The sequence below is a fragment of the Pteropus medius genome, unplaced genomic scaffold (assembly GCF_902729225.1).
Source record: "Pteropus medius unplaced genomic scaffold, Ma_sr-lr_union100, whole genome shotgun sequence".
In the NCBI taxonomy this organism is placed as follows: Eukaryota; Metazoa; Chordata; class Mammalia; order Chiroptera; family Pteropodidae; genus Pteropus; species Pteropus medius.
The window spans coordinates 158,945-210,679 of record NW_024350397.1 but is presented as its reverse complement, the minus strand read 5'-3'; the positions used below and the strand labels follow the sequence as shown (position 1 = coordinate 210,679).

The 51,735-nt window shown below is 36.6% G+C and overlaps 1 protein-coding gene and 1 pseudogene across 1 annotated transcript; one reads left to right on the top strand and one right to left on the bottom strand.

The window, feature by feature from the left end:
• Positions 1-16,302: 16,302 nt before the first annotated feature.
• On the bottom strand, positions 16,303-44,209 carry RAB18 (RAB18, member RAS oncogene family). Its single transcript, XM_039839670.1, has 7 exons — positions 44,002-44,209; positions 39,823-39,878; positions 27,773-27,834; positions 22,758-22,830; positions 21,500-21,618; positions 21,359-21,425; positions 16,303-18,233 (listed from the first exon to the last, which is right to left on the bottom strand). Exons 1-7 carry the CDS (start codon positions 44,067-44,069, stop codon positions 18,061-18,063), a joined length of 618 nt encoding a protein of 205 aa, XP_039695604.1. The 5' UTR covers positions 44,070-44,209; the 3' UTR covers positions 16,303-18,060.
• On the top strand, positions 42,032-42,150 carry LOC120584151 (uncharacterized; annotated as a pseudogene).
• Positions 44,210-51,735: the final 7,526 nt, after the last annotated feature.

Genomic DNA, 51,735 nt, shown 5'->3' with positions numbered 1-51,735 from the left:
AGATCTGGTACATACACACAGCACAGCCTGTAAAAATTCTCAATTGGACAGTTTCTAAGGCTATGAACCTGACCTTCTCTGCAGGAATCCTCAGATAAGTGAAGAGCTGCTGCCACCTCATGGAGAAATGAAAGATCTCATCTAGAAGTGTTGATTGTGCAATCACATTTATACCCTGCCTTTTCTCTTTTATTGGACTAGTAAAAGAAAATAACTACAAACATTTCTTATAGAAAATGCTCATATATATAATATGTAATTTTCCTTTAAAAATAACTAATTCAATTTTTTATGATCATAGTATTATTTAGCACATGAATATGAAAGGAATGATTTGTTATTATTTACTTGATTATTCAGATATACCATCACTCATATTGTTCCCCAAACATGAGTGTGCGGAGAAATGGTCTGATATGGCAGGCTACAATTCTCCTCTGAACACACTTTACAAATCTAATAGCTAAATTTCAAAATTTAGAGAACAGCAAAGTTGAAGTTGATCTTGATACTCTCCACCTTCCTTGTAACATCCTGATGAAAACCAAAAGCTTTTTATTTTTTTGTATTGCCGTCTTTACAATCTCAGGTCTTATCTCAAGCCATGTGATCCTAGCAATAGAAATGGGCAAGCTCAAGAGCTAAACTACAATAATAAATTCACTTTCAAGGAATGTTCATATCTTAATGGCGGAACAAAACAATGTATGTGCCTTTTTCTGCAGGAAGCAAGTATTCTATGATGTGGATTTGACCCAGAAAAACTTTCAAGGTCTAAATATATTTTATTTTCTGTCTCATCCTACTAGAATATAAATTCCATGAAAGTAGGGAACTCGTCTAATCTAGGTTTTAAGCAATTAAAAGTAGTTCTGTGAATGAAAGTGACATCCACTATTTTTTTCACTAGCAATTGTATCTTTGTTGCTTTTCCAGGTTTATGAAAACATTTGATGCCATATGGATGGAAATTTCTCCACCTATCCACAAAATAAGATTGGTTTTCTTTTCAATTTAAATCAAAGAGGATCTAAAATTCAATAAAATTTTATAAATTACCGATTTTAATTTCTTTTCAAATGAGTCTAGGGACTATAATCCTTTTGAGTCAAGACCCATCTTGAAAAAAGAAAAGCTTCCTCCCCTCAACAAGTTTTATTAGGGTATAATTGACAGATATAACTGTAAGATATTTAAAGTGTACATCGTATACATATACATCGTGGAAGGATTCCTCCCATCTAGATAACTGACACATCTAAGAAGTAATTTATACAAATGATATTTATCACTGGAGCTTGAAATGGGATTTCCAATGTTTGCATCTTTATGCAATGGGATTTCCAATGTTTGCATCATTTGGAACTAAGTGAATTTTGGTAATTTCTATTTAAAAGTAAGGTTTTTATAATTTTGTTCACCTTCTTTTGACCCCACTCCAGGCCACTACTCTTTTGAAAACAAATCTGAATTCCTGTATTTTGCATAGTCTTCAAATTTTTCAAAAGTTGGAAGAGAATATCTAAAGTCTGCTTTCAATTTTATCACCAAGTCTGGTTTACATAGGAACTGACATCTCCAAAAATAAATTTTACACACGCACACACAGTAGGACTTCAATGCATGTTTGTCATATTATTCCTTATAACATATCTACATTATCTATATTCTTCTTTTAAAAAATTTTTTAATGAAATAAAAAAAAATCCATGGCTGCAATATTATCAAATTAGGCCAAATTTGAGGCCCAAACTAACCAAGACAAAAAGCAAGTATTGTGTAATAATAAAAGATACAATCATAAAGAATATATACATTGTTTCTGCATGAACTAAATAACATAAAGCTAAAACTTCTAGAGCTATAGAAACTTGATAAAATCATCTATCGCAATACCCTTAATAAAACTCTTTCAGAATGTGATAGCTCCAGTGGACAAAATAAAAATGTTATACAAGATGTGAATGATACATGTTTTATTTAATAGATGTATCTGTATAAATTTTATTTTCTATAAATACATATTAAGTTTATTATATCCATGAAGTATTTATTTTTTGACTTTTTAAATTTATTGTGGCGACGTTGGTTAATAAAATTATATAGGATTCAAGTATAAAGTTCAATAATACATCATCCATATGTTGCATTGTATGTTCACCACCCAAAGTTGTTTCCTTCTGTCACCTTATATTTGACTCCCTTTACCCTTATTTACCTACTCCCTTTCCCTCTACTAACCACTAACCATGAGTCTGTTTTGTCTTGTTTGTTGCTTTCAGTTTTATACCCTACATACAAGTAAAATCATGTTTCTCAACTTTTTCTGATTTATTTCGTTTAGCATGATAATCTCAAGATCCATCCATGTCGTCACAAATAGCAGTATTTCATCTTTTCTTATGGCTGAGTAATACTGCATTGTATATATGTACCATATTTTCTTTATCCAATCATCTATGGACACTTTGATTATTTCCATGTCTTGGCCACTGTGAATAACGCTGCTATGAGCATGGGGGTGCATATATCTTTACAGATGTTTTCGAATTTTGGGGGTAAATACCCAGAAGAGGGTTTGCTGGGTCATATTGTAGTTCTATTCATAATTTTTGAAGAACCTCCGTACTGTTTTCCATAGTGGCCGTGCCAATTTACATTCCCAGAAGTCTGAGGGTTATTTTTTCCCACAGCCTCTCCAACACTTGTTATTACTTGTCCTGTTGATGATAGCCATTCTAACAGGTGTGAGGTGGTATCTCATTGTGGTTTTGATTTGCATTTCCCTAATAACGAGTGAAGCTGAGCATCTTTTCATATGTCTCTTGGCCATTTGTATGTCTTGTGAGAAGTGTCTTTTCAGGTCTACTGCCCATTTTTAAACTGGACTTTTTTTTATTGTTGCTGCATTGTACGAGTTCTTTGTATATTTTGGATATTAGCCCCTTATTTTAAGCGTTGTATGCAAATATCTTCTCCCATTCAGATGGCTGCCTCTTTGTCTTTTTGATGGTTTCTTGTGAATGTGCAGAAGCCGTTAGTTTGATATAGCCCCATTCATTTATTTTTGCTTTTACTTCCCTAGCCCTTGAGGTCAAATTCATAAAATTCTCTTTAAGTCCAAGGTCCATGAGTTCAGTACCTATGTTTTCTCCTGTGCAATTTATTGTTTCAGGTCTTATATTCAGATCTTTGATCCACTTTGAGTTAATTTTGGTGTATGGTAACAGTAGTCTAGGTTAATTTGCATGTGGCTTTTCAATTTTCCCAGCCTCATTTATTGAAGGGGCTTTCTTTTCTCCATTCTGTTTTTGGCTCCTTCGCTGAAAATAATTTGCTCATATATGTGGGGTTCTGGACTCTCAGTTCTGTTCTATCGGTCTGTGTCTGTTTTTTTTTTTTCTTGCCAATAACATGCTGTTCTAATTATTGACGCTATGTAGAATAAACTGATGTCAGGCAGAGCGATGCCTCCAGCCTTGTTCTTTTCCCTCAGGATTGCCTTGGCTACTTGGGATCTTTTGTTCTTCCATCAAATCTGATGATTTTTTGTTCTATTTCTTTAAAAAATGCCACTGGGATTTTGATGGGGATTGCATTAAATCTGTATAATGCTTTAGGCAATAAGGTCATTTTAACTATGTTGATTCTTCCAATCCATGAACACAGAATATCTTTCATTTCTTTGTGTCTTCTTCAATTTCTTTTAATAATGTCTTATAGTTTTCAGTGTATAGGTCCTTCACATGCTTTTTTAGGTTTATTCCTAGGTATTTTATTCTTTTTGTTGCAATTGCAAAATAAATTGTTTTCAATTTTTTTTTCTGAAAATTCATTGTTAGTGTATAGGAACACTATGAATTTTTGTATATTGATTTTGTATCCTGAAACTCTACTGTATTTATTGTTTCTAATAGTTTTTTAGTGGAGTCTTTAGGGTTTTCTCTATAGAGAATCATGTCATCCACGAATAGTGACAGTCTGACTTCTTCATTCCCAATTTGGATGACTTTTCTTTCTTCCTCTTGCCTGGGACGTCCAATACTATATTGAACCAGAGTGGTGAGAGCAGACAACCTTGTCTTGTTCCTGATCTTAGAGGGAAGGCTTTTACTTTTTCATTAATATCGCTATGATATTAGCTGAGTGTTTGTCATATATTGGCCTTTATTATGCTGAGATACTTTCCTTTTATACCCATTTTATTGTTTTAATCATAAATGAATACTGTATCTTGTCAAATGCTTTTTCTGTATCTATTGATATGATCATATGATTTTTATCATTTTGTGTATGTGGCGTATCACATTAATCGATTTACATTTGAACCATCCTTGTGCCCCTGGGATGAAGCCCACTTGATTGCGGTGTACAATCTTTTCAATGTATTGTAGTATTATTCAATTTGCTAGGATTTTGTTTGGGATTTTTGCATCTGTATTCATCAGAGATATTGATCTATAGTTTTCTTTTTTTGTATGTTTACCAGGTTTTGATATCTGAGTAATGTAGGCCTCATAAAATAAATCAGGAAGTATTGCCTCTTCTTCAATTTTTTGGAAAAGTTTAAGAAGAACGGGTATTAAATTTTCTTTGAATGCTTGGTAAAATCACTAGTGAAGCCATCTGGTCCTGGATTTTTACTTTTGGGGAGATTTCTGATGATTGTTTCAATTTCCTTTTTGTTGATTGATCTATTTAGATTATCCAGTTCTTTATGATTCAGTCTAGGAAGGTTGTACATTTCTAAGAACTTGTCCATTTCTTCTAGGTTATTTAATTTGGAGGCATATAATCTTTCATAGTATTCTTATATGACACTGTATTTTGGTGTTATGTCATAACTTCTATTTTGTTTCTGATTTTGTGTCTTTTCTCTTTTTTCCTTAGTGAGTCTAGTCAAAGAACCATTCTTTGTTGCATTGATTTCTATTGTCTTTTTGTTCTCAATTTCATTTAATTCTGCTCTAATTTTTATTATTTCTTTCCTTCTGCTGACTTTGGGCTTCATTTATTCTTCTTTCTCTAGTTCTTTAATATGTAATGTTCATTTGGAATTTTTCTTTTTTCTTGAGATAGGCCTCTAATGATACGACGAACTTTCCTTTATTACCCCTTATCATCGCTTTTGCTGTGTCTCAGAAGTTTCGATATGTATTTTCATTCTCATTTGTTTCTATGTATCTCTCAATTTCCTTTTATTTCATCTTTGACCCAGTCATTCTTTAGTAGCATGTTGTTTAATCTCCACTTTTCGCAGCTGATCTCGTTTTAAAGCACCGTGGTTGGAGAATATACTTGGTATGATTTCAATCTTCTCAAATTTGTTGAGGCTAGTTTTGTGTCCCAACATATGGTCCATCTTTGAGGGTGTTTCATGTGCACTATAGAAGAATGTATTATCAAGTATTTTGGGATGAAAGTCTCTGTAAATGTTAATTATGTCCAATTGATCTAATGTGTCACTTAAGGTTATTTCCTTATTTTCTGTTCAGATGATCTGTCCATAGCTGTCAGTGGGGGTATTTAGTTCTCCCTTTAGTTCTATTAGTAGTTGCTTTATATATTTTGGTGTTCCCTGATTGGGACTATATATTGATGTGTTATGTCTTCTTGATGTGCTGTCCCATTTATCATTATAAAGTGTGCATCTTTGTCTCTCATTAACTTTATCTTGAAGTCTACTTAGTTAAATATAAGTGTGGCTACGCTACTTTTGTCTGGATGCCATTTGCTTGGAGTATATTTTCCCATCCTTTCACTTTGAGTCTACATTTGTCCTTGCAGCTGATATGTGTCTCTTGAAAGCAACATATGATTGGTTTTTTCATTTGTTTGTTTGTTTTTTATGTAATCTGCTACTCTGTGGCTTTTTATAAGTGAGTTAAGTCATTTACATTTAGGGTGATTATTGATATATGAGGTTGTCCATAGCTATTTTATCTTTCGTCTTCTGGTAGCTCTGAGACTCCATTGTTTCTTTGCCCTTACGTTTCTGTTATTGTAGTTTGGTGGTATTCTATTATTTTTCCGTCTGTGACCTCATTTTTATGTTGCGTGTCTCAGTTCTGGATTTTTTGTGTGGTTACCGTAAAGTTTATGTTGTTTCATATATACAGTAGTCCTTTATCTTCTACATTCCCCTTTGCAGATTCAGACCTGTACTCCCTCCCTTATTTTGTTTTAGTCTCAAATTATCCTTATTTATGCTTTGAGTTCATTTCTAAGTTGCAGTAGCTTTTTTTTCTTCTTCTAAAAATTTTTTTATTCCTTTAACCATTATGTAATAAATAAGTTTATAATACTCTATTCTGAATAAGGGTTGCAATTTCCTGTTTGTCTGTTAATCATCTTACTCATAGTTTTGTATCTTTTGGTCATTTTGTTTCCAAGTAGAATAAACCTCCATGAAGTATTTTTAAAAATCAATCAAAACTCTAATTCTATTATCTTTGTGATCTTGGAAAAGTTACAAATCTTTCTGAGTTTCTATTTCCTTCTCTGTAAAATAAAAACTCTCACACTTACTCACTGGTTTGTTGTGATAGTATAACAATTTTTTCTAATATTCTTAGAAACATCTCTAATACATGTGCCTTTCCAAAATGTATTTCATGCAGTACAGTATGGTGAATGCATTTGAAGGTTTAATGATTAATATGAATGAGTAAAAACCAAGCACAGGACCTGGCACCTACAAGACAGTAAACTACAATGTTCTCTCATTCTGTAATTATCTTTCTTCTCGGTCTCCATCTTCTCCGACTTGAGTACTAAGTACTTTTTAGTCTTAATATCATGACTCTTTTTTACTTGGAAAATTTTAGATGCTCCAAACTGGGCAACCCCGGCAAACTATAACATAGCATGCCAGATGAACTGCTCTCGCCCTTGGCTGCCCTGGGCTATCCAAATGAGAATCAAATAAGTAATGATAAATATGAACAAACCAACCAGCAAAAAAATCAAGTTCTTGGCAACCAAGAAAATCTGAGTGAATTCCAAAACATACAGATATTTTATGTTCCACATTCTCTAACCATAATTAAATTGCAAACCAGAAATTTTACAAGAAGAAAAAAATAACCTAAAGAGAAAAAACAGTCCTTACAATATAAAATTAAGACACAGCCTTCAAAACTGTTCCTACCCAAAGACATAATTAAAACATATTACAAATAAAAAGAATACCTGATATCAAAATATCGACATAGCTAAATATGCAGTAGAAAATAGTTTAAATGCTTTCGTTACTAAAAAAAAAAAATGAGAGTGACAATAAACTAAGTGTGCAAAGAACACTTTTAAAAATTATAATAAAAGTCATAGAGAATTAAGAATCAAAGTTGATGACCCAGCCCTATGACCCACTGACACATCTCTCTGTACACAACCTGTACAAAATTGTTCATAGCAGCTTTACTTCTAATAGCCCAAAACTGGAAACAATTAAAATACCCTACAATAGGTGAACTAGTAAACAAACTATGTACATCCGTTACTACTCAAACTATGTACATCATTACTACTCAGCAATAAAACAAAAGAACTGTTGATACATGTCACAACTTGGATGTGTCTGAAGGGTATACTGTAATGATTTCATTTCTATAACGTTCCATTCTTGGAAGAACAAAATTATGTAGATGGAGAACAAATTAGTTTCTGGGGTTTAGGGATGGTGGCGGGGGGACGGGGGGGAGGCGGAAGGGAGGTATGACTGTAAAGGAAGAGAGCAAGAGAGAACTCTGTGGTGATGGAAGTGTTTTGGATCTTGAATATGGTAGAAGTTACACTAATCTACCTGTGATAAAATAGCACAGAAATATGTACATGCATTAGACCAATGGTGATCTCCTGGTTTTAATTCATACTATTGTCATGTACGATGTAACCACTGGGTGAAGGGTACATGGGGCCTCCCTATACTATCTTTGCAATTTCTTGCAAATCCATAATTATTTCCAAATCGAATGTTAAAAAAATAAAATATTTAAACAGAAGTTAAAAAATCTTTTTCTTTGAAAATACAACTTAAACTCCCAACAAGTTTGACCAAGAGAAATAAAAGAAAATGAAAATACACAGTTAGGAATAAGAAATAAGGTATAACCTTAACTACAGAAGAAATTAAGAGACTTGACGTATTCAATGGCAATAAATATGAAAACTTAACATTAAACTGACCTAGTATGGGGCACTTTTCAAGGTAGAGTCTCCCTGCATGGCCACACAGTTTGTGCTCACTGAATCCATTCCAATTAAAACCCATTCCCATAAAACTTAACAGACCCATAGAGGTCTGGGGTGGGGGTGGTGGGGCTGAGGGGACGGGACGGACAACTGTATGTATGACCCAGCTTTTTCTAGGTGCGGAAGACAGAGCAATTCACAAGACTCAATCTATACCTTCATGCAGTTTATAAATGCAAAAATTCTAAAGAAATGAGTAAGCTGAATCCAGTAAGAATATTTCTTAAAAATACAATTCAGACACAGAAGATATATATATATTCCAAGAATGTAAAGATGGTTTTGCAACAGAAAATCTTCAACATAATTCATTATATTAAAGTAAGCAAGAAAACCATTTGCTTCTATCAATAGCTGGCAAAAAAAAAAAAACCCCAAAAAACAAAAAAAACCAACAACAAAAAAATAAAATAATTTAGCTGCCATTCTAAGACCGAAGTAAAATGTTAATAGAATGAAGCTAAAACAATATTCTAAAAATACTAAAGACTACTGAAATAAAAGAAAAAAGCAAATAGTGCATTAAAAAGCAAAACAGTAAAACTACTGTCATAAAATCAGCATCAGACAAAATTACTCAGATTATTTTGAACCTAGAAAATAAGAAACACTAAAAAAAGATTAGCATTAATAACAAATTTAATAAGATGCTGTTTATAAGAATATTTAAACTAATTTTTCTCTATTACAGAGAAAAACAAATGGAAATTTTAAAAACATTGATCTGTTATAATAAAAAAATGATGAAATGTCTAGCAATGCATTAACAAATGTAGCTAGAGGGTGTATATGAAAGATTCTAAAATTTTACTGAAGGATATAAAACAAAAACTGAATAAGTGGAAGGCTATGCCATGTTTCTGTAATGTGTTTTATTATGTCCGTTTATAAATTAATATGTAAATGTAATGCAGCTTTTGTCAGAATTCGAAAGGACTTTATTTTGTAACTGGATAAAATGATTGCTTAAGTAAGTTGCATATTAAAAAAAAAAACAGGAAGGGGAAGAACCTGATATCCTGTAAATATGTCATATGTAAGTATATACTGTACATCAAAATGCTTGATTTTGGCAGAGGACATTTGTCAAACAATAGGATCTAGAAATAATTCAGCTGTGTACCTATTGATTGAAGAAAGACTCATGATCCATCTAGGACTTTGACCGCCTCGTTTCCAACGTTATTTTCTTCCATTGTCTCAGGCACCCATACACATTTATAACCCCTATCCCCAAAATCTCAGTCAAGCATCTCTCCATCAGTGCCTACCTTTCCAGCTCACTCACCTTAGTATATACATTCCGAAATATCTGACCTTATTAGGAATGGCCATCCTTTGGTTCTACCATATTTTTTTCCCTATCAACAATTTCCCATTGACCAATGACTACTCTAGCTTAGGAGGGTACACACAAGCACAAGTTTGTTTGCCCTCCCAAGAATATGTTAATATATTAAATTTTAATAGTGAAGAACATCATCGTATATTTCTAGATTTATACAAAATTGAGAAAAGATGGATGCTTCTAATAAAGAAAGAAAAAGGAAGTCTAGAATATGCGGGTGCAGACTACAACCAGAGCCATAATCTACCCAGGGGCGACAGAGAAAGCCTCAGGCAGCACCAGGTATAGTGGAGGTGGGAGGAAGAAGGGGATCAAACAGTATACATGAGGGGATTTTTTGGTAATGAGAACATTCCAGTTCTTGTTATAATGGTTACATAAGTGTATATATTTATTAATACTCTAAAAAATATAGTCCTAAAATGGGTGCATTTTAAATATACTTTATAATAAAGCTTTTTAAATTGCCCTAGGAATTCATCCTTGACAGACACAAAACACACAAACTTATTCACCACTCATTCATGGGCAACCGGTCGAATAAACTGTGTAATCCACAATGGAGCATGTGCAATCATAAAAAAGGAATGAGCGCTCCATGAATTAATGATGTATGGAGTGCTTTTTCAAGTTACATTGTTATGTAAAGAGCAAGATTCAAAAGAGTGTGTTCAGTATGCTACCTTTTGTATAAGAAACGTAAAAAAAAAACTGCATAATTTTTGCAAAAAGATACACGGGAGGAATAAACCAGAACCTAGTGATAACAACATGTGGGGAGGGAATGAGATCGCCACAGAGTCAACAGGGAGCATGATGTCTCGGATTTAGCTTATTATTAGATGGTATTGACTTTAGAGCCATGGAAATGTTTTAATTATTCCAAAGATTAAATATAAGGGATGAAAAAAGTAAACCCTACAATGAAATACAAGCAAAACAAATGAACTTATATCTAATAGATAACAAAAATTATCTATTAGAAAAAAATTATTCAAATAATTTGAACACTGACTATACATCCGTAGTGAAATACTACCTAAGGACGAAAAGAATGCAAATAAATTTTTACATTTTCTTAGTAGGTTTGTGGTTTGGTAGTTCCACTGGTATTGTAATGTAAGTCATTTTGTAAGAGTGGTTTAATCATATTTATAGTAATGAAAAGTGAACCATGCAAGAGGTACGTGTAAGCAGGCATGTCTATAAAGGTACATGGGTATGTCCTCTATCTAGCGCTACAAGATTAGTGTTTAGAGAAATGTTGGTTGTGTGCTTAACATAAAAAAAAGGTGGTATGAGTGTGACACATGGGAATAATATTTAACTAGCTTAAAATTCCTAGTCAAGAAAATACAGCTAAAGGAACACAAAGGAGAAATATCTGTGGTCAGGAGACTATATTGTTTCTTGACATAGCCAGGTGAATGCTTGGAGCACCTGTGGCACGTGTAGACTTCAGACTGCCGAGACACAAGGATGCTGTGTAGCTTGAGGTGAGGCCAGCTGTCAACACCCAGGTCTTCGCAATGGAGGGAATCTGGCAGAATTCTCAGTGGACCTCATTTGCATTTATCTACTCTACTTAGAAATCACTACATCGCTTATTTCCAGTTCACTGTTCTAGACTACCTTTTTGTCTGTTAAAAAAAAGACCACAAACTGCTTGCAAAAGAATGAAGGAAAATATATATATGCACACGAAATGATAAACTATGTAACCTTAGAAAGACAAGTTTTCAAATGAGTATATCCAATTTTGTTCCAGAAAAAAATTAAGCCCCAAAAGAAAAAAAAAAGCATTTTTTCCCTCTATGTGAATTATAAAGATTGACTTAAGGAACAACAGAAAAATCAAGAAGAGATGCTAATACTGAAAGCTAACACTTATTTAGATGCACTACATCAAGGTTTACACTCCCTAATTCACTTAACGCCCACAACAATCCTATGAAGTTGTTACTACTGTTATCCCATTTTCAGTAAGAACAAACTGAAACCCAAATGGGTTAAGTAACTGGTCCAAGATCATACATACAGCAGTAAAATAATTGAACTGGGATCTGAGCTCACTCTGATTCCAAAAGGCCACACTATTAACTGTTATGCTATACTGATTTCTAGGAAACCCGCAACAAGCAAGCAATACTTATTTTTTAAAATTAAGCATTCCAGCATGTAAAAAAGAATCTTCCCAACTATGAATCTTGCAAAAACATGAAGTTAGCAACAACAGAAACAACAGCCCAGTCTATGACTACATATGAAAAAAGTAGAAAGTGGTGGATCCTAGGGAGAGCTTGGCCCATGGAAATCCAAGGAGCCTGGCCTTGGACATAGGCAGAGAGGATGTGAGCTCACTGGCCGAGGAACTGCACTTGAGTTGCTTCAATGGCAAGCTGAGGTGTGTAGACCTTAACAGCAGGTGTGAAATGGGAGGTTTCCTCTAACCACTTTGCCAGGAAAGATTCAAAATGGTATCAGAAAAAAGATGGCTGCAATTTCCTCTAAATAAATATTTATTTACAAATTACAAATTACAAATTATATGGTATGGTATGGTATGCCATAAACCTGAAACTAATAGAACACTAAATGCCAACTCTAATTAAAAAATAAAAATAAATTATCGATTACATTTTTGCTATATTACCTAGAACACAAAAGAAATCCTAGTTTAAACCTAAGTACCAAATTGATTAGGCAGCTAACAGGACAGAAAAGTCAACAGCTTTTTCTTATTAGCAATACCTACGCAGATTCTGAAATGAGAAATTCTTTTGACAAAAAGGAAAAAAGAAATCCTAGGAATAATTTTTAAACAGAAGGTTCAGGACCTATGCAAAGAAAACTATAAATTTAAAAAACAGTATAAAATCTGAATAGACAGATATCTCATTTTCTAATGGCAAGTCCTAGCAATAAATTATTGGTTTTCACATAATTAATATAGAAATATCATGTGATTCCAAAGAGAATTCCAGTTTTTAAAAACTGATCAAAATAATGAAATTTTTGGTTGAAAAAATTGTCAATTATGCACTATTTCAAACAATTCAAAAGATAAGTCACTGGTTGGGTGAAGACTTCAGCAATATATTTTAAAGACAAAGGATTAGTATCCATATCATAGCTTACAAAGAACTCCTTTATTTTAAAAAGAAACCACGAAAAGGAAAAATGGGCAAAGGATAAAGTGATCTTTAAGACTTATATGTAAAAAACAAATTAAAAAAGAGTGAGAAAGGACTGCCCTACCAGCCACAAACATATTATAGAGCCACTATCATTGAAACTGTCTCGCCAGGCCTCTGCAGCAGTCACACCTGCAGAAACCTTCTACGAATGTTTTTTAAAGTGTAAATGAAATACACAGGATTAAAGAAAACCAGTTATACTCAAATACATTACCTTCCAGGGTTAAGAGGCCATAAAATACAAGGCCCCAAAGTAGATCCAGTAAGTTGTGGGAATCTACTAGGACAGAAGTGGTACTTTAGCTCAGTGGGATAGAAAGTTTATTTAATGTGTGCTGCTGGCACAACTGGCTATACACATGGAGAATGAGACTGCTCCCTATCTTGTGTCACAAGCAAAAGTGAATTCAAAGTTATTAAAGATTTAAAAAGAAAAAATAAAGCAAAAGTCTCAGATGAGGTTAAGGAGATTATATGTACAATCTAAGAGTTGGGGAACCGTGAAAGTATAACATATTAAAAAATAGCTTTTAAGGAAAAAAAAATCATAAACAAAGTAAAGAAATGAACAGTTTAGAAACAAGGCTTAACAGTGGATGCATCTTTGTTGGCTTGGAGGGACCTTCACAATCTACTGTTAGATAAGAACAGTGACATGCAGAGATGAATATACAGATGATCCCATTTTTGTAAAATAAATAAAATAGTTTATATATACATATTTAGTGTATATATACATATGACTAAATAGTGTATATATACATATGACTAAAGGAGCATGGAGAAATGCAGGAAGGGTACACATGCCAGGTCGTAACAATGATTACCCCAAGAGGGAGAGGGGAGGAGTGAGAGGTTGGGTGACGGGGGAAAAAAAGGATCCTGTAAAACAAGGAATCCTTAAAATCACATGCATGACGTTAACACTTTATATGTATATATCCACAAAAGAAATACATGACGGTAATCTCATTAAAATATTGGGTTAAGAGTAATGGCTTTTCAAGTGGTAATCATTGACACAAATCAGAACACATACATTCCCATAGCACACATTTGGTTTTAAGAAAAAAGAAAATCCAACTCAAACTGGCTTAAGCAAAAAAGGAATTTATTGTCTCACATAAGTGAAATGTCAAGTAGTAGTCTGACTTCAGGTCCAGTTTGATCCAGAGGTTCCAGACTGCATCAGGGCTCCAAGCTGGACTCCCTCTTACTTCGTTGGTATTGCCTTCAGGCTGGCTCCTTTATGTTAGGAAAATTAGCTGCAGCAAGTTCAGAAGGCAAATCCTTATACCACACTATTTCCAAGAAGGTGTCTTTGGCAGCACCTCCCGAGGAAGCCTCAGCAACCACCTTGCATCTAAGTGACCTGATCTGGGTCAGGTGCCTTTCTCTGAACCATTTGTGTAGGGAGGTGGGGGTGAGAGTGGTGGGTGTGGCACTGTTTAAAGACAGCAGGGCTAACTCCAGAGCTGGAGGTGTGAAAATCCCATCCAAACCACATGTGTGATGATGGGGGGCTGTTTGCCAAAGAATAAGTGGGTGGTACTGTGAGAGGAGTGGATGCTGGATGGGCAACTACAGTGTACACGAATAATTTAAAAAAATAATAGAAATAGCTAATAACAGATTTAAAGTGCTCAATTCGTTAGTATTCAAAGAAATACAACTCAAGTTACATAATTTGTTGCTCACCAGGTTAATAAAAAAAGAAAACGTTTGTGTGAGAGAGATGGTAAGGGCGCAGGACCGAGAACGGGACCCCACATTGCTATTGGAAGTGTGCATGTATACGAAACAGCTTTAACTAAAGGGCACTTAAGCAAATTTTACACACAATCGGAAATATCACTGGTTTCTAAATATGAGACAAAAAACTAGCAACAAATAGTAAAATTTAAACCCCTTTAATGTAACAGAAATTGACTACCTTATTTTTTCCCTCCATTTCCAAGATGTTTCCATTTTGGAAGAAAAAGTAATCAGATTCCTGGGTAAATCTATATTCTTTAGCTCCAAGTCTTGACTTAGCCAATCTCTTTCTTTCTATTTTCTTTCAACATTCCTAGATGAAGTCAATAGTTGATTAATCTCAGCATAGCTTGTGTCAGAACTTGTAAAATGTCTTCTGAAAACTGACTAAATGCTTTTACTCCATACCCAATAGGGAAAATACATGAAGAACAAAAAAACTTCCTAAGTATGACTGTTGAAATGGACCCCAAAACATAGAAGCATAATGCCTGAATCCTGAGAGGACCTACAGTTTAGAGTACCTACAGGATTATCCCAGTTCACTTGAAAAATCAGAAAAATAATCACTAAACTGTATTTAAAGATATTACGGCAATGAGGTAGATCTGTACCATCCCACAGGTCGAATAAGCAGTAGTATAAGAAGGATCTTTTTTATGAGCATGAGGCCAGTCCCACACTTTGTACAGAATCATGTATATTTCTTAAGTATGCAAACTACAGTGAATCAAAATCGAGTCCAATTCCACTGTACTCAATTAGAAGTCAACACCAAGTGTGAATCTGTAGATGGCAATTAGGTACTTGAAAAGAAAATACCCCCAGATTTTGATTTTGAACAAAAGACTGTTTCTAGGTTTCATTTCTTTTCTCAAGTCCAATTACAAATAGGAAGTTAAGGTGCCCAACTCTGTACTACTCTAAGTAGAGATTCTCATTCCTCCCTGAGAAGGTTAAAGAAGTAAGGGACAACCTACTGCACTACCTTAACTTTTAGGTCAAATGATTCACACGGTTGGCTTACACTGATGAGATTTACTCTATAACCAAAAATCTGAAATAGTATCATACATAAAAAAGAGCGATCAAGAAATGGGAACACTCAACAATGCTGTGTTAATACTAAGAGCTAATAACTAGCCACAGCGAAGGGAGAAGTGGTTACATGGACTCAGCAGTGAAGATGCCTTGACTGGAATCCAGCTCCATCACTGATTAGCTATGTGATCTTTGGGAAGTTACCTAATCTACTTATATTTCATTATCCTCATCTTTAAACTGGATATAATAGCAGTAACAACAATCTCTTAAGGTTGCTGTGAGGTTTCATGAGATAATCCAGCACTTAGAACAGCACCTCACACCAAGAAGTTTTCAATTAATGCTAACTATTACTTTTAATATAAATTGAATATTTGTTTGTTTAGGTCTATACCAGCACTCCTAGAATTCAAATCACTATATCCTAATTGTTCTAATCTGCACCATCTGCAAAAGGCACTTTAAAATTACTTTGAATGATTGGAAAAGAAAAATGAACAAAATCCTCAGTTATTTAACTGGGTAATCTGGATATTGCAACTACTTCATGTAGAAAACCTCCACTAAGAAACAATAAGCCTGCAACAAAATAGTAAAGAGAAAACCATAAAATATAATAGAACTTGAAAAACACTATATTCAGATGTTCCTCAGCTGATGAGAGTAATAGGGAAATAAATGTATAATACTTCCTGCACAAATGCATTTCAGGAAAGCAGGCTATATTTATTCAAAAACTCTATAAAAGGTTACAATATAAGTCAAACAAAATTAGCTTTTATCACTGAGTTAAGTGACTCATATGTATCCAAATTCAGACCAAATCAAGACACAGAAAGGTTATTATATAGCCTAAGGAGCAAAAAGCAATAAACAGAAATTTCTTGCAATAAAGACACTACATAAATATACAAATTTATAGTTTTAACATAACACAAACTGGAAGTAGACGTGTTGGCTACCTTTCCTCAACATTAAAGTAGTAAATGTTTTATACTTGGTAAAAACATACACACTGAATAAAACTTTCAATCACATGTCTAACTAAAGTGTGAGCCAAGTAGAACGTGAGGTTTTCTCACGCGAAGATGGACATTTCACAAAGAACCCAAGTAAATCCATTATCACGTGTATTGCATAGGTGACCCATAAAAATGTTTATCATCTGTAAGTGTATATAGAAAACAAACTGCCAAGAAATTATATCAGAATCTTACTGAGGGTATTATAGAGACCTGCCTAGAAGACAGATTACTTATTTGGGGGCTTAAATAGCAGAGATCAATGTAAATTAAATAACATATGAGTGAAAAAATATACAATATATAACAACAAGAGGTTAGAAAACTGAATACTGTGGAAAAGATTTATTAGTCTGTACAAGGTGGTTTTGATAAATTATTGACTACTGTTACAGTAAATTACCAAGTTTTCATTGCAACAGCATTTTCCCAAACACATCAAAATCTGGAAGCAATATGCCTTTCTCAAATTGTCATTTAGTGTTCTTTTTTCCCAACCCTCAAAACACAGACATAGGTTTTTGAGTATCATATAAGCCATTTACGGAAGTCATAAGATAGATATTCATAAACGATACGTAAGCTAATTGAGGTACCTGGACAAACACCACCAACATTTATGAAACAAGGTGTTGTTTTTAAAAGTGGTAAGTACTAACATGAGCCACATAAATACACTATTAGTGTCCTTCCGTAACCAAAACAGGAAACCTTATTGCCATTCTGTTGAACATAACTAAAAACACTGAACAAAGGATCATGAATCCAATGTACATATCACAGAATTAAAACTCTAGTTAAGCAACTCAGCTACTCATTGAAGTAAATTAAAAAGACCAAACTTCTTTAACATATCAATGCTATTTTAGAAGCATCATCAGAACAAATAGATTTAATTATAAATTGGCCTGGACTACATCCTGTAAAGAGAATTTTGCTTAGTAGTAAAAGAGAATCTGTCAGCGAACATCCTAGGAAAGCTGTGGAATCATGCTTTGTTATTCTTGAAGAAATCTGCCAGGTTTGATGATACCTGTATATCTCCCAGTGGTTCTAGGAGTTCTACATACAAATTGATTCAGTAATTGATAGGAGTATTTAAGCAAAAAAGGAGACCAAAAGTAGAGTTTGTTATTGGCATATACTAGATAGGTGGATTTTTTTTAAATCACATGATACATGTAAATCATAAAATCAAATGTACTCATAAAGGTACACCTATTTTATGTTACATAAAAAACTGCAGATTGCAAACTGTGCATGCATACCAGAACATTTTACCTGGGAAAGCCGGTGAGTGGAATTTCTTGCAAATATTTACTGCCATGATACGAAACAAGTATGTGCAAACCGCAAGGTCCCTAAAATAGCAGTAAAGAGTTCATATACAGAAAGATGTCACTATCTGATCAAATATGCAAGAGGTGGCGTTTCCCAGAGTTTATAACAGAGAACAATAACCTCCACAGGCTCCTCCATGGCCTTCCTCCTTATATGACAGTTTCACTCCTTTATTCTGGTTCTCACTTTCCCACAGTCCGGGTGTCTGAATGATCTTTTCAACAAGTTCCTCAAAGGCGCATTGTACACCGTCACAGGTTTTTGCACTTGCCTCTGAAATTCAAGGAGAGAGATCATAGTATATTCTTTTCTGGTAGTACTTCTATGTTTTTGCAAGGAAACTATATGGCATAAATATCAGCTGACAATATATAAAGAGCCGAATCAACAATTTCCCCCATAGGTTTAATATTAGTAAACTTCCCCCACCTCTCAAAGTTGAGCTTTGTAAATTCTATCCATAAGGACAGTGGTATGTAAGCCCAAGATCTGTGACAGAACTGTAAATTATAAAGTCCTACTCAAATATTATGCCCAAGTTCTTGCCTTAATTTTTCAGTTAGTTATTAAAATTAGCTCCCCCAAACCGGTATTCTTCCTATTTTATTGTAAAGAAAGTGAACTCCAGGTTAAACAATCAATCTGGCTGTTTCATGTCTGTTAACAAGCAGCTACAGGGAGTTGGATAAATAGTATACAACTATGGACACTGGTTCCATTTTACATGTATGCTCATGAAACTCATGTGGGCACTTTGTCTTGATCCCCAAGTCCACACTTTCCTAGAGATTACCTTTTTCACTGCCTGAGATGACTGTTTTAGTCCTTCATTTTAAAACTCTTATCTCTCATCTGTCATCTAGTTTTATGTTGAGAAAAAAACAGAAGCAAGCTGGCAAGAACTACTGACAATCCCACTAACAGATTTACCAACTTCCCTGCAGATGTATCCTCATGCTCTGCCTTCACTCCTGTTACAAGGGATGACCTACCTCTGCTGCTACCTCAGGCCATCCCCTTTCCTAGCCAGATCATGGGATCCCATCCCTTCTCATTCATGAAGGATCACATGCCCTCTCTCTTGGATCATACCGATCAGCTTAAAAGCCTGCCAAAATTATTGTCCATCCTATTAACTAACTAACCAACCAACTGACTGGCCCTCCAGGCCACGTGCTCTTCTAGCAGCCACCCAGTTTCACCATTCTTTCAAAGCAAAATTGTACAGTTATCTACACAAGCTGTTTCCACTTTATTATCTCACATTCTTTCTTCAAATTACTCTCATTAGGCCTTTGTTCCCACCGCCCCATTGAAACTATCTTGTCAAGTCCAAGGTCCTCATCTAATCTGACATCTTGCAGCATGTGACACGGCCAATCACTCTGTTTCTTTAAGTACTTTGTTCACCTGACTTCCAGAACACTGAACACCCCTGGTATTTCCCCCTCACTGGCATGTCATTTGCTGCCTTATTTGCTGGCACCGCCTCTTTCTGCTGACTTCTAATGGTTGCAGCACCTAGGGCTTGACCTTCAGCCATTTTCTATCAAGCTTTTCCTGCAGTGATCACTCTGACCCCATGGCATTAAATGCTACCTAAATGCCAATGACCAGCACGTCCACTGGTTATCTGAAAGATGAATCATTCTTATGTCTAAACAGAATTCTTGATTCCCTACTCCCCTCCCTAAACCCATTCTTATCGCAATTGTCCCCATTCTTGTTAACGGCAGCACAATCCACCTAGTTTCCCATGCCAAAAACCTGGAGTTATCATTGATTCTTCTCTTTCTTTATTCTCCACACTCAGTCTATCATCACTGCCTGTGGGCTTTACCATCAAAACTATGTCCCGGATCTGCCAACTTTCCACCACCCGTCACTGCTGCTGTAGTCAGTCACCAGCATCATTCATCTGGGCCATTATAAAAGAATAACTAGCCTATTACTTCTGCTTCTCATGGACCATTTTCTACACGAGGTCATTTTTTTTTTTAAAGAATATCAAGTCAAAGCACTATTCGCTTGCTTGTTACTGTGCTTAGAATAAAATCCATTTCTTAACCATACATAATGTCAAGTCCAATGTGACCTTTTAAAATCTCATCTCCCATCATCACCATGCTTTCCCCCGACATCCACTGCTCCAGCCCACAAGCTTTCTTCCTGTTTCTTAAACACACTAAACTAGTTCTCACCTCAGGAAATACTTGCTATTCTTTCAGGCTGAGATGCTCCCTCTAGATCTTCATATGAGAGATTCTTGTTCAAATGGCATTGCCTTGAAGAACTTTCTAATCAGCTCCCACCCTGGTCATCTTCTCTCTTTACAATGTTTAACTTCTTTCACAGCATTACGTACGTATTTATCTGTTTCTCACACTAGAACGTAAGCTCCATGAGGGCAAGGAATTTGTTCATTTTGTTCACTATTATATCCTCAGTGTTCAATAAATATTGATTGAATGTTTATAAATGAAGGACACCCAGCAAGTAAGCAGGAGAGGTAGTAGGTCCTCAGTTCCTTTCTAAAATTCTCTATACCTTCCACTTATACCATCCCACTTATGATGCTCTCCCAAATCCATTTCCTGATTCCTGAGAGGCTCTAACACCATGGAGTAGCTAAGGCTGGCTTCACATCAGAATAGGGCATTTTTATATACTGCCTTCCAAGCCTCTTTCAGACTTGTGATAAGGCCCAGAGACCTATAATTTTTAAAAGCTCCCCAGGTGTTTCTGACACAGTCCATTTTTCTAGATGAGGGGTCAGCAAACTTTTTTTTGCACAGGGCCAGAGAGTAAAGATTGTAGGCTTTGTAGGCCATATGGTTTCCGCTGTAACTACAGAACTCTGCCATGACGCACAAAAGCAGCCCCAGTCTGTAGGTGACTGGATGGGCTGTGTTCTAGCACAATGATGGGGCCAAATGTGGCCCATGCTGTACTTGGCCAAACCCTGCTCTACCATGCTTCTGAAGTATTAATGTGCACACACATCACATGAAGATCTTGTTAAAATGCAGACTCTAATTCATAAAATCTGGGTTAGGGCTGGAAATGAAGCATTTCTAGCAAGCTCTCTGGCGGTGCCACTGCCGCTGGCACATGGACTAGCAAGTACCACCTCAGCACTGGGTGCCTGGCTTGACCGAATGCTGTTGCGTAGCGAAAGGAATGATGAGACTGTGTTCCGTACGACTTCATATAACGTGATTCCCTCCTTTTTCATACGGAAGAAAAATGAAGAACCTGATTCTACAGTTAGATGTTATAGCACAAGACAACCATGAACTAAATATGTATTTCTTATAATTCATAAGGAGAAAAATTCAGCAAAAACTCTATTTTAAATTCCACATGAATAATGAAAGGATAAATATTCACACACCTACCTATAAATAACATGGAATGCTTTCGTGCAAATTTCAGGCCTTCATTTCTATCCACTTCACGGTTTTCCTAAAAGATAAATGCAAAGATTAACAAAAGCTACCAAAATATAGAACCAAAATGCTAAGTGCCTAACTTCTTACCTTATCAATTTTATTTCCAACTAGCATGTTCACTATGTCATTTCTCGTGCAGTATGTTTCCAATTCATTTAACCAATTATCCAGTTTAACGAAGGTGTCTCTTCTTGTGACATCATAAACTGAAGTAAAAAGAGTCATTTATTAAATAAACATTAAAAATAAGAAGCGATGGCATTATATTTCTCATATGCAAATAAGAACTAACATTACTATATAAGCAAAGTTTTATTAAGCCTCTGATGCTTAACAATCAGTGTCTACTGATCCAGATGGAAGAAACAAACATATAAGAAAACACATTTGCATGCTTTAATTTTATTAACACACACTGTGAAAGAAATCATATCCTGTGTGATAACTGAAAATTAATTTAGGCAAAACAGCTATCTCCATTCTTAAAAACAAAAAAGGTCTGTTAAAAAACCAAAGTGTTTAGATTAAAATCTGGGGCAAAACACCAAGAAATTTTACATGAATTTAAACATCTATGAGCCTATTAATTTGTTGCTTACAAGAACCAGAATTTGCAACTTTGAAAAACTGCCTTCCTCTGTTATCACTTTCATCTTATTCTGCATTATAATAATAAAAACAATTATAGTGTTTTATAAACGTAGGAGATGCCAAAACCCAAACAATAAGAATCATTGTCGAATTAACAAAAATAAAACCAAAGCCTCAGAAGTTATGATATAAAAAAAAATCTCCCTACAACTGATCAATACTCATTTTAAACACTTTACCAGGAGCATTAAGAAAAAAATACTTTCCAACAAATTACATTGAGAATCTATATCTGGTTTTTAAATTTTGTGTGATTATGAATCAACAGTGTTAAGTGCTTTGTGCTATTTTTTCAGGACTGGTAAAACAGATTCCACTAAGCAATAGTCTTCTTCCTTTATAAACTGCAAGTATATTAACATGCTGCTAACTGAAGATTAGTTTCTGGTATTACTCTAAAACAGACGAACTATATGTGGATTAATCCTCAGTTATGTGCTCATCAATATGTGCTTTTAAACCAAATAAATTAGTCTGATCTTTATTTTTTAAATATTAGACAAAGGGCTGAAAATTTTTTTTTAAAGTTTAAATATTCATTGATATTAAATAAAATTAATACAACTTCAAGTTACATAAAAGGAGCCCTAGAGAAAAATAAAACAAAAATGTATTGACCTTCACAGACAAGGCAAATCAAAATTTCCAGTAATTAATAATATTCTTTAAACATTATATTAAAGTAAAACCTTACCTAATATAACACCCTGTGCACCTCTATAATAGCTAGGAGTTAATGTTCTGAACCTCTCTTGGCCAGCAGTATCCTAAAAGTGACAATCAGTTACTATTAAATAAAACAAAGTACGAATGACAGACATTCAAAAAACTAATTTAAAAGTAGAAAGTCGAACAGCATTATTAAAATATTAATGCACGAGCTCATTTAAAACTTGAAATTTAAATAAGATGCATTCTCTTACATTAAATAAAATTAAAAACCACCTCATTTCTAGGAAAAGGCAACTAAGTGCAGATTTTCTACCGCTTTGGTTTTAAGATTTTTATCACACATAAAACCCATTTCATTGAAAGCCGTGGTTCTCAACTCTAGCTACACAATGAAATTTCCTGGGAAATGAAAAATACCAATGCCTGGATCCAATCGCCAAAGATTTTGATTTAACTGGTCTAGGGAACAACAGAAGTTTTAACATCTTACCAGATGATTCTAACATAAAATCAAGGCTGAGAACCACTAATTTAAAGAGAATTTACAAGAGTGTCTTATTTTAAGGTAAGCAACTTTAGGTTAGACTTTTTAAAGTGTTGTCTATCCATGTATCTTCTTTTGGGAAAATACATAAAACCCATCCACTCCTTATTACTGCTTCACATAGGGGTGATGAACACAAGGTGTATACTAGCTAGGAAATCTAAATTTCATGAGTAAGGGATCTTTTCTGTTTAATCATCAATTTAACCCCAGCGCCTAGCTAAAGATAGCTGTCCAACTTTTATTGGGAAAAATGAATTAACAAGTCTCTACTTCAGGGCCTGGTTCCTTCTGTCTCCTTTCTACCACCCTTGGACTATGACTTGAAGGTACCTAAGACTTTGCAAAGCAGCAGTTGGCAATCTACTGCCTCAGCCCACTACCTGTTTTATTTTATAAGGTTTTATTAAATTAAGTTTTACTGGAACACAGCCAGAACCATTCACTTACATACTGCCATATGGCCCACCTTAGTATTGTGCTACATATTTACTACCAAGCCTTTTAAGAAAAAGTTTGCAGCCTGCTAATGTAAAATAACCTTTTCTAAAAAAAAAAGTAAAGACATAATATCAAATGTCAACTTAACTACCAGTCCCATGGTTGTAAATGTTGAGTTTAGCTACAGGGCAAACAGAAGCTTCTTTTGATATAAAAAGTGTTAATAACCTCTAAGAGGTTTATAAGATTGGAGAGGAATTTTAAACCAGCAGTGATGGGATCCAGCAATACCTAGTTGCTTAGCCTGGCCAAAGCAGAGGATACTTTAAGAAAAGAACAATAGGAAGAGAGTGTATGAGGTAATTTCTGACTCAAAAGAGAAACAGGAAAATAGCTTTCAACTTAAACCACTCTGCGCATCCACAACTCTTCCACAGATAAGCTTGCTAAGTGCAGAACGTCTTTGCTTCCAGGTTCTCACGGCTACAGAAACTGCCCGGACTCCTACCATGTTGAAGTGAAAAGTAACAACATTAAAACAAAACTTTCTACACAGATACATTTATGAGATAAAAAATGATTTTTCTCTTTACCAAAATTCTCTTTGCCTCAAAGTTTCTTACAAAACCTGCCTCTGATATTTAAAATTATTCAACTGCATGTTTACGCAAAACAATATAAACTAAAAGTTGCATAAAGTGCACTTGCTATCTTACTGGGATTATAATTTTGGCAATATGATTAGGTCAGGGCAAGGACCAAAATAAAACATTTTTGTCCCAAGATTTTGTTATAATGGGAAAAAAGTCATTCTACTTGCATAGTAAAAAAATCCACACTTTCATAATTTCCAGAACTAGCAGAAAGATTTGAATATAAATTTTGTTCCCTATGGTCTTTATTGAGATCAACTTCAAAAACTGCTCTGAAGAAACCTAACACAAAAATTAGAACTGCAATTCCTGTTAAAATATGCATAAAACCCAATGTTTTGAAGGTACAGACTACAACAAAAAATGTTTTACTGTTAAAATATTGCATGTGATTATGAACTTCACACATGAATATTTAATCAGGTCACTGTTTAAAGTCTTAGAATCTTTTGATTCACCTATAAAAAATGTTTAAGTAGGTATAATTTGGGCAAAAAACCTTGTGCCATAGTACTGAACTATAAAATTTATATGCTTAGTCAGAAGTTAGATTTTGGTAAGTGTAATGACGTCTTTGTAATATAAAAGACATGAGCTTATTATCTTTTATCCTGTGGTTTTATTTTCTGATGGGAGATGAAAAGAAGAGATTATTGAAGACAGAAACGTGTAAAGGGTTAGAAAGGACCTAGAAAGGAGAAATGATAGAAAATGGAAGTGAGGGAAGGATACAGAGAAAAACCTTAGAGGAGCTAAGTAGTTCATGACATGTACACGGTACTTTCAGGAGGCAGTGGGGGCAGGGCTATAATCGATTATTCACTTGACTGATCCTAGAAGGTCTTCCTGGTGGGAGAGGAACTGATTTTATTGATATAAATAAAACCACAGAAGAACGAGAGGAAACTATGGATTCATATATTTCTGATACTGAGTGAGAAGGTCCTGCTAAATATGATGACACCCAGATGCCGTGAGAAAGGAACTGATCTGACCATATACTAAAACCTTAGTTTGGTGAGAAAATCTCTCCTCTGACCCCCAACTCCCCAGACACACACACACTCATCCTGAACAAGATTTGAAGGTAAATGACAAACTGGAAAAAAGAAACACACACACACACACACACACACACACACACACACACACAAACATTAACATACAGTCGCCTTTAGGATTTAAAAGACAATGACAGTGAAAAAAATTAGCATTTGACAAAAAGCTAGTATTTTTAATATAAAGATTTAATCATGAAAAAGATGAATGCTAATATAGAATGGGCAGAGTACATAAAAAGAAAATTCATTAAAAATTTAATCAATAAATGTGTTTTTTCAACCTGTTTCATATATATCAACATTAAATCTTCACATTCTTTGAGCCAACATCCTACATCCAGGTATACACCCTAAAGTAACTGGACAAGGGTACATAGGATGTATAAATTAGGATGCTCATCAGGGCACCATTGATCTTCATGAAATACTAATAACAACGTAAATATCTTTCACTAAGGGTTGAATAAATTAAGATGTAGCTATAAGATGGAATATAGGTGGCCACTTAAGCTGATGTACCTCTACATTCATTGACACATAAAAATGTACAGTGTGAAAAGTGTGTGGGGGGCGGAGAACAAACAGGTGAAAAACTTAAGACAGAATCCTTTTCTTTGAAAAACTGCACATACATATGTTTAGCAGTATGCACAATAGGTAAAGACTGTTAACTAAAATGTAGACAATGATTAGAGATGAATTTTCTTCTCTATTTATTTGTTACTGTTCCAATGATCTTTTTTTAAAATATGCCTGTATTATCCTTATAGTCAGGGGGAAACCTCTCTTCTTTAAATAATAAAAATGTCACTTCAAAACTATCTGCCAGCCTTATTAGGCAGGAATTATAAAGTTAATGAACAACCTCGGTATGAAAGATCTCAGAGCAACGAGCAAGCCTTAGATCCTACTCTGATCTGTATCTTTCAGAAATAGGTGACAAACCAACCATAAAAAGCATATGGAAAATCAGGCCTGCCTTTTGTACAAAAAGCAGCCAACATTCTTAAACTGTTCAATACATTTTACTATGGCCTAGTCCAACATTTTTCAAATTTTCTGTTAGGCATTGCTGTACTGATTGATATTAAATAAATTTTGGGGAGCAGGCGAATAGGCCACCAATCATGTAAAGTAGTGTATTTAGAAAAAAATTCACAGGAAAATATTAGACACACTTATATAAGTACTTGTTATTTGAAATAAAATGTTTGTTAGGAATAGTGTGCCATTCCGAGAATGCCAAGAAGATGGATGAGATCGTACAAGACATGAACACTTGTGGTTTCAATCTGTAACTGACGCCCAGATAGCACTTAATAAATAACTAACATGATGAAGTATGTCTCAATTCGATGACTGCTGACCAGTTCTAACATTATCATGTTATAAAAATATATTTATATAATTATCATAAAAATTGAACATAAAATACATTTTTATAAATTACATATGTAATATATATTTAATATATTAGTAGTCATATTTAGATAAACTGATATGACAGATAGAAAGAAAACGAAAAGAAAAGAAAAGAAAAGAAAAGAAAAAAGAAAAGAAAAGAAAAAAGAAAAGAAAAGAAAAGAAAGGAAGAAGGAAAGGGAAAGAGGAAAGGAAGGAAGGAAGGAAGGATGGAAGGAAGGAAGGAAGGAAGGAAGGAAGGAAGGAAGGAGAGAGAGAGAGAGAGAGAGACAGAGACAGAGACAGAGAGAGAGAGAAAGATAGAGACAGGCAGACAAATATAGACACTTGGGTGTGTTTGACAGCAAACGCTACCTATTCGTCATTACCATGAAGAGGTCTAGTTAGTAGAGCAAAGTGGATCAGAATGGTTGGGTTCGCAGGCAAATTTAAAAAAGCCAGTAAAGACTAGGCATCAGTGTTAAAAAATAAATCCAAAGTTGGCAAACTCAAATTTTATAAATATTTATACCAACAAATGTGAAAAACAAGTTTTTTTCCTAAGTATCACTTCATTTCCCTTCTCCCCAACAACTTCCTTTAGTGTTAGTTCAGTCTAAGCTGTCTTTTTAAAACTTTAAAGAAACACATTCAATAACAGTGATTCTCTCTGGTAGGCAAGATGATTTTTTTTTGATACCTTGTTCTGGTTTTAAATATTCTGAAAGGATGATATACTTTTCAAATTTAAATACAATAGGCCTAATTACCCAATTTTAAGATGTTAACTATTTTTTATTCTTTAATAAACATCAAATCTCCTAAGTTATTTGATACAAGTTGTTTGTTCACCTCTAGAACACTACATACATCAATTTATACTTCTTTAAAAAGTATGAGTTTAATATTTATACAAATACATTTTAAAAACTCTTACCCATATTGCAAGTTTAGCCTTATTTCCATCCACTGAAATTGTTTTCACCTTAAAGTCAACACCTTGAAAAAAATGAAAATTTTGATAAGAATCCCAGTAAGATATAGTTTTAAAATCAATTACCAAGAAAACCAGAAAAGAGAAAAGCCACATTATCAAATGCCCAAATTCACACCCCAAGTTCTTAGAGTTATGGATGCAAAGATTAAAAAAACGTGCCATTAAAGTTCAGCAGCTTCGGATTTAATCAGGATAAATGAAAACCAGATGCTTGTAGAATTTGAACACTCACCTACTGGTGCTTCTTGAAAAAAGAAAAATTTTTTTGAAAAAACAACATTCAATGTAAGGCCACCGGTGATTGACTATGCACACACACATTAAAAGCCAAGAGCTAGAATTCACAGTGCTAATGGAGAGAAGAGTATGTACGTATGGATGACAGCGGATGGGGACAATTTTCAGGGGCTCCCTAAGCATCTATACACTATCATCGAGAGCGCTGCCCACAGACCCTCCAACTCAGATTCTGAATACAGGCAACTTGGAAGACTAATAAAATACAAAAGGGCCACTCACGCCTTGTCTTATGAATTCTTTGTTTTGTTTTTATCCTATAAAACTGTACTAGTTTTATATAACCTCATCAAAGATCTTGCTACTGCAAAATTTCAAAATGAGAATTTACATACGAAAACATTTGTGCCTGGCCCTCTAAGAATGTTCATAAGAGGGGTGCTCAAAGTTCTGTGAAACTCTTCTATTAGTACTAATTTATGTTAAGAGAAGTTATAAGAAGTCAAATAAGGTTTTACTAGAGCAACCCCACCCTCCCCCCAAAAACCTCTCCCTTTCCAGGAAAAGGAGCTGACACATGCCATCTGGCTTAAATGAACAGTAACTGCCCACATGTCTTTAAAGAGTATCAAAAATAATATACAGTCTACCCCACTGGCCAGAGGGAAAACATTAACTCAAGAAGCTTGGAAAGAAACTTTCAAAAGATCTTATTAGCTTGTCACAATTAATTCAGAAAAGCAGCAGCTAAGATGAACAACACCCTCATATACTAAATTCTTAGAACACCTGTAACCAACAAGGAAATATATCAGTTATTCTTGCCTGATTTTTGGCGATCCATTACATATACAAATTAGGTAATAAAAACACATTTCAAAATGTGCATTATGCCAAGTCTCCTGTATGCCAAAGATTAAAAAAAGTTTGTTCTTTTGGGCTAGAGTGATAAGGAGTTGATAAAGCTATGCCTAGAATGACAGGCAACAAAGTTAAAAGCCAGTGCCAATTACACAGTCAAAAGAAAACCTAAGTATAAAGTTTTTTTGCAGCCAAAAATACAAGAAAAAAATCCATTAAATAATCTTGTATTCACTAGGTCTAGATAAAAAAATATATATATGTTATGCCACACTACATAAAAATATGAAATTATTTACATTTTATTCATATTGTTTTAGAAAACAAAGAAAATTTAGATGAGGAAAATGGTTCTGACTCAGTAAGGATACTAAATGAAGACCATTGCTAGACATTACATAGCGATAGCTTGTCATAGGTATTCTATAGCTAAATTCTCAAGGCTTTTCAGAGTAAAGAACTTTTTTTTCCTTAACAACCCCATACAGTACACTCAAGAACAAACTGGCCTTTTGCCAGCTACCAGCTAATTTACTCTGCCCTTGAAAAGAAACTCCCTGTTCCCAGAATGGTTGTTTTCCTCCCCTCCCCCAATCTCCTTCTCTTTCACAATTTCCTGTTTTTGCCTGTTTGTGGACAGTCTAATGACTGTCTCTGTTATATGTATAATTTGCATGTCTGTAACTGTCTTCGAGTTATTCTTCTATGACATCAGATCTTAAAGTTACAGAGAATACCCTCAGGAAACACTGCTCACCAAAGTCCTACCTTCCAAGCCAACAGGCACAGGTGGCCTGAAAGGGCATCTCATCCGGATCCAGACTCAAGTCCCCACTCGTCTTCCCTTATTTCCTCTAGTGACTCTCACGTGCTGACACTCAGCTTTTTAGCTCTCATGTGCTCAAACTGCTTTGTCACCAAACCTGGCTCCTCTGTTTTGCAGGTGACTGTTAATTTGTCTTCACTGGTGGAAATCTTTTTGATAAATTTAAACTCGCCACCTTCTTACTAGATTTAACTATCCTTTCGACCTCCTCACGTGGAGACAAGGAGCTCATAATAGAAGCAGAATGTCTAGGAAAAAACACTCCTGTGTTTCTCTTCTACTCTACTACAACACTGACTACTTTTGTCACCAGATATGTGGTTGTTTTTCCCATAACAAGCAATTCACCAACTCTCCGGGAACACCAGCTGCATGTCCTACAATTCAATCCAGTTCTGATACTATACCTAGAGTTAGAGTCAGACCCCACAGAGTAAGTGCTAGGTCCCACAAGGCCGCCATTTCAAATGCCAATTGCAAATCCAAGTTACCAGTGCTTTTGACAAAATGGCTGCAAATCAGAGATTCCCATGATCCCCTCCTTGATTCGATTAATTTGTGATATCAGCTCACAGAACTCAGAGAAAGTTTATTTACTAAATTATCCTTTTATTTTAAAAGGATACAACCTAGGAACAGCCAGATGGAAGAGATGCACAGGGTGAGTATGCGGGAAGGGGCACAGAGCTTCCATGCCCTCTCCAAGCATGCTATCCTCCCAGAATCTCCACGCACTTGCCAACATGGAAGCCTTTCCCCTCAGATAAAGAACAAAACAAAAATGCCTACTGTCACCACTTCTATTCTACAGGGTACTGGAAGTTCTAGCCTGAACAATTAAGAAAGAAAAAGGAAATAAAAGGGAGAAGTAAATTTATGTCTGTTCTGAAAACTCTTATATTTAGAAAATCCAATGATTCTATTCCACTCATACACATAAAAGAACTGAAGAATAAATGAATTCAGTAAAGTTGTAGGATACAAAATCAACACACAAAAATCAGTTGCATGTCTATAAACTAGCAATAAACAATCCAAAAAGAGGATTAAAAAAAAAATCCCAATTATGGTAACATCAAAAACAAGTAAAATACTTAGGAATAAATTTAGCCAAGGAAGTTTAAGACTTATACACTGAAAACTACAAACACTGCTGAAAGAAATTAAAGAAGGCATAAATAAGTAAAAAGACATGCTGTGTTCACGAGTTGAAGACTTAATATTTTTAAGATACAACACTACCCAAAGCAATCTACAGATTCAACACAATCCCTGTAAAAACTCCAACAGCTTTTTTACAGAAATGTTAATGAAGTGGCTTTTAGACTCCACCTACAGATGGGAGCTTGCTGTCAGGGGACCCAACCTTGTGATTAGAAGTTTGGAACTTTTACTCCCACCCCCCACCTCTACGGGGAGAAGGGCTGGAGCTTGACTCAGTCAACAATGGCCAGTGATTTAATTAATCACGTCCAAAGAAGGGGGCTAGAAGAGCTTCCAGGCTGGTGAGCACATGGAGGTTCAGGAAGGGAGGCATACCTGGAGAGGGCACGGAAGCTCTGCCCCCTCCCCACATACCTTGCCCTGTGCATCTCTTCCATCTGCCTTTCCTGAGTTACATCTTTTTATATTAAACCAGTGATCTAGTAAGTAAAATGTCTGAGTTCTGTGAGCTGCTCTAGAAAATTAAATGAATCAGAGGAGGGACTCGAGGGAACCTCTGATTGACAGCCAGCCAGTCAGAAACACAGGTGACAACGTGGGACTTCAACTGGCATCTGAAGTGGGGGTTTGGGGTGAGGGGAGTGGCAGTCTGATAGGACTGACTCCTTACCCTGTGGGATCTGATGCTATCTCCACTTAGATCATGTCGGAATTGATCCAGCTGGTGGCATGGGAAACCCCCCTTCACATGAATTGGAATTGGGTCCAGGAACCCAAAAGAAATGGATAAAAAAATGAGGCACACGCATAGAATGGAACGTTATTCAGCCATAAAATGGAACGAAATTCTTACATATATTACTATATGGATGAACCATAAACACATTTTAAGTGAAATATTGTACTTATATGAGGTACTCAGAAGAGGCAAATTCACAGAGACGGAAAACAGAATAAACATTATCAGAGACTGAGAGGAGAGTGGAGAGGGAGTCATTTTATATTGGTACAGAGTTTCTGCATGAGGTGATGAAAAGGTTCTAGAAATGAACAGTGGTGATGGTTACAAAACCATGTGAATGTACTTAATGCCAATGAAGTGCACATTTAAAAATGGTTAAAATGGTAAATTTTATATTATGCATATTTTACCACATTAAAAAATAAACAAATAGGTATCTGGAGAGTCTATATCTATTAAAGAACTTGAATCCACAGTTTTTCCTTCAAAGAAAAAAAAAAAAATTCCAGTGCCAGAATGAATTCTACTGAATACTTAAATAATAATCCATTCTAAACGAACTCTTCCAAGAATTTAAGATGAATACTTCCTTCCATCATTCTGAGTTCTACATTACCCTGATACCAACACCAGACAGACACTGCAATTAAAAAAAAACTACAGAATAATATCCTCCATGAACATAGATGAAAATCCTAAACAAAAATTTAAAAATACATGTAAAGATGTACAAAATATTTATAAAAGAACAACACATCACAGCCAAGTGGGGTTATCCCAGAAATTAAAGTTTGACTTAATATTGAGAAAAAAATCAATGTGCACTTCATTAAACTAAAAGGAAACTTCACAAGATCAACTCAACAAATGCAGAAAAAGCAATAAACAAAATTCAACATGCATTCCTAATAAAACCTTTCAGCAAACTAGGAACAAAAGTGAACTTCTTTAATCTGATAAACATGAAAAATTTACAGCTAACATTTACAGCTAATGGTAAAGACTGAATGTTTCCCCCTTAATACCAGGAACAAAAAAAGGGTATCAGCTCTCATGACTTGTATTCAACAATGTATCGAATATTTTTAGCCAGAGTAATAAGACAAGAAATAAAAGGCATCCGGATTGGAAAAGAAGGATGTAGAAATCCAATGGATTTTATGGGGGTAAAAAAAAAAATCTCCTGGAACTAACAAGCAAGTTTAGCAAGGTTGGAGGTTATAAAATAAATGTTTTGAAAAATCAAGTTTATTTCTATATATTAACAACAAAGGGAAATTGAAAAAAGATCTAAATACCATTTTACATAAAAATCTATGAAATACGTAAGGCTGAATTTAGCAAAAGATGTGAAAGACCTGTAACAAAACACTTGAGAGAAATTTTAAAAGATGTAAATCAATGGAAAGATGTAACTTGTTCAGTGATCACAAGATTCAGTATTAAGAGGTCAATTTTCCCCAAAATGACCTAAAACTGATTCAAAATGAAATACATACCTAATGTAACACACTAAAGTGTACAACTTCTAGAAGAAAACATAGAAAATCACTGCGACCTTCTGTTAGACAAAGATACACAATGAAATCGTCATCCATAAAAGAAAAAAAATGATAAACTGGATTTCGTCAAAATAAAAAAGTTCTGCTCTTAGAAATATATTGTTAATGACAAGAGGAGCTATGGACTGGGAGGAAAATATTTGCAAAGCATAAATCATCTAATAAGAGACTGATATGCAGTATATATTAAAGAACTCTCAAAATTCAACAATGAGAAAAGAAAAAACCCAATTAAGAAATGAACAAAAGATCTGAATGGACACTTCACTCACATGCATATACATGTGATGTGTGTATGTATGTACCTACATGTGTACATGTGCTATATAAGCACTTTAAAAGATACTCCACATCATTGGTCATTAGAGAATGCATATTAAACCACAATGACTTATCAATACACTCCTATAAGAATTGTTAAAATTGAAAAGGCTTATCATACTAAGTATAACAGGTGAGGATGTGGAAGAACAGGAACTTTTATACTGCTGGTGGGAATGTAAAATGATACTTTATTAAAAATGGCCAAACTGTTTTCCAAAGTTAAACATGCATTTGCCATACAACCCAGAAAAATGAAAATATTCAACAAACTGGTCTATTTGTAATCACCCAAAATTGTAAACAACCCAAATGTCTTACAATGGAGTGAATGGATAAAACAACTCTAAAACGTCCATACAATGGACTACAAATCAGCAACAATAACACAAAAACTAATGACATGCAACTTGGATGTCGCTCAAAGGCATATATGCTAAGTGAAAAAACTCAGTCTGAAAACATTACATACTACATTGTCCCATTTATATGACATTCTCAGAAAAACAAAACTGTTGTGAAAAGGACCAATCAGAGGTTGCCAGGGGTTAAAGGCAGGGGAAAAATGTGGCTAACAAGGAATAGCACTAGGTACTTTTTCGGGATGATGGAACTGTTTGGCATCCGAGCTGTGGTGGTAATATGACCATACACACGTGTGTTATAATAGATATTTTAAAATTCAAATAACTATGCCAAAAACAGATCAATTTTACTATATGATTTTTTAAATATTGTTATCAACGCATATGCTAGCAACAAAATAGGTCAAAAATATTTTCTGAAAGAGTTATCAGAGAACATTATTATAAAATTCCTGCTTCTTTTCTATTTAAGATTTACTTTGATGCCTAGTCCAAGATTGATTTTATGACATTGCTCCATGGGCTTTTAAAGTAATGAGTTTTTTATTCAAAAGATTTGTTGATGGTGTTATTCTATTTCCCTATAGCCTTATTCGTGTCTTCTGGATGTATCTAATTATGAAAGAGATATAATGAATCTCCTGATATAACTATTTTAATCAAATTCTTCTCTTACGGATTCTGCTTATCGCTTATATATATAGCTTCCATATTCGGTATGTACTTGTTTATGACTGCTATGATGCTTTGTTAATTTACTAGACTTTTCATCATTATATAATATCCTATTTTATTCTGTCTAATGTATAAACTTTAAATTCCACCCTAACTTATATTACATTACCATCTCTGCTTTTGTATTGTTTGCATTTGCCTGACCCATCCCTTTATTCTCGATCTTTATTTGTTTTAAGCACTCTTCAACTCCATCTGACATCAGAATTATTACGAGAATTGGACCTATTCACACTTAACTTACTGATATATTTCATTATGTTGCTTCTCTTGTTTAACATCTTTGACATTCTGTTCAAATCTGTTTGATCCTTCTTATTGTTCAATTGTATTACTGTGATGTGATTAAAAGAAAACCAAGTTAGAACTTATGAGGCTCAGTTTAGCCTGAGGTGCTTCACTAAAAGTCTAGATCAGTAAGTTTAACTTATCAAGGAACATATACATTCTTGCTTTATGTGCTTTTTCAGTGTGTGAGAGGGGGCACAAGAGGACAGCAAGGAATGAGGCATCAAAAGAGATACTATGAAAGTCTTAAGTATCCAATGGAGAACAAAATTATGAGTTATAAATTATGAATTAAATCCCCAAATCTGAGTTTAGAAACAATTTAAAAAGTGTTAACGATAAATGTGATAAGTGCTCTGATACCTAAGAGGAATTATTTCCAATAAATAACAAATAAAACAACAACAAAGAGGGCCTGGAAATTAAAAATCACATTCCTAAATCAAAGATTTTAAATGTTCAAACTGAACATTCGAACACACCACACACAATATCAAAGCACAGCAAAACTTGTTCTCAGAGTACATCTTTATTAAAGAATAAGACTAAAATAAGGAAAGTTAATACTCACCTTAAGAAACTAACAAACTAAAAGTAGAAAGGCGAGAGAAAAATAAAGCAATTCCCCAAACAATAAAAGATGCATTCCTTAGAAAAAGACTAAAATAAAATAAAATATACAAGCTTAGAAATGAGAGGAGAGCATAAGCACAGTTAATGAAGAGTTTAAAAGAATACTATGTGCGACTAACTTAAGAGATAAGTTGAGATGCTTTCCCAGTAACACACCCAAAACTGTTTTAAGTAAGAGAAAACCTAAAGAAGCTAGAATGGTAAAGGGAACAGGATCAGGCTGACTCACAGGTGAAATGTAACCTTTAAAGAACACATAATTCCAGTAATATTGAAGCTAGAAAAGACAACTTAAAAAGATGGAAAGCTCCTTTGTTTTATAAACCAGTACAACTTTAATACCAAATCCTGATTTTTAAAAAAAATACAAAAAAGCAGAGACCATCTTCTGTATAAAAATAGACGTAAAATTTCTAAAATATTAGTCAACAGAATCCAGAAATGTCAAACAATATGAGCGAAGACTTATTGAGAAAAGTAATATTTCAGTATTAAAAAAGTCTATCAACCATTAATGCCAAAAGGGCATATGAAAAAAACCCCACAACCTTTCCTAAGAAAACCTCTAGGTAAAATAGAAAAAAGAAACTACTTAACTATGATGAAGCATTTGCCATTTGCATCATTCTAAATAAAGAAATGCTAGTGCCATTTTTATCACTTTATTCTAATTAAAATGTTTATTTGAATGAAATTATATAAAATAAAAGTTATATTTTTCTTTGAATTGTCCCTTATTTCCAAATATTTTTAATAAGTCTATATTATGGAATCAAACAAGTATAAACTCACACTACTTTCCATTTTAATTAAATTATCTTTGATAAGTAAGTCTAAACTATAAGGTAACTTATAGAAGGAACAGATTTGGTCTCTGCCCTTAGAAGCCTAATTGGTAATATGAGTGCACAGTCATGGGTATTTTTTAAAAGCTTACCAAGGAAGTGATAAGAATCACCGATAAAAATCATCAACCAATAACAACCAAAATTTGTCTAACTTTAGTGGAACGACCCTCGAATAACCACCCTCAAAAAATTTTCTTATATTTTAACAATTATAAGTCCTACAGATTAAGAAATAGGTTCTGAGCCTGTCTTAAGTAGAGAACTAGTTTCAAATTTTCTATATTTTAATTTGAAAAAACTTTTACTTAAAGCACTCTTATATTCAATGACTACCTAAAACAGATTTTAAAAACTTGAAAATAAAGCAAATTTTGCCTATTTAATCAAATTACACAAAGTTAGTACAATTACTTCCACAAGGATCTATTCTCAATGCTTAAATTTCAACCAGTTCTATCTATGCAGTTGATTATGTGTCTCGGCTAAGTACCTGATTAAGTACCATTACATGGCCTTGTCATAGCAGAAAAAGAAATCTTAATACCTTTTTATAAACACTTCCATGGAACAAAAAACCTGATCAAAAAAATTCTTGTGATTCTGTGTGTTCATTTTTATGTTAGAAATGTTATCTTGAATTATATCTTTAAATAATTTGTTGTGTTTCATTATGTTTCTTCTGAGACTCAAAGATGCATATGTTGGATCTCTTTTTCTGATTTCCATATCTACCTATTTCTAATATGTTTGAACATTTTTATTCATTTTGGTCAATTTTACCCATTTAGTCCATTTCTAGCTTCTATGTCCTTTACTGTGTTTTCCAAGTCTCATTGGTCCTTGTGATCCTTCCAATTTCACCTTCATTTCAGTTTTGGTTTTATTTTATCATCTTACTTGTTTTTTTTCTACTCAATAACCTTACGCTGCATTTTCTCATGTAGTCGCACTATCTCTTCCCTTCATCTTCTTTATAGCAATATTTTTCTGGTGAGTATTCTTGATTTCTCCTTTGTATTTGTTTTTTTTCTGATTCTTTTTGATTCTTGAATGGTGGTAGTGGCCTTGAGCTGAGCTGGATTCCTTTTGATTTCCCATCTTTGAAGGAGATGAGGTTTTCCTGAACAAGGTATTTTATAAGACGGTCATGCAGAAAGCCAGAGTGGCTCCAGTTCTGGACCGCCAATACTTTTTCTTAATTCAAGATTCTACAAGATATCGTTTAGTTTTTTATTTCTCACCAGCCAGTGCAGACAAGTAGCCTTGAGGTCTGTCACAAGGCAAAGGCACAGCTCCTCCCCTACTGCTACAGACACAATCGCAAAAGTAGCTTACTTGTATAAGTCCTTGTTTGGCTTCATCTCCCCAAATTCTTACAATCAAACCAAGTGCAGAGAAACTCCTGGCATTAGCTCAAGAAACTGATTTTGCTTTTGCAAACAAGGGATTTGGGTTTTTCACGTCAGGGTGGGCCCTCAACTGTATAAAGCATCTCTTGCTGGTGCCAAGCTCTGCAGCTGTGGTATCTTCGCTCTACCTTCTTCCCACGTCCAGTCTGCTTAAATGAACCTCCACTGCTTTTGGCAGCAATGCCATCTATTTCGTGGTCTAGGGTTTTAGCTGTCTTCTAGTTTAGAGAAATATGGGTTTGTGTTTTAGTTTTTCCCCTCTCTTTGTTGTTATTGGCTAACTGCCAGAAAACAAAAGAAGAAATGTCAACTTTAAAGTACCATCTTCAAAACCTAAATTTAGCAATCATCTTTAAAGAATATTTTCTACAAGACAAATTTACGTGTCTCACCATATTACTGAAAGATAAAGGTGTGCTTTCTCTACTATTTTACTGTGAGGGAAAATATCAATTTTCCACAAAACACTAATTTTCACAAAGCCATTAACAATTGAGCTAATTGTTTTCATTTTACAAACTCCTGTATACTGGTTATAACCAAAGGCAGAAAATAATCTGAAACCTAAATGTAAAAGATACTTTTTAGACCCGGGACCTGTTTGGGGTACAAATTTATGTATATTCTCAGCAGTATGCCACAATCTTAATATCTGTTTTTAAAGCAGACAAAGCCTTTTTAGTAATAAGGCCAACACATGACCTGTCATTCTGCAAGTCCCCAGATTCTATTTCCGCTTGAAATGAAGGTAGATAGCAATATATTATAACATAAGATCATTCTCTTAATAAAACTTTAACTCTAGGCAAGTTTATTTTCCTGCCAGTTACTATTCTTCCACTCATTATCTACTACTAAGCATGTTATGAGCAAAATAAACTTTTACAACTAATATTTTTTTTAAAGAAGCAAATAACATACCAAAGCCAAATTAAAATGGATGAGTTACTACTGTTTTACATAATTCTCTTTCACACAACAGACTAAATCTGTAAATGTTTACATGTCGCACAAAAGCTAAGTAATGCCTGATATAATTTATGAAATATTTAGAGGTATTATGAGTTCATGTTGATAGAAAGAAACCAAGAACTCTTCCTCACTGAATTCTCGAATCATTTTTACTACATTCTACTCATCAACTCATGAAATTTTAGAACTGGAAGAAAAATGTATTCTCTCTCACCAAAACTGCTCAATTTACAGATGAAGGCAATGAAGTTAAACGCCTTGCTCAAGATCACAACCAGTTCGAGGCAGAGCCCAGACAACTGTACTGCTGACTCAGCTCTTCCAACTACTGCAAGCTGTCTCTTCACACCTGTGTATTGCCGTCTACTCCTCAAATATGACACCAGAATATTTAGCTCTATCGTCTCATATACTCTAAGAAGTTGGTGAGGCAAACCACTCTCAGGAAAACTAAATTTCATTTTTAAACCACTATCGGGTTTTCTATATTTCATTTTAAAAAGGCATTTAGGTATCGCTGCTCCTAACAATCTTTACTAATATTGATGAGTATGTTGAGTATTCCAGATCCTGTAGCAAATGCTAAAAGAACAAAATTAACACATTCTATTGTTAGGTGATACAGTTAGGCCCATGATAATAGAGACCAAGTCTGTGTTATCCATCATTATAACCCCACCTCTTAGGACATTGCCTGGCATACAATACATGTTCAGATAACTGGATGCTGCTAAATAAAAGACAATCCACAGTACAGGAAAGAAACTGTGTTTGCAGATAATCATAACACTCACAGTGTTAACAAAGTGCCGTGAGACAACAGCTAAGGAAGTTAACTTTGCTTGGTAAGATCTACTGAGGCCTCAGAAATTTAATGACACCAAAGTTAGGCCGCGCAAGACAAGTAAGATTTCAACAGACACGGAAGCAATGGGGTGATGAGAGGAGGGTCGAGGGAGTTAAATTTAACAGCCTAAAGGCAAAGAATGACCTAGAGTTTCTAGTAAAATTTTAAACATAGACTTACCTATTGTTGCTGCAAGTTCTGGGTCAAAAGTATCATCTGTGAACCTCAAGAGCAGGCTAAAAGAGAGGTTAAAAAGACAGATTAGAAATATGACTTTTCTTTCTAATCATTTGATAAATGTGTTCATGATTGTTAGATTTTGTCACAAATTAGATGCATCTAAGAATAGCTGAGGTAGGTCTGTCCCCTAAACAGTGCCTCAGTGCAGGTTATCTATAGAGGAATTAATTATTGGAAAGGTACTTAAAGACTCCCAAAAGCAAGTAGTTTACTAGAAAACATATTCCCCATGCTCCCCAAAGTGTGAAAATGTTTACGCCTTTTTTTTTTAAATTGTTATATCCTTCTGAGAAAATATTACCAACGTGTCATGCTTTACGCGAATGAAAGGGGGGAAAATACGTCTCTTAGACTGCAACAAATTATTATTTTTTCAATCTGATGTGTAATCCACTCTGAATTCAAGTGAAAACAGAGAGGTGTCTAGCATTTGTAACATGGAAAATGACTACCTAAATGAGACAAAAAGATAAACTATTGAAGAGTAAAGGTAGAAAGATCACATGATGCCCAGAGTATACTCTGGCAAATGCTTTGCAGGGTGTGTGAAATTACGAAAGCAATAGGCAGCTACTGAAGGCTTTTAAAGAAAGAAATGGCAAGTACTGCTTTACATTTTGAAAAGTTAATGCCAGCAAAAAAAAAATGCAGGAGAATCAACAGAAGACAACTGCCATGGTTATGGTAAGAGATTAACGAAGGCCTTAACCTAGGAAATGGTAAAGAAACTAAAAAGGAAGGGGTGAAATGAAAGCAAAAGACACCAGAAAAGTACTCCAAGATTTTGCATCTCCCAGAATTATTTTATTAAATATGAGGCAGAAGTGCCAGCTATTTGAAGTTCTTCAAAAATAAAATCTAAGCTTGTGTTAAAGTCCTGGATTTATAAAATTAATCAATCTTCCCTCATTATCTTCTAAAAGTTGGATAAGACTGTTCTAGTGACCTGTTTGCATTAATGAAGTCAAGGCAATAGCTATCAGACGTCTGAGCTGCAGAAAAATATTTCTATAGGTTGTAATTACTGCTGTTAGTTTTCCGTTTGCTTGTTTTTGTACAGAGTATACTGCAAAACAGAGTGGCCTCCTGAGAGTTCCCAAACCCAGTATCATTGACGGTATTTGAAGGATTAATTTGCCTTTCCTTGGTTTTGCTTTCTTGTGTTTACCATAAAACCAGCACCACAAAAAGTAAAACAGAAAGTCAATCTGTAGATTTTTCTACTTAACACTGAATCCACTTGACTATAACTACTTTTATTTACTTTCAACTTGAGTTAGGTGAGAGTACTAAGAAGAATCTTAAAAGACTACCTAAATTTTTCTTCTCTCTCCAACAGAAAACTTTAAATTAATAAAGTGAAAATTTCACTAAAAATTTCAGTCAACCATAATTTAAGAATAAAAAAGGAATGTATCTATACTTGGTCATTTCAGAAAACATTATTACAAAAACATAGGTTAACATAACTTTATATAGTAGTAACAACGATGCCTAAATAATAATAAAAATAAAAACAACAGAATTGACTATTATCTACTGAACATTGACAATGTGCCAAACACTGAGCCAAGGGTTTTTCTTACATAATTGTTAACCCTTACTACAATGTCATCAATGATACTTTGTCAGGAAAGGCAGGGAATGTATGGTGCAAAGCAACAAATTTTAATGCAGACTCAGTGTAAGTCAGCAGATCTTAGCCAGGGATACACTGGTTGCTCAAAATGTATTCTAAATTCTACACATGCATTTTTCTAGGCAGAGTCCACTTCTCTATTGGATAGTGAAAGGAATCCACAAACTGAAAATGATTAAGAACCACTGCTCTAAAGGATGTATATTTAAACTTCCATATTTTCAAAGTTAAAAGTGCAAAAACCTTTCCATGAATAGCTACAGATGGAAGGAGTAACTACCACCATTCTCTTAAGAGAAGACCGAATTTATAATAAAGTGTGATTATAACTAATCTGCATTTATTAATTTACACAAAATTAGACAAAAAGGTTGGGGATATAGGAACATAGGAGGGACAGCAATTTATGTAATAGAAGATCTCTATAATTCCTTCCAGTTTCTGAAACACTTTGCAACTTCTTCACCATGGAATCAAAGAATCTTATACATTTAACATTAAATTGGATGTGTCTACCGCCATGCTGCCCTGAACAAGCCCTATCCCATCTGATCTTGGATGCTAAGCAGGGTCGGGCCTGGTTAGTACTTGGATGGGAGACCACCAAGGAAGACCAGGTGCTGTAGGTGTAAAAAATAAAAAAATAAGGGATTGTAAGCTGATGAGGTCCTTGCATTCTGTGAGGTCAACCAAGAGTTGCCTCTCCTTAAACAAACTAACAAACAAACAAACATTAAATAGGATCTGAGAGATTTCTACTGCAACCTCATTTTTCAAAAGAAGAAATGAAAGCCCAGAGTGGTCAAGTACCACACACAAGGTCACACAACTGGCAGCACTCGTTTCATAATCCCAATCTCCTGGTTGCTAACACACATGCTCATTACACTCTAAGGATGTGAAATAAACTGGAAAAAAAACCCACTACTTAGTTAAGATATCCTTTGTTGTGCAATGATTTCTCAACAACACAAGTGACATCTCACTTTCACGAAAGCTAGATCTAGAAAGAAATAGTAATAAACTTCTGGTTAGAACAACCCTTTAAGGTTATATACGTGTTGTTTTTGTACTAACTACCTTAAAAAGCATATGCTTCTATTTTAGTAGTCATTTATTCTCTTCAGATCCAGAAGATACGTACTCTGGGTTATTTTCCATACTTTATTACATTTACAATAATATATATTTAGCTAGAAAAATAAGCCAACTTTCTCTTTAAATGAAATCTTTCCTTGAAACAGATAAAGGAGTTAAAATTTTGCAATGATCACGGTCACACAACTGGCAGCCCACAGCGCTTCATTAATTTATTTCTTCTTATGTGCAAATCCCTTACTCCAATATACCCAGAGAACATTAAATGAGGAAAACTGTGAAAATATGTTGTCAAACTTTTAAAATATATAAAATTTCATAACATATTACAGAATGAGATTTCGAATCCTTAAGCATCTAAAAAAATTAAGACTTTATGAAGCGATTTTAAAGATAAGTTTATCAGAGGTATAGCTAAAATGCAAAATTGTTTTCAGATTCTAGAATACGAATATTGTTTAAAGATCATGATAGCCTATAACCTACTCATAATATGCATAACTTCACCCGGAGAACTTTGTTCTGTTCTAAGACCTGGATGAAATCACTACCCTCTTTCAACACCCACCGAGCTCCACGTCTTACCTAAGACGCAACTCTATTGTCAATATTATTTTCCCCCAAGAAAGGAAAGGCACAATGCCACTTTTGTCTTTTTACCTCTATTTGAGGTAGCAGAATGAGAACTAACAATTACCCATATTTTAAAAGGTGGTCCACAGCTTAAACTCTGGCACCTTAGACCAAAGTGAATTATTCAAGTGGAAGACCAACAAGCTCTTTCACAGTTGACTTATATAAACAAAACAAAATCAAACCATAAAAGCAGGGGCAACAGGGTGCACCAAAATAGGCCAGGAATGTGATCTAAGGAATGTCATGAACTTCCAGTAGAGAACATTACGTATTTAGGAAAAGCCCGACAGAAACCCCAAAGAGACAACTCTTAACTAGCGGGATGACAGCTCGCCTGAACCCCGAGGCTCCCAGACGAGGCCCCCAGACGAGGCCTCGCCCTCGGCCCGACTTGGGCTCCAACCCGCCCGCCACGCCCTATGCTCTCCCGCAGCAAACCGGCCGGCCAAGTGGCGGCCCTCGGAATTCCTCTTTTTTTTTCTTTTTTTTTTTTTTTAACTTGAGCGACGACGGGGAAAACCACCCCGGAGACTCGGGCCTGGCAGAGGCCGTGAAGCAGGCCAGCGCGGGGGGCAGGGGCGGCAGCACCGCGCGGCGGAGGGGCCGGAGCGCGCGAGCCGAGCCCGCCCCAGGCCGGCCCGCGCCCGGCCGCCGCCGTTTACCGTTCTCGTCGCGGCCCAGGAGACCGCGGCCACGGAGGCAGAAAGAGCCCCGCCGCTCCATCACCGCCCGCAGACCCGCCTCACCTGGACTTGCCCACGCCACTCTCGCCAATGATGAGGATCTTCAGGGTGGTCAGCACGTCCTCGTCCATCCTGACCCTGCTCCGCTCCGAGCCCAGCCGCCCGGTCTGACTCTCTTTCCCAGGGAGAGCTGCTCGCGCATGCGCGCTGCTCGGCGACTGCCACCTTTTTACACGGCTTTAGGTTGCAGAAGCCCCGGACTCCCCATTTCCGCCTTCAGGTAGCTCTGCGTCTGCGCGAACCGAGTGTCCCAGTCGTCTTTCCGGGGAGCGCTTCTGCCTTTGCGCAAGCGCAGATGGGGAGAGCCGCGTGTGATTTCAGAGTTAGCCGGCTCGTCCTCCTCCCGGTCCCTGACCTCCCTCCCTGTGCTTTCGTGGTGTACTTGGCGAGGCGCTGAGTTAATGAAGTCTTCCCTGTGCATACTACTGAAATTTGCAGATCCCTCCAACATTTTCTATACCTCTTTGCATTATTTAATGCATAGCACCACCCTCCAATATACTAGATATTTTACCACTTTATTTGTTCACTGTCTAATCCCCAAAGAGAAGAGAAGCTTCATAAAAGCAAGGATTTCTGTCTGTTTGGTTTGTTATTACCTCTATGTCTAGAATAGTTCCTGGAATGTTATACATGCTAAGTAGATATTTGTTGAGGAAATTACTCTAATGAAAGTTCTCCAGTCCATTCCTAACTGTTAGGTGATGTCAAGCGGGCAACCTCAACCTCTCAGAAAATAGTTCTTGAAACTTCAATCAAGTCTATATAGGCTATAGCTTCAGGAGTTTATTTAAGAGGTTCATGATATTGTCATACTCTTCTGCTGTGGTGCAATAATTCTAGAAGTGTAGTCTCCAGGTTCCTAAAGATCCCTTTCAGGGGATCCATAAGATCAAGCTATTTTCATAATTATTGAAGATGCTTTTACTTTTTTCACTCTTGTTCTCCGATACTCCAGTTGAATTTTTTGTAAATTGTGATAGAAAAATAGATTGAGGGCAGAGTAAGATATGAGAATTCAGCTCTTTTCCATAAAGCCTGACCTTAAAGAGATTTGCAAAAATGTAAAATAATGCCACTCTTCTCACTAATTTTGGTTGTAAAATATAGTTATTTTCATAAACATAAATTAACTAGTATGAGTTTGTTTTTAATGTATTAATACATGTTTAAATTTTCTGTTTTAATTTCAAAATATTAATAGATGTAGCCACCTTATCAGTTCTTTCTAGTCCTCGATAATCTGTCAGTGTGTACAATAATTTGTACAGACAAAAAGTTTGAGAACTGTCGTATGGTACTATTCACACTAAAATAAAAATTTAAAAACCAGCCTGGATTCATTGCAGCTACAGGTAACATTGTTAACTTCCTTTAGCAACACTATATACTCTTATATTTTCTTTACCCCTTGACCTCTTTTCAGTTTTATTGTGTGATCCTCATGCTCATCTTTTAAACATGCTTGTTTTGGAGTTTTAGCCTGGTTTTATCTTCTGACTCTACATACACGTTGTTTTCTTGGACTTACATGGCTTCCTCATCTCACATATTTTGAGAAGTCCCATATTTACATCTCTGGCCGAGATGTCTCTCCTGAGGTTTAGGCCAACATATGCAACATACACAAGATAACTCCACATAGGTGTGCCCAGGTGGAGAATGCCAAGTGAAACATGACTGACCCTGAACTCGTTATCTTCCCCTCTATACTAGGATTTCCCCCTCCCCTGCCATTTCCTTTTTAAACAATGACAACACCAATTAAGCTTCCTCTCCCTCACTTCCCACTCCTTAAGCATCCCTGAAAATTATCCACTTTTTTCCATCTCTACCACCACTATTGTGGTCAGGTCATCATCTTCGTCTTTTTTTCTGAATTATCGTATACCATATCAGCTGCCAAACTGGCTTTCCTGCCTTCATGTTTTTACCCCCTCAGATTCTTCCACACTGCAGCCAAAGTGGTATTCCTAAGATGCAAACCTGGCTGAGTCATTCCAACTTTCATATGCCGCTCACTGCCCTTAACAAGTGTTTATTATCTTATCATTAGGCCCTGATTATCCTTCCAACCTCATCTCTTGCACTCTGTGTTCTGGCTAAATTAAACTCCTTGTACATTTTCAATGAATCATGTTTTGCTGTGTCATTCCTTCTGCCTGGAGCACTCTTCCATCCCCCATTCCCCACCTTATCCATGCATGTACACAAAAACATACACATACACACATTTTGTTTGGACAACACTTAGTCATCTTCCACATTCTAGCTTTGTGATCCCATTCTCTGGGATAACTTCCCTGCATTACATATTCCGCTGATGTGGTCTATTAGTGTCCTATGGATCTATCGTGATATGCACTTCACAGTATTGTAACTGTATGTTTAATTGTTTATTCCCCTACAGACTGTGTGCTTCTTGAAAGCAGAAATGATTAGTGTCCTGTTCATTGTTCTGTCTCCAGCATCTCCTACAATGCCTAGCCTAGAGTAGTTGCTCAAAAAAAATTTATATGTTTGTATATACATATATATATGTATGTGTGTGTGTGTATATATATATATATATGTATGTGTGTGTGTATATATATGTATGTGTGTGTGTGTGTGTGTATATATATATACGTATATACGTATATATATACGTATATACGTATATATATACGTATATATATACGTATATACGTATATATATATACACACACACACACACACACACACATACATATATATATGTATACATATATAAACCCCAAGTCAACCTCAGAAATTTGGAACAGTAATCTGCTTGTTTATTGATTGTTTACACAGATTGGGATGTCTCTTGAATCTCTATATTGAACATCACGGGAAAAGAAAAAAAACTTCAATAACTCTTAATGCACAACCGTTACCAGGTACTGTTATGGCGCGAATGATTCTAAGACCCACGGAGCCAATTGAGATTAATTATGAGCCTTTATTAGCCGGCCGGTGGCTGACTCTCTACCACACAGGGTATTTTCGAAGGGAAATCAAATCATTGATTCTCCGACTTGGAGTGCTTGGTAGTTCGTTCTGAGGACCATGCGTTTTACTGCCTGGAGCCACTTTCTGACATAGGCAGTTATCCAATTAATTACACAGGGGCCAAATAGCAACCCCAGAAATACCAGCATTAGGGGTCCTGTGATGGAGGTAAGCAGTGTAGTTAACCAAGGGGATCCGTTGAACAGGTTCTCATACCAAGACCATGTCCGCTGATGTTGTTCTTCTCTGTCACAGAGTCTATGTCTGACCAGGGCTAAACTATCTCTAATAATACCTGAATGATTAGCATAGAAACAGCAGGTTTCACCCAGAGCCACACAGAGACCTCTCTGTTTCAGGAAGAGGAGATCCAGTCTTCTCCTATTCTGTAAGACTACCTCTGCTAGGGAGTTGTGGTGGCCTTGCGATGCTCTGAATAGTGGGAGTGAGGGGGGCAGCACTTTCCAAGGAGTTAAGGGGCAGAGGTAGTCCTTTTGGGGGCGTGGGTTGAGGTAGAGATGGCAAGGGCAAAGGGATCAAGGGGTTTAGTAGGTGATTGGGTCCTATTGGTAGAGGTGAGAAGCAGCGGTTTACCTGCCTCTGCACAGTGATGAGTATACCAGGATCAACTCCCAATACATATAACCGAAGGCCCTATGTTTTCCCTGTAGTCCAGGCCTATGCATTCCATTGTTTTATGGTGAGGGTTACAGGGTTACAGCTTCCTAGGTTAGTACATACAGGCCGAATAGGGCGGCTGAGAGATATGTAATGATCTCTCCCACTCAGTTCACTCTCCCATGGTACGATTGTTTCGCAGCCCCAAGAGGCACAATAATATTCATTTGGCTTAGCACATGTGGGGCTTCCTTCCTGAGGACACATATAAAGCTATGTTCCTTGAAGGCCTTTTTCCATAGTGAGGTTTCTGCAACCATATGGGGATGACCAGAGTCGGCCCCTTGCCTTATAGTGAGCTTTGCCAGGCTGCCCGAGGATGGCACATAGATCTACATTGAAAATAGGTTGTCTAGAGGTATTCACTATGGAAATAGGAATGCCCGTCTCGGTTCTAGTTAACTCCCATCTATACCCTTGGGGCTGGTGAGGATTGCTGGAGTGACATGTAGGAAGATAGAGACAATTAAGATGGTCCAGTCCGAATCCTTGAAAGTCTTATCTTTAGAGGGTCCTCTGACCAACACAGGGTCCATTGTTCCGATGTCTGTGGTGGATGCGCAACCTCGATCCTAGTATGGTGAATCCAATGACGGCACCCAGCTACCTTGACTGCGGCGGGTATTGTGAGGATGACAGGGAAAGGTCCGTCCCAGTGGGGCTCAAGAGAAGCAGGCTGTACCTTCTTCACCCAGATCCAATCACGATACATATAACCGAAGGCCCTGGAGCGTGGTTGTGTGGCTGGACTGGATGCTAAGTGATTGTTCTGGTGGCAGAGACCAGTTGGTGGATCTCCCGCCGTGCGAGATGGAGGGCCTGCAAAGACTTAAGCAGTGAAAAATTATGAACTTCTGTTAGCTTTTCTTCCTCTAACAGGGAGGAGAGGAGGGAGTCTTCCAAACATTATTTCATAAGGCGTGATGCCCTTACAATAGGGTGTACACCATGCCCTTAACAGGGCAAAGGGGAGGAGACTCACCCAGTTTTCGCCAATTTCCAGCTTGAACTTAGTTAAGGTTTCTTTCAAGGTTCTATTCATTCTTTCTACTTGCCCTTAACTCTGCGGCCTATAAATGCAATGCAATTTCCAATTGATCCCTAACACCTTTGCTAGAGATTGGCTGGTCTGGGCGATGAACGCCGGGGCCGTTGTCAGACCCCAGTGTTATGAGCAGGCCAAATCGAGGCACTATTTCTGAGACTAATTTCTTTGCTACTACCTGAGCTGTCTCCTGCTTGGTGGGGAAGGCTTCAGTCCATCCTGAAAAAGTGTCAATGAACACAAGCAAGTACTTGAATCCAAAGGTTCCTGGGCTGACCTCAGTGAAATTCAACTCCCAGTGTTCCCCCGGTGCCTGTCCACGAAGCCTCGTCCCCTGTTGTACTTCCTTGGAGGGCCCTGGATTCACTTGTGTGCAGATGTGGCACAGCTGATACCTGCTTGGCCATTCGTTGCAGCCCCGGGATGTAATAGTCTCTTTTCATCAGTTCAATTAACTTGGTCCCTCCCAAGTGAGTGCCCTGGTGAACCTGGGTGATAAGGTCTCGGCCCAAGGCCTCAGGTACTACAATGCGGCAGTCTGGAATCCTAATCCACCCAGTAGATTCCTCTTTTCCTCCCAGCTTGTTGCATAGATCAGCTTCCCCTGGAGTGTAGGTAGGGGTGTCTGTTAGCACTCTGGGTGGTAGGGCCGACAGAATGTTAATTGGCCCCACTGGTTTTCGGGCAGCCTCCTTTGCCGTCTGATCAGCAAAGGAGTTGCCTTGTGCTACCTCAGAGCCCGAGTTCCGGTGCCCTGGGCAGTGGATGATTGCCACTTTCTTTGGCAGCCAAATTGCCTCAAGCAGGGCTAGTATTTCTTCTTTATTCTTGATTTCTTTTCCTCCCAAGGTGAGTAGCCCCCTTTCCTTATATAATGCCCCATGTATATGTGCCGTGGCAAGGGCATACCTGGTGTCCGTATATATAGTAACAGTTTTGTTTTTACCCCACCGCAGAGCTTGAGTCACTGCTATTAGTTCAGCCCGCTGAGCTGAAGTTCCATGGCTTAGGGCTTGTGCTCAAATGACAGTCTCAGTGGTAACCACTGCAGCCCCAGCATACTTGACTCCTTCTGAGATGAAGCTACTCCCATCCATAAATAGAGTGTCTGGGTTCGGCCAAGGGCTGTCTGTCAGGTCCGGTCTGGTGCAGGTGACATTCTCTAGGACCTCAAGACAGTCATGTAGGGGTTGGTGAGGGTCATCGTCAGGCAGTAGGGTGGCTGGGTCGAGTGCGGCAGTTTTCAGGAATTGTATGTGGGGCGGGTTGAGAAGCAGGACCTGATACTGGGTGATTCGAGCATTGGAAATCCACTGGTCCAGTGGACTGCGAAGCACTGACTCAACTGCATGTGGGGCGATGATCTGGAGGGTCTGCCCTAGTGTCAATTTTAGGGCTTCCTTGGTGAGGATTGCAGTGGCAGCGATCACCCTCAAACAGTTGGGCCATCCTGCTGCCACGTAGTCCGGTCTTTTGGAGAGGTATGCAACCGGTCGCTTCCAGGGTCCTAGGGTCTGTGTCAGGACCCCTTTCACAATTCCCTGCACCTCGGTAATAAAGAGCTGGAATGGCTTTTCAAGGTAAGGCAGGGCTAATGCAGGGGCTGTGGTTAGGGCTGCCTTCAGGGCTTCAAATGCCTTCCTTTCTTCCTTTCCCCAGGCTAGGTCCTCTCCTTTCCCTCCGGTACTGGTGTACAGGGGCTTAGCTATTTCTGTGAACCCTGGAATCCAAAGCCTGCAGTAACCTACTGCTCCCAGGAACTCTTGAACCTGTCGCTTGGTGCGTGGCTGGGGTATCCTCAGAATAGCCTCGATCTGATTAGAGGACAGGACCCTGGGCGCTCTGTAGGACAGAGCAGGTAGCTCCTGTGTCTATCAAGAAGTTCATGGGCTTGCCCCCGACTTGTAAAGTTACTCTGGGCTCCCAGGGGCTTATAATGTAAGAGCCCCGACCTCCTCATTCTGCATCCTCGAAGAGGACGAGGGGGGCCTTCTTCTCGGGGGCTCGTCCTTTTTCAGGGCACTCATTCTTCCAACGTCCCTTTTTCCTGCAATATGCGCATTGGTCCTTCTCTAGCCCGACACTCCTAGGTCCATTGTTCACTCTGGGTGCCTGTCCCTGGCCTCTGCCTTTTCCTGTGGGTCCCTTTGGATTGGCTCCTTGCATGGTTGTAAGCGGGACCTTGGTCATCTTCTTGGTCTGTGCTATATCTACCTCATCTCTATTGTTGAATACTCGTTGGGCTATCTCAACCAGTTCAGACAGGTTCTTTCCTTCAAATCCTTCCATCCTCTGCAGTTTCTTTCTAATATCTGGGGCCGACTGACTGACAAAGGCTAAATTCACAGCCCTCCTATTATGAGGGTCCTCTGGGTCAATAGGGGTATATAACCGGTACGACTCTAAAAGTCGTTCCAGGAACGCTGCCAGTGATTCATCCTTAGCTTGGATAACCTCGCTTACCTTAGATAAGTTAATGGGTCGTCAGGCGGCAAGCCGGAGGCCCTGGAGCAGAAGCTGGAGATACCGTTGGAGAGCCTCCTTAACTTGGTCGGTGTTGGGGTCTCAAGGCGGACGGGTGTTCGGGAAAACATGCTGGACGCAGGCCAGATCGGTGGAAGGCTGCCCATTGGGCTCTAATACCATCCTTGCAGCCTCCCTCAGGATTCATTCCCGCTCCTCTGAGGTAAACAGGACCTGGAGAAGTTGCTGACAATCATCCCAAGTCGGCTGGTGAGTAAAGAAAATAGTCTCTAGGAGAGAGATTAATCCCTGGGGTTTTTCTGAGAATGAGGGGTTCTGGTGTTTCCAATTGTATAGATCGCTGGTGGAGAAAGGGACTTAGACCATGAATGGCCTCTAGGTTTCTCCCCGAACTGGGGGTGCCAATTGCCAGGGCGGAGCCAGGACTGCTGCCTGGTTCGAGGAATCAGGAGCAGGGTCAGGGTCTTGTGGGGGCCGATACACAGCTCCAGTGCGGGTATGGGGAGGGCTCCAGAGAG

Bases quoted from the DNA above. Each gene is read 5' to 3' on its own strand.
- RAB18 (XM_039839670.1), bottom strand. From the start codon at position 44,069: ATGGACGAGGACGTGCTGACCACCCTGAAGATCCTCATCATTGGCGAG. The intron at 39,879-44,001 runs GTGAGGCGGGTC...CCTCTCTTTTAG, and splicing joins AGTGGCGTGGGCAAGTCCAG to CCTGCTCTTGAGGTTCACAG. The intron at 21,619-22,757 runs GTAAGGTTTTAC...TTTTTACTTCAG, and splicing joins TGCACAGGGTGTTATATTAG to TTTATGATGTCACAAGAAGA.